The sequence below is a fragment of the Daucus carota genome, chromosome 3 (assembly GCF_001625215.2).
Source record: "Daucus carota subsp. sativus chromosome 3, DH1 v3.0, whole genome shotgun sequence".
NCBI lineage: Eukaryota > Viridiplantae > Streptophyta > Magnoliopsida > Apiales > Apiaceae > Daucus > Daucus carota.
In genome coordinates, this window is record NC_030383.2 from 35,399,623 (window position 1) to 35,471,711 (window position 72,089).

At 35.5% G+C, this 72,089-nt stretch overlaps 4 protein-coding genes across 5 annotated transcripts; 1 reads left to right on the forward strand and 3 right to left on the reverse strand.

The window, feature by feature from the left end:
• Positions 1-14,135: 14,135 nt before the first annotated feature.
• On the reverse strand, positions 14,136-15,389 carry LOC108213819 (uncharacterized). The gene is made up of 2 exons (XM_017385606.2): positions 15,212-15,389; positions 14,136-14,932 (listed from the first exon to the last, which is right to left on the reverse strand). Exons 1-2 carry the CDS (start codon positions 15,339-15,341, stop codon positions 14,532-14,534), a joined length of 531 nt encoding a protein of 176 aa, XP_017241095.2. The 5' UTR covers positions 15,342-15,389; the 3' UTR covers positions 14,136-14,531.
• A 4,970-nt stretch (positions 15,390-20,359) lies between these two features.
• LOC108215308 (protein FAF-like, chloroplastic) lies at positions 20,360-21,157 on the forward strand. Its single transcript, XM_017387756.2, has one exon. It carries the CDS (start codon positions 20,360-20,362, stop codon positions 21,155-21,157), a length of 798 nt encoding a protein of 265 aa, XP_017243245.1.
• Positions 21,158-23,113: 1,956 nt separating this feature from the next.
• LOC108215307 (N-carbamoylputrescine amidase) lies at positions 23,114-28,050 on the reverse strand. The gene is made up of 9 exons (XM_017387755.2): positions 27,825-28,050; positions 26,959-27,007; positions 25,927-26,018; positions 25,614-25,765; positions 25,488-25,534; positions 25,347-25,380; positions 24,443-24,609; positions 23,904-24,000; positions 23,114-23,557 (listed from the first exon to the last, which is right to left on the reverse strand). Exons 1-9 carry the CDS (start codon positions 27,905-27,907, stop codon positions 23,382-23,384), a joined length of 897 nt encoding a protein of 298 aa, XP_017243244.1. The 5' UTR covers positions 27,908-28,050; the 3' UTR covers positions 23,114-23,381.
• Positions 28,051-35,243: 7,193 nt separating this feature from the next.
• On the reverse strand, positions 35,244-39,086 carry LOC108210827 (uncharacterized protein At2g27730, mitochondrial). Of its 2 annotated transcripts, none has more exons than XM_017382247.2 (4): positions 38,991-39,086; positions 38,012-38,123; positions 36,122-36,160; positions 35,244-35,668 (listed from the first exon to the last, which is right to left on the reverse strand). In XM_017382247.2, the coding sequence occupies exons 2-4, from the start codon at positions 38,111-38,113 to the stop codon at positions 35,462-35,464; spliced, it is 348 nt and encodes a 115-aa protein (XP_017237736.1). In that variant the 5' UTR covers positions 38,114-38,123; positions 38,991-39,086; the 3' UTR covers positions 35,244-35,461. The 2 variants fall into 2 exon arrangements, with proteins under 2 accessions (XP_017237736.1, XP_017237737.1); XM_017382248.2 differs by having other exon boundaries at positions 38,012-38,144; positions 38,991-39,065.
• Positions 39,087-72,089: the final 33,003 nt, after the last annotated feature.

A 72,089-nucleotide genomic window follows, 5' to 3' on the forward strand; every position in this document is an offset into this window, starting at 1 on the left:
CTTAAAACAGATTTTCAACTTCTTCAATAGTTCTTACAAAAACAAAGTATAATGTATGGAATACAATTTCCATAGTATATTCATTTCGGAAAAAAAAAAGTTCCATACAGATTCATCAGCCAACCCTCCTAAACTTGCTAAGAGTATGGAATTCAATAGACAGGATCAACACTTATCTTCCGACGCGCAACACTTGCATTATTCATGATATTTTCTAACCCCGCGCGAAGCGCGGGTTATATACCTAGTTTTATTCTATAGATATGAATTTTGAATCATTAATATAATTTTTATAGGTTGCCGCAAATATATTTTATTTTACAAATTTTAATATTGAATCATTAATATAATTTTTATAGCCCGTCGCAACGCGCGGCTTCTCAACTAGTATCTTTAATTTATCAAAAAAATTCCATAAACTCCCAATTTTTCACTTCTGATTTCCAATTTCATCAACCAAGAATCATGATAATATTCTTTAAATATTTATTTTTTATTAATTTACATGATTTTAAATTCGCATGACCAACTAATTTGAAACATTTTATAATTTTTTTATTTATAATATTTTATATTTTTTTAAAAATTAAATTTTTTGATCATTTTTAAAGTTTATATGTTATGTTTCTAAATCATAAATTTTTCTCCACAATATTTTAAGTTGCATTTAATAATATGTCGTCTACTTTTATTTTATATATACACATGCAAAAAAATTATTGAAATCCTATTATTGATTTTTTTACATATTATTTACTAATAATATTTAAATTAAATTAGAATGTAAATAAGCACGTTGAAACAAATTTGAATATAAATTTATGTATATTATTAAGCTTTAAAAGTTTCTCAAATACATCTATACTATGCTATACTATTAAAACCGAAACATTAAAAGTTTGGTCGGTCGGTCGGTACTTGCGCCGAAACGGGCCTATCTATATAAACAATTATTCCTTTTGATTAAAACATGTTACCTTTTTTATATTTTATAACTAAAAAAACTCAATCTTCTAAAATAACATCGAGCAAAATAATAATTACCTTTTTAAGTAAGACACATTATCTTTTTTAGATTTTCCAACTAAAAAATCGATCTTCTACAATTAACATGGGTAACATATATATAAAAATACAATATTGTTATATATAATTATAAATAGATAACCGATGATATTTTTCAATCAAAATACATTAACATTATTTTTAAATACTCTATGATATTATCTATATTATGCTATACATTATTATACATCCGAAGCATGAAAAAAACTTAAGATTCTAAAAATAACATTGAGAATAGCACACAACTTACCCTTTTTAACTAAAACAAATTACCTTTAATAGATTTTCTAACTAAAAAAAAAAAGATATTCTAAAAGTAACATGGGTATATATATATAATAAATATAATATTATTATATATAATTATTAATAAATAATAGATGATACTTTTGACCAAAATATATTAACACTATTTTTAAATATTCTAATGATCTCACTTTAAAATTAATATTAAATTAATATTATACTATATATTATTTTACCATTAAAGCCGAAGCATGAAAAATTTGGTCGGTCAGTCGAGTTTGATCAGTCGGTTGATATTCGACCTTAAATTTAATCGCTCGGTATCTCGATTTACGCGTCTTTTTAAGTTATAACATGTTCTATAATATATTATTAATGACGAAATATTAAAAATTTGATTGATTGGTTAATATCTGGGCTTACAAGACTCCTTGAATTATATCATGTCAAAGAAAACATATTTAAATAATCTCATAAAAATATATATGTTCTACCTGATTTTAATTAGTCATTCGACAGGTTTAATTATTAAATATTTATTCAACTCTTAAATAAAATTTTTATTTTAAGCACATTATTATATCGTAGTTTTATCTTTACAATAAAAGAAGTTAAATTTAAGATATATACGATAAAATAATAAATATTATGACTGTCCATGCATTGCACGGGTTATAAGCTAGTATAATATAGTATTGGGTTAATAATATTTTATATGGTCTAGACACACAGGAACTTACTTTTTATGACAATTTACGGTCCAAACTTTTTAATCCTTCTATTTTGTAACTTAGGGGCCGTTTGAGTTAATTTAAAAGAAGTGATTTCTAACTTAAATTAGAGAAATGGAATTGAAGTGAGAAGTAAATAAGTTAATAAAGTGTTTGGAAAATAAGAAGAAACTCAGAGAGAAAAACTAGCATTCTCAGCTTTTTAAAAGTGCTTCTGCTTATTTACACAAACAGGTTAAGAACAGTAGAAGCCGGAAGCAGCTCTTGCTTCCGGGAAACAAACACCCCCTTAATTCGCTTTTTCATTAAAAATTATAGTTAATATTCAAATCCTACAGCACGTCCTTGTACAATGCCTAATGCTCTCGGCTAAGTAGTAGCAAGAGGGGCATGTATGGTTTGGTTCCATTTGTATACTTGGTGGAACCTGACATATCTTAACCAAACATTTCGCATGGGTGCCTACAAGAGCCACTCGCTCTATAGTGTTGTCACACAAGATAAGCACCATCTATGCCGATTTTGGCGGACCGTGCTCCACCCCGGTGAACTCAAGCAGTTCCAACGTGCCTAGAGGCCAAAGGCGAGTCTGTTCATGGTCCGTAGGACTACGGTCTCACGACCTCCTGGGGCAAAAACTCCAAACTAGGGGTTTAGGTAATATTTAATGTGTTCTAAAACTAGAGAAGTCAATTTTGGAGGTGAAACACTCCGCCTGGAGTACGCTCGCGAAACCGAAACTTAACATCCCACAATCATTAATCATCACATTTCTTTTTAGAAAATTAAAAGATTTTGAGGTATGCAATCAAGTTTTTCAAACACATCTGAAATTGCGTTAAAATCACCCGCAACGGGCATGATCAAAGCCGATGACCATAAGCTGTGTCCTCCATCACGAGGCCGAATAAAACTATCCATTCGCCCGTGAAAACTTTATCTTTTTGGATTGATAATTTTTGCTCAATCCAATAAGATAAAAAAAAGGCCATCTGAAGTTCACACACGTTTTACTTTGAAAAAAGACGGTTGACCTTTTCTATTTTTAAGGAAAAGGAATCGAGCAAGGCTTTCCTTAAGTTTTAATAAAGGGCGACATCTGAGATACAACGAACAATTCGATTAAGTTCTAAATAATCAGGTTGATTTACTCACTCCAGCCCCCCTGAATAATCCAATTTTTCCTCCACGACAATAAGGGGCTAAAAGATCTACTACTTTAACCCTTCTTTTGGTAAGCATCCAGTATGTCATCAAATGAACATTTCTTTAAGCTTGTCTTGTAGCTTATACGTCGTTTGAAAGCTGCTTCAAAAAAGTGAGCCACCGGTTCAGGTACAAGATACAATCATTACTGCTCGGACAATTAGACATCTAACCCGTAATCAAAACGACCCAATTGCTTATAGATTTTTGTTTTGTTTTTTGACCATTAAGACTAGTTAATTTTGTGTTCTACGCATTTAACCGTTCTATTCACCGCTTACTTATGTCTAGTTTCTAGTTTGATTTCATTCAATTATAATTTGAAAATACAATTAATGAATTTTATTACTCTCATTTGATACGTCTTAGGGCCGGGTGGTAGCCTCAACCCGAGCGGAAGTGCGAAGTGTTTGGAAACTCGATTTTTACATCGAGAATTATTTGCAGATGAAGAGATGTCAAAGGGTCGGGACCCAAGCAAGGCGAAGATAGGTGAGTGACACCAAGGTAATTCCAGCATGAAAGCAAGTGTTGTTTGTTATCACACGCCCGGTACAGTTCCGTTTTGTCGATTCTGGCGTATATAAAGGTAGAGCAGGGTTTTTGCATATCAAACGGACCTTCCCAGAAGGTAATCCTTTAGCTAGTGTTCTTGAGAAATGACCCGGCCTGGCCCATTCCTCGAAACTACCCGTAATAACGAACTTGCAAAATAGATCTGTTTATCATAAAGAGATTCGTCGTTCCTGACCCTGCTTCGTCTTAATTGTTATTTGAACAAGTCAAAGTTTTGTCTTGGTCTGAGCATTACGCAACTCATTCAGCTTTGGGTTGAACCTTCATAACTTGTTCAAAATTATACAAGAAAATAGCTTTGAAACACATCTTAATGCTTGAGAGTTGGATTTGATGAGTGGAAATTATCGAGTAATCAGAGATAAAAAAAATACAGAAAGGTGGTCCTTGCTGATTCACACGGGATTTCACGTGCCCGGATAGGTATTTACCAGGCCAGGAGACGGAAAATAAAGAAAAGGGACCACCCTCTAAGCCTAAGTATTTCTCAGCGACCGAAAGCGTTCAAGTACCGTGAGGGGTCCAGGTGCAGGTAGTCCGCATCTTCCAAGACATGTCTATGGCAGCTCATTCGTTCCTATCCCGGGATAAGTAGCAACTTACGTAGTGCACTGCTGGGTGTCCCGAACGATCATAGCATGGCCGCTCATCTAATATCACTTTAACGACACCAGGAGTTTTAAAGATAGGATTACGAGGCATGGAAGCTTTTTGCGTCTCATTAGACCGTACATCGTTCTTTGTATATACAGATAATGGGTAGGAGTATAAACCCTCATTTAGAAAAACCCAGTAAAGGCCCAAAGCCAATCCCAGGGAACAGTGAAGCTTTATAGGGTCTTCCTGTCCAGGTGTAGGTAATCCGCTATTTGGTCAAATACCTATCGACAAACTCCTATGTTCCTTTCATGGGTATTTCTGAACAAGTTCATGGATAACCTTAGTGAGGATATTGATGGATACGCAATAAGATGTTTAGAAGAAAGGCAAGTGCTTTTTTTACTACCCAAGGCTTTGATACATTTCGAAATTGAGAAATCTCTACTGGAGCAGGTGCTATTCGAGAGCAATTAGTCGATCTTGATTTACGGATTATTATAAGCTGGATCCAACCAGCTGTACTTTTTATGTTATAACTAGGAAATAGGTGGCCTAAGATCAGGCCGAAAGGCGTAGTTGATGGACAACGGGGTGGACGCCGTAAAGGAACCAACTTGCTAGCAAATACCATCTTTTTTATTTTGGATCTTCCAAATCATTTCCATCAGCAATCCCAAAGTAGGTTTTTGTAAAATCAAGGAAAAAATAATCTTGGTTTTTATTTCGAACTCTTTCAGAATACAACTAAGCCCCCGGTGTGAAAATAAAAAAGTTAGTGACGCTGAACTGGAATCTCCAATATAAAAAAATGTGGAACCAGTCGAGGCTAGTCAAGATCAATAGGCCAACTTACATTGAATTCCAATTGGAGTTCCCTTTGTAAGCCGTGCTCCCGGAAAGTTCCCAGCCGAGCTTGTTGAAGTTTTAGCCCATAGATCCCAACCCCAATGTGATTGAAAGACTTTCTCTGCTTTCAGAGCTTCTCGCTCCTACCGGCCGGCTGATGAAAATAGCTCGGATTCGGCAAGAATCTCATTTTTTGGTAGTACGGAGGGGGAATTGGCCCCGTTTCTTCCGTTTCAGCAGCTCTTACAGCCAATCTATTAAATACATATGACAAATCCTTATAACGCCTTCCCATTGCAATCTTTGGATCATCATCTGTGGAGCGATATTGAGGAAGACTTGTAGTAGCAACTTTAGCATTTGTCGTCCATCTTTTTTCGATATAACCATCAGGCACTCTTTTGATATTCTTCAAGAAAAATATTTTTAGAGAATGTGCACATAAGATCCCGACAAATTCAAAAATTTTACAACTGCAGGTTAATGAACAATCATTTGAATCAAATTTCGCCATATGTGAATAAGGTTTTTCAGAAGTAACCTTTTACTCCGTAATCGTCTGAACCTCCTAAAGAATTTCTATATTACAATTCCATTTCTTCCAAACTTCTTCATGAAATATTTTGAATACTTCGAGAGTATAAACACTAGCAGCATATATGTTTCAAAATTTCAGCAGGATATGATAAAGAAGGCATGTTAATACTAGATTTAGTATCTGCTTTATACTCATCATAGCATCGATCATCAAGTAAACTCTGAAAATGCTGGAAAAATTGTAACAAGTCATGTTTATAACTAATATATTGTTTTACCATACTATTCATACTTTCACTGTGCTGTGTAGTACTCATATCAGCTAAAAATGTTTCACACCCATAAACTAATGGCCATTTCTCCTTATTTTCATAAAACTTTATCAACCATTCATTATCTTTCAGATTATACTTTTCAAGCATATCATCCCAAGCACGAATGAATTCAGAGACCTCGTCGTGATCATAAACACAGCTGCAGAACTCTTTAGCAAAACTCTTAAATTTGTCAAAAATACCTTTAAGATGTTTGGCTGCATTTTGATACATATGCCAAACACAAAGTCGATGCTTAGTTTCAGGCCATTGTGTAGACAATGCCTTATCCATAGCTGCATCTTGATCTGTAAGAGTATTATTTGGCTTCCTTCCAAACATTGTTCGAGAAAATGTATCAAATAGCCGTTCAAAAGTTTCTATGGTTTCATCATATAACAGAGCCCCACCAATTATGATAGTTTGTTTATGATTGTTAACTCCAACAAAAAGAGCAAGTGGACGACCTTCTTTATTTTTCCGATATGTTGTTTCGAAACACACAACATCACCAAAGCGCTTATAATCTACCTTCATCCTTGCATCGGCCCAAAATATATTTGTAATTATAACTTCAACATCCACTTGTATTGCATATATGAAATTTGGATCTATAGCTTGATTTTTTTTATAGGTACTCCAACACTCCCCCAGTGTCACCAAACTTCATTTGGATGGTACGCTTTGTACGTAGATAATTTTTATAATCATGCCGAATGAAACCAACATTCTCAAGTCCGCCAGCTTTTCATGCTAATAAATCCATGCTTGCTTTAGGTGCTATACCAGATTTCTGTGCCATATCAATTTGAAACCTTTGGATATCATTTAAACTTCTGTGCGACCTCAAAAAGTGACTTCTAGATGGGCTTACAAGATCATGAGAATGCTCAGATATGAATTTATAAATTCTATATTTCCCATTTGATCGAGAAGAGACACCCAATTTTGCCTTGCAACCCTAGTTTCTGGACGATGTTGTTTTACATCATCATCTCATTTATCACTCGCACGCTTTCCCTCACAAGCACATACAAATACTCTGTCTAAAATTTCTCCAGAATTGCCTTTATGCATTTTACTCCTCCGTATACCAAATCTAGCTTTTTCAGCATATGCTTTGTAAAACATGTAAGCATCTTCTTTTGTTTCGAACTCTAGTCCTACTTTCAGTACCATATTTTCATCGATTCCATTAGTCTTTCTTGGAGTAATGGGTATTTCAATATCTTCCAAAGAAGAATCATCGAAATTTAAGTGGCGTGATGCTTGAGGAACAGTAGTCATACCTGTGGAATAGTAGGGTTCTTGATAATTCCGATTTAGCTAATTGGATCGAGCTTTTTGCAAAATTAAAACCTCTTGATATGCCAGAGTTGGACTGATACACGTTCTGTAAGTAGTTTATTTGTATTCTGCAACAATATTTTAAATATATATTAATTAAAACAAATAAATTTTTGAAAGAGAAAGATCATATGAGAGATTAAAAAAGTGACCAATAAGAAAGAGGGTACATATAAGGAGACATAAGGAGGGGACAGAGGATCCGGACTCTATTTCTAAAGAGACTTATGCACTCCACTTGTTGTCTACTAAACGAGCGTTCGAGCTAGAGGGCGAACAGATTTATTCACTCTGTCAATAACCGAGCCGCATCTGGTGTATCATAAGGGATTTTCCCCGCCCTATGACCCACAACTACAAATGAGCCTTGCGACGAGATGTCACTCCTTCGAATCCGGTACCAACGGGTATCATTCCCCCCTGAACTGTTAGGGTTATACTGAAATATTCGTTTGAAGTATATAACAATTATTTGAGAATCTTGAATGCATGTTTTCACATTGTCTGTATATTATATATTGTAGACAATCTAGTATCAAATGGGATAACAGAAGATTAGATTGTCAGACTCCTTATATAATATAATAAAGGTTCACAGTCGGGGTGGTGTTAGACAAACCACTGGACCGACTGAAGTATTATTTGGATATAGCTTATCTTGACTATTGAATAATACTTATATACTTTGTGTATATTGAACGGGATCAAAATAGTAGAATAATTGTTTCTTTAATTCTGACAATAAAGAACTAAGATTCTATGATGTTATTAATGCTTAAGTTCTTAATCCGGATATAGTGATTGACACTTGTATTTAATGCACATGCCTTGACTCATAAATTAAGTAATTTATTTTAAATTACGAATTTATGTATTCGTAATTTAAAATAAATTACGAAGAGGCAATACAAGACAAAGATGCAAGTCTTTGGTAAAAGGCAATGGATTCTGAGATGGAATCAATGTATTCTAATCAGGTCTGGGAGCTCGTGGAACCACCCAAAGGTGTAAAACCTATTGGATGTAAGTGGGTCTACAAGAAAAAGAGGGGATCAGACAAAAAGGTGAAAGCCTGGAAAGCAAGACTTGTTGCGAAAGGGTATACTCAGAAAGAACGTATCGATTATGAGGAAACCTTTCCACCGGTAGTCATGCTTAAGTCAATCCGTATTCTTTTATCTATAGCAGCTCATCTCGATTATGAGATTTGGCAAATGGATGTCAAGACAGCTTTCCTTAATGGAAATCTTGAGGAAACCATCTATATGCAGCAACCAAAGGGATTCATTAAAGAAGGCCAAGAGCATCTTGTATGTAAGCTGAAGAGGTTTATTTATGGACTTAAACAAGCTTCTAGGTATTGGAACATTCGCTTTGATCAGGCAGTCCGGTCGTATGGATTTGATCAATGTCCAAGCGAAGCATGCGTGTATAAGAGATGTGAGGGAAATGCAGTGGTTTTTCTAGTGCTTTATGTTGATGACATTTTACTCATTGGAAACAATGTTAAGATGTTGTCTTCAATAAAGGCATGGTTGTTCAAACAATTTGAAATGAAGGACTTGGGTGAAGCAGCATACATCCTTGGGATCAAACTTATAAGGGATCGCAAGAAAAGGATGTTGGCTTTATCTCAGGAGCCCTACATAGATGACGTATTAGCTCGTTTTAACATGCAGGACTCCAAGAAGGGTAATTTACCTTTCAGACAGGGAGTTACTCTATCAAAGAGGCAGTGTCCTTCGACACCTAAGGAGATAGAGAACATGAAGGCGGTTCCTTATGCTTCGGCATGTGGGAGCCTAATGTATGCAATGTTATGTACGAGGCCTGATATCTGCTTTTCCGTGGGCATGGTTAGCAGATACCAGTCAAACCCAGGACAGGAACATTGGAGTGCTGTAAAAGCAATACTCAAGTACCTGAGAAGGACTAAGGAGTATATGTTGGTTTACAAGTCCTCTAATTTATTGCCTCTGGGATATACCGATTCGGATTTCCAGACAGATAAGGATAAGAGAAAGTCCACCTCGGGATGTGTTTTTACTTTGGGAGGTGGAGCTGTAATATGGAGGAGTGTGAAGCAGAAATGCATCGCAGACTCAACCATGGAAGCCGAATATGTGGCAGCCTCTGAGGCAGCCAAAGAGGCTATATGGTTCCGAAACTTCCTGCTATATTTGGATGTGGTTCCTAATCTGCCACAGCAAATCACGATTTATTGTGATAACACTAGTGCTGTGGCGAATACCAAGGAACCACGGGCCCATAAGGCAGCGAAACACATAGAGCGTAAGTATCACCTCATACGACAGTTCGTTAAGCGAGGAGATATCATTGTGGCTGACATAGCATCGAAGGATAACCGGGCAGATCCTTTCACGAAGAGCTTACCAGCTAAGGCTTTTCAGGAGCACGTGGAAGCGATAGGAGTCAGATACTTGGTCACATAGTTATTATAGTTGGTAGTGGATTGCTTGTAATAAACACTGATATACTCAAAGAATATCCTGAGTATAAGTGGGAGATTTTGTTAGGGTTATACTGAAATATTCGTTTGAAGTATATAACAATTATTTGAGAATCTTGAATGCATGTTTTCACATTGTCTGTATATTATATATTGTAGACAATATAGTATCAAATGGGATAACAGAAGATTAGATTGTCAGACTCCTTATATAATATAATAAAGGTTCACAGTCGAGGTGGTGTTAGACAAACCACTGGACCGACTGAAGTATTATTTGGAAATAGCTTATCTTGACTATTGAATAATACTTATATACTTTGTGTATATTGAACGGGATCAAAATAGTAGAATAATTGTTTCTTTAATTCTGACAATAAAGAACTAAGATTCTGTGATGTTATTAATGCTTAAGTTCTTAATCCGGATATAGTGATTGACACTTGTATTTAATGCACATGCCTTGACTCATAAATTAAGTAATTTATTTTAAATTACGAATTTATGTATTGGGCAATGACATTATATACAGAGTGGGATATTGACTATAGAAGGAAACCGTGTCCGAAAAATACATTCGGGTGATGATGTCCTCTTGAAAGCTCATAAAGATAATTATGCTTTAGTCCTGCAGGCAGATTTGTTCTTGCATAATTATAAGGTTGAGTGGATGATCAAGGATAAAAGATATTAATTAAATTAATTGTCAGAAATTAATTTAATTAATGGACATGCGATATCTTAAACATGGGGAATTTATAAGCAATTAATATGGGAGCCGAATTAAATAATTAATTTACTGAATTAGGAAAGGTAGTGCAAATATTAATTCTTTAGTGGATTGAATTAATATTTAATGACATTGGGCCTGGCCCGGAATGTCATTGGAAGGCCTGACCTAATGGTCCATGATCCCTACTGTAGCCTATATATATTCTCGTTCTCCTAAAGCTGAAAGATATACCAAAACGAATTCATCCTAGAGTTTGAGAGAGGCAGAGGCACACCTTGGGAGATCGAAGGCCACACTTCGTCCAAGGAGAATCAGGGAATACAGTAGAAGACGTGGATTTGAATCGCTTGCGCCGTAGCGATTAAGGTTAATATTCTGTTCGAACTTTTAATTAGTATCATAAAACGCAGGGCCAAGGTCCGATTGTTCCTACATGAACAACGTTCTCTTTCAGGCCTTTTAACCAATCACTCAAAATCAATTGGCAAGAGGTCAACGATTACGTGAATTGCTTTAAACAAGGGTTATTACAATAATATTCACCTGTTGTCCATCGACTACGCCTTTCGGCATGATCTTAGGCCCTGACTCACCCTACATGGACGAACCTTGCAGAGGAACTCTTATGATTGGTTGTAAAAAACTGATTCTCTCGTTGATACTTAATTCTATTTTCATAGATTTCTCGAGATATTTTCTTACGAAGTTTTGTTATAGCATCTACAACTGCTTCCGGTTTTGGGGGACAACCTGGCAACCACTTCGGTATCTTATTGAAGAAAATCGGTGATTTTATTCCTCCATGATCAAGAATTTCGATTTTTGGGAAGTATCATGATCATCCAATAAGAAGGGTTTCAATAGCTAATTTAGCTCTTTATACAGAATCATTCAAGACAGGTTTTTTTTGTTATTGGGATAGGTGAATTCTTCTTGATCCATCCCCCGAAGGAACCAGACATGATAATTTTTCATCAACCGGCTCGAGGCTATAGAGAATTGTTTTCTTAGGGTAGCACTCTTCTAGAGCTCCTGTTTCAATAAAACCGTACTTTTCAGTAGTGTTGCGGCTGTCTTTTTTGTAGCTTTTGTTGTTGCTGGAACTATGTGAGCCGCAAGCGCGAAGCGTGGTAGGCCCGCGCTAGGGGAGCATAGGGAGGAAAGGGGGCCCGGATGGTGGATGCGCGAGGGCAAGACGGGTCATTTGGTGAAGACAGAAACCACACAAAGGTGTACTAGTACCAAAAGTGAGTAGACAAGAAGGCTGTCATTGGGGGGACCCTGCGAACTAATACGACTTTCTAGATGGATGTAGGAGACCACTTTGCTACCGGTGGAAGTCATCAGTTCGAGTCTGATTATTCCTAAATCCAATGAGAGCTTTTCTATTTTGATTTGCTCCCCCGCCGTATTTAACGAGAATCAAGAAGAGGCTCGTGGGATTGACATAAGGAGGCGGAGATGGCTATATTTCTGGGAGCGAACTCCGGGCGAATATGAAGCGTTGTTGTTGCCACCAGAGCTCTCATTGCCAGAGCTAGAGCAACTATCATTATCAGAAGTAGTCTTGGTGCCCGAATCTGTGGACTGAGTCGCTAACTGCACTCTGTCTTGTCTTGAAAGAGGAACTCAAATTTAAAATCCACCGCTCGGTGGAAATAAAACCTTTTTCCTCAGGATCCTTTCACATAGAAATAGAGAATGAAGTAATTAGAAAGGTTGTCATGAAGTATGCCCTTCCGGTAGGTTGTTCCCTTCTCTTTCTTTCACATCCAGTGCCACACTGCGTCATAAAATTTTCGTCTTCGATCTCTCTTCACACGTGTTAAAGGCAGCTAAAATGTCCTTATAGAATTAGATTTGAGCTTATCTTAGCTGATGATGTTGTCGGTCCATGGATTTTTCTTCTTTTTTCTGAATTTCGCTCAAAGCGTTGAAGGGACATAGTGCATTATTATCTATTTGTAATTTTAATGCTTTGTTTTATCTTATTTTTCACAAATAAGTTATTTATTTATAATAAATTAATAAAATTTGTATTTCTTTTCGAATCATCCAAACACAACCCCAAATAAACAATTTTCATGTTTTTAGAAATTCTTTTCTCTTGAATTAGTTTATCTGGAATGTGTTTGGCTGGATTTGAAAAGAAATACCCATTTCCATATTTTCTATAAATAAGCGATTTATTTCTAAAAAATTAAGATAAGACAAACATGTCATATAAATACAAATAGATAACTCTGACGTCAATTTTTAACTAGAAAACTGGTTTGAGATTACAAAATGTAAGGATTATAAAGTTTAGGTTGCCAATTGTCGGGAAAAAAGGTATACGTACTCATGTGTGTTTATACTATAATCAAGGATTACAAACTGTAATTAGCTATGTAATATTGCACAATTTTATTTGGGAATTTATCAACCATACTAACTTTTACATATTTATTTGCAAATATACTACTTTTTCTAAAATCTTGCAAATATACTATCTTTTATAACATATAATCAATTAGATTGCCAAAATACTACCCTCGTCTTTTCATTTCTTCATTTCTTTATTGTTTATCTCCTCTCACTCTGTTTTCCCTCCTCACACTTTCTCTCTCCACACACCCCCTTCTTAAAACAACTTCAACACAACAACAAAAAACCCGCTCTGCTTCCCTTCTCTTTCTTCTTCGCGGTGCTCAGTAATACAGAGTCTTCGTCAACTCAGGAAAGCTTATGACTCGGACATTGACTTGTAGTGATATAGTCTGTTATTTGGAGATTGAGTTAGTTGATATCTGATATGTATTATCACATAATATAGTTGAGCACGTTAGCAATATTATAAGAGTTTCTGTTGTACTCAACTGGTATAAAATACCAACATCAGTAATACAATTGACAAGATCTTCTGATAATCTTTTATAGTGTTATTCTTTGTTATGGTATCAGAGCGACCACTGTGCTTAGCTTGCAACAGTAGTCGATGGCCGCCACTCTCCGACCACAGCCTCCAACAACCAATCAGTAGCCCACGAACATCCATTATCAACTCTTTTTGACGAAGCTCCACACTGCTACAACACCACCCGCCATTGATAACCAATGTTTTAAACATTGGTTATTTTATGTGTATTTAATCGATTGTTTTTAGTTGATTTAACCAATGTTTTTATACAATTAACGGTAATTTTCAAAAGATTTTTTCAAAATTGCATTTGTGGTTGCATATATGATATCTAACAATTGCAGGTTGGATATGCAACCTCTGTATTTTTGCAAATATTTTTTGAAACATTGTATTTTTGCAATGTATTTTAAAAAGTAACAATATTTTTGCAAATTTTTTTTAGACTTGGGTATATAGGAAAAAAGCCCTTTTTATTTTTAGCTTGCTACTTTGAACCGTTTTATATCATTAATTTAAGTATATCCAATCGAAATTCACTTGTCGACTGCTTTGGTCCAGGTGGAATGGAGAAGTAGGCAGATTTTGGATCGTGGCAAGTGGAGGGCTGAAATCCTTTATTTGCCGCAGATTCGTAAGAAGGGTTTAATATCGCAGTCGCCATCTGATTTGGAGAACACCAAGTCACCAAATATGCAGTACAAGCGTTTTACAGTTAAGTTCTAACATGTACAAATGACCACAGAGTTGAACTGGTGCAAACTAACATGCCACATAAGTTTAATACAATTCGTAAATAAAGCCTGGGAGCCAATTTAACAAACACTCACTCCCCTAAGCGCACAACACATAATTAGTAAAGCTTAGCTTATCAAGTCTGTCCCAAGTAAATACATAGATCACACAGCATATCTAGGTGTACTATATAAGTAGTGCCATCATATAATACAATGCCAGAAACTTAAGGTATACCGATAATGGGTAGGAACGGAACATAATAGCTTGATGGAGCTAAGCCCCATTCCCTTGGCAGAGGCAGATCCACAGTCTTGGAAGAGCCAATAGCGGAACTTGCAGCCCCACATTTTCCGTGTGACAAAGGGCATGATGTGTAGAAGCTCAGAGGGTGAAAGATGGTGTAAGAGGAGGAATAAGATTCATGGATCTTGACAATGTTGGTCACCATATTTTTCCTTGAAGTGTAGAGCTGTTCTGGACCGCCCAAGATGCTAGCCAAGCAGTTGGCTGAAGGAGTTGATGCTAAAATATTTAGTGGAAGAGCTGTTTTAAAAGATCCGTCTTTCTGTGTCATGGTTATACTCAGCTTCTTTGCTTGTTTGCACTTCAGCGCAACCTTTATGCCTGAAATTAGAGATGCAAGAAATGAGGATTGGTGATCGCAACTATAAGCACCTAATATTTGTGTAACCAGGGCCTAGGTACGACCCTGGTTAGCAAATGACCTGTATTAGTCATTCTTTTAAGATATGAAGTCCGGTTTGTTAGCAAACAGGAAACCTACAAGCCAAGATAACGACTAGTAACTAAGCTATTCCTCGTGCTTATTATTTCAAAAAATGATTAAATCATGACAATAGGCAGATAAAAAGTAAATTCCAACACAAGGGAGAGACACTGAACCTGAGAAATCATAATCTTTTTTGCAGTCTAAGCAGGACACCGACCCCTTGAAAACCTGGGCTGTCGAATGATCTGCCCTGGCAAAGGCTAAAAGGAATAACATCGTTGCCATTATCTGATGAATAGCCATTGGAGAAGTTACTTGAAGACGTAGATTTTCTTAGAATGGATATAGAGTAGAGTGTATAAAGCAGGTTATAAATAGAGGGAACGGTAGCCTTATGTTAGTTACTCAAGGGACCCCAGAACTGACTCGGTAGTTGAAGTTCTTGATGACAAAAGCTGACTCATATATATACCAAAGATGTATGAAAGGGTATATCAATGTAGAATTCAGTTCGTATACTTACTCATACATGGATTTTTAAATTTAGTATAAGTTTGAGGCTTGATGCAAGTTTGTGAAAGTCATGCAGGGTGAATCAAGTGTATAAATTTTGTCAATTTTAAGTAGACAATTCTAACAACTTGTGTATAGTTCAGAATCATAAGTAATGGTATCTGAACTTCTTATCTCTACATTCAGCTAATCAGCAAGAAGATCAAGATCTGAGTATTTCCTAAGCAGCATGTTACGTTATTTTTGTGCTAAGAACAACTGCTAATATATATTTCAGAGATGACGTTAGCATATTTGGCTCTGTATGTTGATCTGATGACAGAGTCGACCCTCCATAAGTCCCCCCGCAGCTGCTTTTAAAGTTCCCAGTCTTGATTTCTACTTGAGCTACTTTCTATGTTACTTTTGATGTTTCATTGTTCTCCAAAATTGAGTCTTAGTTTGAGATTTATTTTCCTTCTGTAATGCTCTATGCAACTTCTAACATGTTAATCAGAAGCTGAGCCATAAATTTGAAAGGCCCTCGTCTAAAATATATGATTATAAGATTTTTAGTAAAAAATATTTACCGATCTCTCTAGATCAGGTGGACTGTGTCGACACTACAAATCTGATCTCATGGTACCAATTCTGAAAAACTAGCCTGGACTTCAGTTTATTTTAAGTGTTAGCCCATCATCGACACTGTCATACTTGTACCACATTGTAATATATATACGACTTGTGCACCTAAATTATTGATAGAGCAATTATTACATTATCATGAAGCTCAAGATGACCATTTTTCAACTCTATTAAATAAGAGATGTCTCCCATCAACTCACATTAAAGTTGGTAGGAAAGCAGCTGGGAGATTCAAAATCTCCATTGATGCTAACGCCTGTTAAAACACATAAATTATCATTAGTAGATTTATAAAAACATACTAATGACTAAGAAGATGTAGCCTGTTAATCAGAGTCTAAAATTGACAAAGAAAGGGGACACGAGACATAATTGACGCAGATAATGAAAAGACTTACGCAGCTGGTCCAAGCGACGAAGCATCATGTGCTGACAACAAATCACATAGTCCGTCAGAAGAGTGAAGTTGCCTCCAAGTTAGGGGAAGGCAATCCATAAGTGCGGCACAACATATCTTCTTTTCTGCTGTAAAACTAAGATAACAAATCCATAACATTAGAATTAGACAAGGTCTTTCGTTGGAAACGCATACTCCTGTCATCCAATTTACTGTCAGAGATAACTGTTAACGAACTCCAGAGTTCCTCAACCAACTATGCTACCATTTATGTAGTCACATATGAAGTAAATACCATCCAATTTTTGCGTATACAAAGGCATTGTTAATCTTTTTTCCCTGCATTCAAGTGTGCTATATTCTAACATATATCTGCAAAGTGCTAAAATTACATTCAGAAAAAAAAAAGTGCTAAATTTACGCAGAATAGGAAACTGCAACTACTTGTGTGACAAGAAGTAAATGGTTTGAATGCATTGAAGAAGTCTGAAACCCGATGAACACGCAACTTAAAAGAGGAAACAAGATTTCCCTTTGTACAAGACTTGCTACAGAATCAAGCTCTGAAACTCTCTTCTTCTTTTCCAATGCTGTTCGTTCCAGGAATTTGTTGACAGTTAAATACTCCCTCCATCCCAAATTAGATGGCCCCGTTGACGTTGGGCACACAATTTAAGGTTCATTGACCGCATAGATACGTGACTTATTTTTAAAATTTTATTTTTGCAAATAAAAATTAAAATATGAAATTTTCATTTATAAAAGAAAAATAAAAAATAAATTTCGGAAGTAGAAGATTAATGCACCTAAAGTTAGGGTTAATTATCAAGTTGGTCACTGAAGTGGGTTTAATGTATCAAGTTGGTCACTGAACTCAAAACGGTATCAAAATGGTCACTAAAGTCATCACAAATATCAAACAAGTACCTTGAAATATGAGTTCAAGCAATAAAAATATTATTTATAAAGTTTTACGCGTTATTTTTAAATGTTACCACGACCAACCATAAAGTTATGATTTCTGGTATTTAAAATAATATATTTATAATTTATCAAGTTTATTTATTATTTATATTTTATTATATAGTTATTTTCTTTGTTTTAATTAAAAATAAATAATAAATAAACTTGATAAAATCTAAATATATTATCATAAATATTAGAATTCATAACCTTTTACTTGGTTTTGGTAACATATAAAAATAATGTGTAAAATTTTATAAATAATATTTTTATTGCTTGAACTCATATTTCAAGGTACTTGTTTGATATTTATAACCACTTCAGTGACCATCTTGATACCGTTTTGAGTTCAGTGACCAACTTGATACATTAAGCCCACTTCAGTGACCAACTTGATAATTAACCCCCCTAAAGTTACGTGCCCAAAGTGAACGGGGACATCTAATTTGGGATGGAGGTAGTAATTATAAAGCACACTTACATAAATTGTTTTTCCCAAGAGTAGCACAGGCCCGGGCCAATACATGGTACACGAACACAGTCTGTGTTTTATCATTACTATCAACTTAAGCGGTTGAATAAGTGGCTTTTAACTCCCTCAAATCAAATCTAAGATGATGCATAATAAAATTAATTGCATACTGTCGAGCCAAACTTTAAAGGTGCGTCGCCTAGGCAAGTTCAATACTCCCTCCGTCCCCTTTTACTTGTCCCTTTTGAAAAAATAACGCATCTTAAGAAAATGTTAGTTGGATATCTTGTTTTCATACATATCTCTAATAAATGTAATGAATTAGATAGAGTTGTATATATATATATGCTAGTCAAACATTGGAAGTTGTTACTTTTTGAAAAAACATACAAAATGTTGCTTTGAAAAGAGAAGTGGACAAGTAATTTGGGACAAATTTTTTTTTCAAAGTGGACATGTAAAAAGGGACGGAGGGAGTAGTAGCTTAAAATGATTGGTGCATTTAAAAGAAATGATTGTTCCAACGATTTTCTAGTGGTGTGTTGAAATATTAAGACATCTAACAAGATTTTAAGGCAGGATTATGCATGTCCTAAATCATTATTATCTAAAAAATTAGATTCTCTCAATTATAATAATAAGACATAATTAGAACGCGTGTTCTTAGTTGGGTGTTGGCCCAAATGTCACTATTTAGTAAAAGATCTCTTATCATTTCCTGAAAAAATAGTCTCAATTATCATTTCAAAACGCAACTTTGTGTTGGTTAACAAAAACATAACTTTAAATCGTGTTTTCTGATGAAAATGCAACATCTAATCATGTTTTCAGCTGAAAACGTGACTTCAAGTCGTATTTTAAGCTGAAAACGCAATTTTAAATCGTACTTCCTCAGAAAAATCGAAACGCAACTTCAAGTCGTCTTTTGAAGTGATAGTTGGGGAATTTTTTAAGAAAACGATATTGAGACCCATTTGTCATAAAATAATAATTTTTTGGACCTTTTCTTTTTTTTAGCCCTGCTCTTGAGTTTTATTAGAAAAGAAAGCATGTAAATGTAAGCAAAAGCAAATGAACTTTCGCTTCATTCCATTTTTGAAGTGAAAACTATGTTATAATTGCATCCATTTTCACTTGATTTCATCCCCGTAAAAAATTCGAGAACACAAATAGGAGTGGAAGTATATAACTTACTCCCTCTCAACTTGCTTCCTCCCTATTTATAACTCAGAGCAGGGCGTTAGTATTCCTGCATCATTTTTTATGTTCTAAATTACTAAGATGTTATTTTTTTATTATATTCATAAGGACATTTATTATAATATTTTGGACTTGTTTTTTTATTAGTTCAAATACATATCTAATATCTAATGCGCAGAAATTGTTTTGAATTCAATCGTAATATTGAACTTTACTTCAATTCTTGAGATCGAACCTAATGATGTAGTTATGAGTTAAATCGATAATATTGAACCGGGTTCACACCTGTTAACAATACAATCGAATTCACGGATGTAACTATGAATTTATTCGGTATGTTAAACTCAACTTCATTCCTATCGACAATATAAACCGAATCTACGGCCCTGCAAGTGTAGTTAGAAATAAAATTGATAATATAAAACTGGGCATCATCACTCTTGGCAAAAGAAGAATCAAGTGGGAATATCCCCCGCAAAGGATTAGAAGACATAAAGGTTCACATGTGGATAGCCATATCTGGAGGGAAATGACATCCGTGGAGCTTTTACCAACCCAGCATCATAATAAGAAAATGTCTTTCAGCAGCTGCAACATACATCATTCATGTGCATGTCGTTGTGTTCTTATCGTGCCCTCTTATGCATTGTAGTAATCACAATCATATGCTCTGTAAAGAGCCCGGCTGAGTGATTGTAAACAACAAGAAAGCTGTGGATATATATCGCCAAGATAGATTATTACGAAAATGGTCGAGTATCTACTTGGTATATGATAATCGGTAAGTGAGAGTCGAACTCGGGACCTGAAACAACAGACGGTAAATAAAGTGAGTTCTGACAGAGAATCTTATGTGGAACAAAATTGTGACCACGTATGGGTGTTAGGGCTCGTATTAACCACCCATCCTAATTCTACTCCAAAGCAAGATGATCAAGAGGTGAGGAAAAAATTAGACCCAATAAATAGCAACTTCCCCCTTGACTTTCCCAGCTATCCTCTCGTAGTCCCATGCCAATCCCGTGTCTTTCTCCTCCATAACCTCTTTTTTACCCTCCCTCTGGAATAATTATTATCTATCTATATCTTCACTTACTCTTATTTTTGCTTGACCACTTTATCATCCAAAAAAAGGATACACAGAGCCAAGCCATGGCAGCATGTGAAAGCCTTCAGCACATCTTCGAGACGCCATCACCCGACAGCCCGAAGGATCTCCTACAATCTTTTTCAACCTGGAAACATCTCCCTCCTCTTGAAGTTTCTTCTTTAACAGAAGTCTTTGGAGAACTGCATTTCGAGGAAAATAAAGAGCCTGTCTCACCTTCCCTTCCCCACTCAGCTCTCTCGTCGCCCTTTTCAATAGATTCTAATCCGCGCTCAGAAGAAAAGAATGAGGGAAACTATACACCACCAACAAGAAAACACTATAAAAACAGTGATAGCTTCTCTTCTATGAATTCAGAGAGTTTGTCTATATGCACAGAAGGTCTTGGTTTCGAAAGCTGTGATAATACCGAAGATTTTGTTGACAACAGTGGCTGTAAGCATAGGAAGGCTAGAAGCAGTATTACAAGACACTTTTCGAACGAGTACCTATCAGGTAAGAGATCAAGGATAACTGGAGGAGAATTCCCTCCACCAATTTCTTGCATAGGGAGAACTGGAAAGCCCTGGGTGTGCTTCAAGTCTTACAGGCAAAATGGAAGATTCGTTCTCAAGGAGGTGAAAACTCCTATTCAGGAGTTTTTGCATGCATGCAGACAAGACGGGCGCTTAAAGTTACGACTTATCCAGTCAGATGATGAAATCACAGAGGAAGAGGAAGAGGATGTAAGTGAAGGAGAGTGTCAAGATGAAGATGAAAATTCTCGAATCCATAATTTTGGTGAGGGTGAAGTTAGTAAGGGCGAAAAAATCGTCGAAGATGAAGGTAGTGTTGAGGTCTGACAACTGGGGACTTGATGATATCAGTGCCTTTGCATGGGTTCACATGCTTCATATCTGCAGATAAGAAAGAAAGAAGGTGAACAGGATCACCCAAGTCATCAAGTGTAATAATCAGGGATGCAAGTCTCTAGCCTACCAGATGCCAAGCAACTCAACTGTAAATCAGTTTTCTGGTGTAAAAGTAAGAAATCCTAATTTAAAATAAGTTGGCATATTGGAAGCCGATTTAGTTTTCAGATTGAAGTTCAAGCATGGTGCCACATATTTTTCAATTGCAGAGCTGCCTCATATATAATCCAAGTTATAGTGCTTCAAAAGGCAAAAATTATTTTATTTAAGTTTAGTTTTTCAATATAATTATCAAAGCTTCATCTTGTATTTGAGAATACATCCAGGACTTATAGGGAGTATCATGTAAGCATTATACTGAAGTAGCAATTTTCCTAGACAAAGAGGTGCAGAAAGAAGAACAAGGAGGCTGATGTGGTCAGTCGAGAGTAGATAAATATTACTGGGAACCAGAAAGCTTTGAAAAGACTATAAATCATCAAGGAGATAACTAATCCCAACACAAATTCATGGAGAATGTTGTCAGCACATGCGCACGACCTCTAAACCATGCAATAGTTGTACTGAAGTAGTGATTGTCCTAGACATAAGAGGGCAAGAAGAACTAAAGGCTCCTTCGATCCCACTCCCAACTTCTGTCCTACCAAAGGTTGCTCAAAGCAATGAACTAGAATTTTGAAGATGATTAAAATTCCTTAATGGACAAAATGGTAGAAGAAATTTGATCAGCACTAAATATTTGACCAGCAAGCTTGTTCAATTGTGAATATCACACTTTTGAAATGAAAGAAAATAGATCAAGCAAAGATGCCCAATTAACATCAAACCAACCAAAAGAACAAATGTATGCTGCATACAGTGTTAGTAACTCCTGTGCATACTTAAATCCAGATAACACGGCATGATGTTTCTGTAGACATAGACACGCAACTTGAAGAGCAGACTATCTACCACAAATAATTATTAAGAATACAAGGAAAAATTTAAACTAAATAATCCAATAGGATAAGACCTGGGGTACATGTATGTACGATCCAAACCATCTGTCCGTTAAATGGGACCAAGTTATGGTTACATGTACACAAGCAATTCACTATTAGGTACGGAATGAGAAATTCAAGTTCAACTCACAAATTATGATATCAAATTCCCCAAAATCAAAATAAAGTTTCTACACAGGCATTTGAGAAACCAAAGCTTCATATCTAAAATTAATTTAATAGAAAAGCCTGGAAATATTATTTAAAAAAAGTGTGATTTGCCATACCCTGTGAGTTTGATTTCTAGAACTGTAACTAAATGTTTTCGTATGGAAAAAAATCACGTAAAATTTAAAATTAAATACTTCTGTAAAAATGATTGCCCAGATCAGAAAAATTAAACGAGTAAAGATCTCACTCACAGATACAAGGTAAAATGTGTTCCATCTTCTATTGAGATGAACCCTTACACCTCGACCAATATAGTAATGCTTAGAAATCTTGTATCCTGCAATTTACTGAGAATCTAAAGCCCCCGTGATTCTAAGAAACATACCGATTACCCAAAACCCTGAATATCTGATAAAGACCTCAGAATCTGGGGCCCAGATACCTGCCAAACGGAAGCTAAGCTCTAAAATTCTTGTTGGGATTGATGCAAGTATGAAAATGCTACACACATCTCTTTTTTACTCCCCAATATAGTTGATGAATATTTATCAACCGCGTCCAGTGATCCTAAACTTAGGAAAAATATGTTTAGCTATAATGAAGAAATGAGCAGAATTTTCCCCTTCCACCCTTTATTAGTTTTTAAAGGATGCCTAGCTTCTGAATATATTACAACTATATTAGCAGGGGGAAAAATTGAATGTTGCAACAGATGATGCTGAAACTGGGGCATGAATTCAAGAATGTAACACAATATATTGGAAGGGGACTCGTAACGACTTGTATTACAAAATGCAACTGGCATGTGACATTTTCATAGGTCAGTGAAGTTCTCTCTTAAGCTGAAAGCTTAAATGTGATAAAATTTGGAAAGTTATGCACTCATGACATGATTACACTTACCTTCAGAAATCAAATCTTACACAGAAAGAGCTGATGACCAAGATGGCTATTGAACAACAGTTTCTATAGTGTGCTTGACCTGATGACAGCCGCAGGATACATCACACCGCAGGATTGCTTCCATCTAACGTCAAAAGCACCTTGTATAAATCTGGACGCCGATCTCGAAATACACCCCAGCTTTTTCGCTTAAATTTAATGACATCCAGATCAAACTCTGCTATTAGTACAGCTTCTTCTTTGTCGTCAGCTTCTGCAACAATTTCTCCAGTAGGTCCTGGTTCGTTAAAACAAAGTAGTACAGAATCAATAAAGAAAGCAGAAATATTTCACAGGGTCTGTAATAGAATCAATGAACATATTAAGGTGTACATAATTTATCTGTAGCTGACACATTTTAATGTATGTATAATAAATCAGTCAATATTTTACTTGTGTAAAGCTTTCATACATAGACCCCAAACCCATGTCCAATATCGGATCCATATCCAGAAATCCTGATTTATTTATTTTTAACTTAGAATCTGATCTTAGATCGGCACCCGCAGCCGAAACTGTACCTGAGTTCGGGTTAACATAGTATAGTATATCTCATATGAACAAAAAATCAACATTAGAAATACCTGTAATGAAGGAGTTCCCGTAGAATGTAATCTCACTCTTGCCATGCTCTGTCAGAATTGTCTCTTTTCCTATGCGGTTAGAAGCAACTAAAGGTACCTGATGATGTTCATGTACATATTCATGCTACAATGGGTGAAATTTACATCAAATATAACATAACATGAACTACTATACAATTATAATTGATGACAGACTTTGTAGATGAGACTCTCTTGATGCGATGACCATGTATATAAAAAAGCCAACTATATAACTATCAGAAAGACATCTTACTATTTCTATAATCTGGTATATACATTCTGTGGGAAAATAATATAGAATATTTGCAAGAAAATGGAATAGTTGATCGAATAGTTGGTGAGGATGCAAAACATTTTAAAGTTGACTGAATCTCTCTCATAGGACAATTTAGGTGTACAGTAGAGTACTATGATATTAAACAACCAACATTGAAAGCACATTAAATTCAGAACAGATGACTGAGATCCTAATAAATAATTATAAACTAATTGAAATAAGTTTGAAGACTGGATATTACCACATTGGCCCCAGCATGCCCTTGCATCACCCTCTTCCAATGATCCCGAGAATCAAGGCCTTGATCTTGAGGTTCAGAACCTATAGCAGTGGGGTAAAATAAAATCTCTGCACCTTGAAGGGCCATAGCTCGAGCTGCCTCCGGAAACCACTGATCCCAGCATATTGCTAACAGAGAGAATGAAGTGCTGTAATTGGTTTAAGCTTCCTCTTATATTTATGGCAGATGATATATCAAAATACTTACAAATAAATAGAACAAGAGTTCTAATTCATATACTATTAAGTCTGGAAATAAACAGAAGCGCCAGGATATAAATTAGAAAATTTTATGTGGACGCTGCTAGTTGGCTCAGAAATATCACCCAATCTGGCAGATTTTCTGTCTACCTATTAAGACCATTTCACATTAGACTTAATTCTGTGATGCAGTGGAATCCTTTTTTAGATAAAGTAAGATTATGTTACCCCGTCTAAACAAAGACCAATGAAAGGAGATAAGGAGATTAAACCCTAATCTCCCATGTATTCTGTAAATCAGTTTCTCAGAGAATGTGAGACCTAATTCCTTAAGATTGCGTTTGGAAACATGTATTTTCTTTATAAATTTTGGATTTCGAATGACATGATTTGAGCTGTCATTTTAAATTCTCAGCTTTATACTAGTATTTGAATGTCCTGGTTTTCAAATGAAATTCAAAACCAACTTTTTTTGTGTATCGAAACATGTCATCTGATCAAATCCAGGATTTCAAACGAAATCCACGTTCCCAAACAGGCGATAATTGAAATTGGATGAGAAAAACTAAGAGCTGGGCAACAACAAAGCACACATGTAAAACTCATAAACCCTTCTCCCACTTTCCTTAAACACCAAATTGATAGAAGTATTATTAAAATCATACCTACTCCAATTTTTGCAAATTTGGTTTCAAATACCTGTTGACAGACACCATTAAGTCAAATGTGAGTTTCAAAGATCAGTAAAACTCAAAAAGTAAAAGTTGTATCCCTTGCAGTGCGCCTTAACAAGTACTAACACTAACCTTAAAGCCAGTATCACCAGGATTGAAGTAAAACTTTTCCTGGTAACCTGAAAAAAAAAACTATTAGTAGTGATGGATCAATATGTTAGCACACATCAGAGCTAAGGCAAACCACCCCGAATATACCAGGTCCATCTGGGATATGAGATTTTCTATATAGTCCCAGATTGGTCCCATCAGCATCAATAATGACTATCGAGTTGTAATGTGCGTTGTTCGCCTCCTCAAAGAAGCTGACAGGAATCACAACTCCCAACTCTTCTGCGAGTCTCTGCATCCTGCCCATATAACAGTTATAGATATAAGTTGACATAAGTAAAATGCAAAATGACTTCTCTTACAAATTAAAGGAATAATTAAAACATCAGTCATATTTTATGTGCACACTTCTATCTAAATATAAGAAATATGTGAAGCAATTACAATTTATGATATAAACCTTATGATTGTTGGGTGGTCCTTGCAAGGCTGTGCTCTCTGGAAAAAATCTTCTCTTTGTGCTTGACAGAAGTAATAACCCTCAAACAATTCCTAGAAACACCCAAAAAGAGCAACAGATATAACCTCAAAGAATACAGCTACAAGAAGAAGCTCTCGTGAAAGGACATGCAACAAAAGCTGCTTCCTATTGTTTATAACTCGCATTAAATTACTATTTAGATCTAGTCAATGATAACAGGTTAACAAGCCCTTGAGTGGTTCTTATACTTTTGTTAATTAAAGACAGAGGGGATTCAGTAATCTTTTTCTTGTAGGGCGCAAATTAGAATGAATGAATTACTGAAGAGTGAAAACTAGGAAGTTTAACATATATTTGATTATTCATTGTGGATCCACCAATTGTGCTTCCATTACATTTCTTAATTAAGTCTCTATGCTTTAAGTTTATAAATAATCATCTTTGATGTTTTATATTTGTTTCTACAACACTTTATAGCCCTGCACTTCACATAATTGGTGTTATCACTGAAACTCGTGCTTCAGGAACTTACAGCTTGTGCACTTTATAGTGTAAGGTTCATCAATTTCCATGTCTGAGGCTAGGTAGTCAGTGTAGACTTCATTCTATGATTGGGCAGATGTACCAATAACATGATGCATTATAGAGGTGGCGTTGGAGGAAAATCTTTAGTCTCGTTTAATGATAAACAATTTTATGATGTCTTGGTAGTTAGGATATATATTTGTTTCACTGTGTTGGACCAATGTGTCAATCGGCAAAGGAAACTTTTCCAGAAGTGTTGGCATTAAGGACTGAAACTAGGGTGTAGCAGCGCCTAAATTTCAGCAGCTGCTGTTATAGGACCTAGAAACTATAATTAAAGTCTGTCACGCTCACTGTTATAATAACCAACCCTCCACGTATACATGCATCTGTTTATGGAGAAGTCCAAACAATCAATAGAAGTGAAAAGTACATCATGCTAAACACTTAAATGGAACATAGTGCCGAAATATCTGAAGTACAGACCTGAATGAGGATTATGTTTGCACCCTTTTTTGAAGCAGCTCTAACTAGCCTGCAAACAAATAACCCTGAATTAAAAGATCTGAAGGTAACCCGCTAAATTTCATTATATTAGCTTTTGCTGATAAAAGAGAAAATATATTATACTTGGCCATTGTTCTAAACGTTAACCGAGAGAACATATCCACTATTATGTTTTTTGCCTTCTTTTCGTAAAACAAGATTTTATACCATTTCAGGATTACCGGCCAGATGAGTCTGAAATATTCAATGGAGTCATCTCAAAAAACTTTCGGGCCATTTTTACACAGTGAAAGGTTCAAAGCTCGATCGAGATTGCCTTGTCTTTTTAGACAGGTAAACCAAGCGACAAAAAATCTTTTTAACCAATAACTAGACATCACCGATTACTGACTCTTGATTAGCGAGATAGAGACCACAAATCCACAATTAAAACACCTATCCAGTCAAATCCCAACTAATTTACACTTGCAATTGAAAACAAAAAACTTAAATACTCCATGACCAGACGTGCTCGATATAAATCAGCATAACAAACTGAGAATACAGATAATAAGAATAGAATTCAAGCATAACAAAGTAATATTATACTACAAATTCAAAAATGAAGTCCGTATTTTAATAGCTAACACCTAAACTTCCATATCAATTATACTGATAAGAGCTTGTATACAGTAATTGTTTACTCTCCCTCTCTCTCTCTCTCTCGCCCTCGCCATCTCTCTCTCTCTCTCTCGATCTCTCTCAATAGGAGATTGTACAGAGTAATTATTTAGTCTCCCCCCCCCCCCCACCCCCTCTGCGTGTGTAATTATATATTGAAAAGAGGTAGGTAAAAGAGGGAGGACCTTTCGGCGGTGGAGACATTGGTAGAGACGTCGTCGGTGCAAGCGAATTGCAGAGCTGAAACTACTACTTTTCTGCCTTCCATGCTTTTCTCTCCGCTTTGCAAGAGGAACAGAGGATGGAGAATGACAAACTCCTTTTTGCTTCTATCAAGTCACTTCTATTCAGCTCCGCCGGAATTATACATGAGAAATGCTACGTACACAAAATTACGGTGTGTATTCTATTAGCATTTTAATAGATTGTTTTTTGCCGATAAATATTAATTGATTGCATGTGATTTTGATTTTGATTTTGTGCGGATTCTTCATAAAATGTCGAGTTAATAAGATTTAAGCCCAATGTTTCAAAATCTCATTGATTTTTGATGAGATTTCAAAAAACTTAAAATACACTAAAAAATGTCACAGAATCCATCATTTTATGAAGTCCAAAAAAATTCATCAGCATTTGAATAACATCAAATTTTAATGAATTTTAAACAATCTCAATTGAATACCATCAGATTTTAAAATATAATTTAAAATCTCAATTGAATACCATCAGATTTTGTAGCATAATTTAAAATTCCAATTGAATACCTCAAGATTTTAATGGATTTCAAACAATCTCAATCGAGTACCTTCGGATTTGATGAATGAAAAAAAATACTATAAAATCCCAATTCAATACACCCCTCTTAGATACAGAATTCTGTACGGAATGAGCTGGCGCGTTGCAAGTCATGCTATGTGTAAAGCTTGTCTGCCACTAACCTAATCTACGCTGCTGCTGCTGCTACCACTAACAATAACGGTGTGTTATTGTTTTTTTATGTGTTTTGGTGTTGAATATGGAAAATCAAACAGTACAGTAGTTGATAAAGTAGGAGTACCTAAGGTTGGCATGATTTTTGAGTCATATGAACAACTTCTTTGCTATTATGAGATTTATGCTAAACAAGAAGGGTTTGCTGTGTTTCAAAGAACATCAACTGAGGGTGAGGGAGACAAAATCTATAAAACTTTGTCCTGTTGTAGAGAAGGTCAGAGAGCTTCAAAATCAAAAAATGAGTTTCGCTTGAAACCTTCTGCTGGAATAAATTGCAAGGCAAGAATAAATATTATAATTGGAGCAGATGGAAGTTGCATTATAAATTCTCTTGAACTTAGTCATAATCACACCTTGAGCCGGGAAAAATCTCGATTCTATCACTGCAATAGAGCATTAAATCCATATATTAAGAAAAACTTGAGTTGAATGATATTGCAGGCATAAGACCAAATAAGGGTTATCGGTCTATAATTGTTGAAGCTGGTGAAAAATTTCTTGACAAAGTGAGGCGCTTGCGATTGGGAGAAGGGGATGCTAATGCAATCAATGAGTATTTTCTCAGGATGCAAGCTGGTAATTCAAATTTTTTCTATAAAATGGATTTGGATGAAACAGGTCAGTTGAAAGAAGTAGAGCTTCATATGAAGAATTTGGTGATGTTGTTACTTTTGACACGACATACTTAACAAATAAGTATGACATGCCTTTTGCGCCGTTTGTTGGGGTAAATCACCATGGACAATCAATTTTGCTTGGTTGTGGATTAATTTCAAGGACACAAATACTTTTATTTGGTTGTTCAAATCATGGCTTATTATATTCTTTATTATAAGTATATGAAATATTTAGGAATGTAAGTATATGAAATATTTTTGGTATTAGCCATTCTTTATTATATTCCTAACTAATAATAAATATAATTATGTATGTAGGAAAATGCAAATATTTGTGGGGAGAATACTTTTCAAAATGATTTGTCAATGGCCAGTGATTATTCCTCCCTTACTCATGTTCATGGACATTTCCTACCATTTCATACTCCATTTGATTTACTGGTTAGATAAAATAATAAATTAATTAAACCCTTTTATTAAGTTATGTATATATTAATGGGTTAATTATCTAATTGGTCACTGAAGTGGGCTTAATGTATCAAGTTGGTCTCTGAACTCAAAACGGTATCAAGATGGTCACTGAAGTGGCCACAAATATCAAACAAGTACCTTTAAATATAAGTTCAAATAGAAAAAATATTATTTATAAAGTTTTAAACATTATTTTTGAATGTTACCAAAACCAAGTAAAAGGTTATGAATTCTAATATTTATGATAATAAATTTAGATTTTATCAAGTTTATTTATTATTTATTTTTAATTAAAACAAAAAAATAACTATATAATAAAATATAAGTTTTAGGAAAGAATTGATGACAAATAAAATGCGAGAGTAGATATTGAATGGATATTAAAAAATAATATGAGTAAGATTAAATATTTAACAATAAAAAAGTAATAAAACATAAGAGGAAAAATTCATTAAATGAATTTTGTAATGTAGAAAAAGTAAAGTTAAATGAGAAACAAAGAACAAAAGAAACAAAAGTGAAATAGCAACGTAGATTAGGTTAGTGGCACACAAGCTTTACACATCAGATGCACGTCAGGCACGCCAGCTCATTTTGTACAGAATTCTGTATCTAATTCTGTGGACGTAGCATTTCTATATATATATTGCTAGCTGCTACCCTCTGTCCCGTTTTTTGCATTCGTTTGTAAATTACGGAATAAAAATATATTTTTATTATTGTTTCTCAAATTCTTATTAATATATAATTTTATATATTATAAATTTAATCTATAAATAAAATTCAAAACTAATGAATGAAAGAATTTTATAACCACCTTCAATTACACAGTCCACCAATGTAATTTTTAGTTTATTGTATTAAAATTTATCACAAGTAAAAAAGATCAAGGGAATTTAGCAAATATACTGTATTTTGTAAAAGAATTTACAATTTTACTATTTTCTTAACATAATTGCGAATATTCTAAATGTACTTTTTATTTTTTTAAAAAAATATATATATTATCTTTCTGTTAAGAAACTCTGCTCCTACAAGTAGTCGCTCCAATTTGATACTGAACTACATATCCTCGCCCAAAACTCAAAGGTCACTTGAGATAATAGTATCATATCATGATAGATTCTAGAGTAAATAACATTTTGGTGGTTTATACTATTTTGTTTTTGCATGTTGGTGACCATAGAATTAAACTCAGCATTTGTATGACCGAACAAATCAATTTTTAACAATTGAAGAGCTCCGCTTGCTGAGGCTGATCCACATTTGTATCAAACAGTAAGTCATCATCAGAATTATCTTGGTCAGAACTATCACAACGAAAGATATCATCACTACTATCTTGTGATTTCAATACAAAATCCTCATCACTATCAGGATCTGAAAAAGATTTATCTAGACCCTCAAACTCCCTCACTTGTTCCTCTGTTTCTATCTCACATTGGGTGCTGAATAGGAATTTAGTATTGTCAAAGTCATACTCATCCTCAGCATTAGGATTTATTGGCATAGTATTGTCAAAGTCATACTCATCCTCATCAATAAGATTTATTGGCATAGTCCTTTGAGGTGTTGGCTTTTTAGTAGGAGTTGGTTCAAAATACTGCACATTAAGATCATTTGTTTGTCTCAGGTTGTTCCATAGTTATAGCAGGCATATTGGACACATATATCTCTATGTACTTATCCATGGGTAAAAACTCACACATGGTCATCAACTCTGTATCACTATCTAGTGGAAACAATCCCATGTCTATTGTAGAACTAGGAAGCTAATATCACAATACATGAAATCCACCTTCTACATCTATCTCTTTGAACATACTATATATCTCAATGAGACTAATCTGATCAGTATTACAAAAGTCAATGTAATCTATATCACCACCCACATCAAGCTTAGGCTCATCCGTCATTTTGCCACCATGAAATATTTTCAGTTTAATGTCATCGGAATCTGCAAATATACAACATTTCACAATAATTTATTGTGCGACAACCAACTAAGGACATTGAATAAACAAAAACTAAATAGCACTTCGGTGCCACAGGGTCTGGTGTCCACCGAAGGAGGGATGGGTGAAAATAAACATTGATGCCGCAGTGTTCCTTGATGGTAGTATTGGTGTTGGTGCAGTCATTAGAGATAGTCAGGCTAAGTTTGTCGGAGCCGAAAAATTGCAGGGGCTTGGAGACCAAGAGAGGCTGAAGCTATGGCTTTGAAGGAAGCCTTGTCATGGGTTATGGCGAAAGGATATAATCACTGTGTGTTTGAGACAGATTCGTATGAGCTAGCTACTGCTTGTAATGGTCGATTGGGAGAGGCTTATTTTGGGACTATTGTTATGGATTGTATCCATATGTTAAAGCACATCTGTCCTGTGCTAGTTGATTTTGATTATCGTTCTGCGAATAGTGTAGCCCATGTTCTGGCACGAGCTGTCTATTCTATGTCAAATATAGGGGAGTGGGTTGTCACTCCACCTAAATTTCTTACTCATGTACTGGATTTGGATTTGAATTAATGCAAGTACGATTTACTTCAAAAAAAAATAGCACTTCGGTGGATCAATAAACAAGCATATCCATTTAATAATACGCACATCTTGAAATGTGTAAATGCCCTAAATATAAAATCCCTAATGTCAAGTTCCAAACTGTAAAGCCACAGCAGCATCCTCCTTGAGTCTTCGAAACCAACTCATCTTTATTTCTTCAGTAATTTCCTTTAACAGGAAACTTCAAGATTTTATGGTTTATTTCTTTCCTTACTCACTCGCTCTTTCTGCAAAAAGAGGGGTAATAGATCTTGGATTTGAAGGGAAAGTCGAGCGGTTTATGTTATGTCTACGTCAATACATTATATCAATGACGGCGTTTGCTTCGTTTTAATGGGGAATGGGCGGAGCCCTTCAATTGTTAAAAATTGATTTGTTCGGCCACATAAATGCTGAGTTTAATTCTACGACCACCAACATGCAAAAACAAAATAGTGTAAGTCACCAGAAAGTCTTTTGAATCATCAAAAATCATCGAAATCCGAAATTAATTGAATTTCTTACGAACTTTTACAAGATCTCTGATTTTTGCAATTTATTAAACAATTACAAAAAAGATTTCAATAATTTTGAATTTTATTGTTTTAAAAGAATCTTTTCATTATTTACAACTTTCGTTCTTTAAGACTTTTCAAAAAATATCGTTTAAAGGGTCAAAACAATTAAATAAAATCTGGTTAAAATCAACTCTTTTAAATTTCCCAAACTACCCCTGAGACTTTTAACCTTAACAGTCAAAATTAACGGAAGAGGTGCAAAGTGACGCGCCAAACGAACCAACAGGGTGCAAAGTGCAATTATGTAAAGTATTGACCATAAATGCTTTTTCGGAAATCCGAGTGTTGCGTTTTTCAATAAACTCATATTAATATAATAATTATTGAAACTTTCATCTCAGCGTATCTATACTATACTATTAAAGCTGAAACATTAAAAGTTTGGTCGGTCAGTCAGTTGGTCGGTCGGTACTTGGGCCAAATTATAAGGCCTACTATATAATCAATTATCTTTTTAACTGAATCTATTGTCTTTTTTATATTTTCTAACTAAAAAAACTCAATTTTCTAAAAATAATATTGGACAACATAGCAACTACCTTTTTTTAACCAGAACACATTATATTTTTCAGAATCCTAACGAAAAAATCGATTTTTCAAAAATAACACATGCCACGTTCATATAAAAAAGATATAATATATTTATACTATACTATTAAATCCGAAAAATTAAAAGTTCGGTCGGTCGGTACTTAGGCCAAAATACGAGCCTATCTATATAACCAATTATTCTTTTTAACTAAAATATGTTATTTTTTTTATTTTCTAACTAAAAAAGCTCCATAATTTAAAATAACATCGAGCAACATGATAATTACCTTTTTAACTAAAACACATTATCTTTTTTAGATTTTCTAATTAAAAAAACGGATCTTCCACAATTAACATGGACTACATTTATATAAAATATAATATTATTATATATAATTTTTAATAAATAACCCGTGATATTTTTCAACCAAAATACATTAATATTAATTTAAAATACTCTAATGACCTCACTTTAAAAGTAATATTATAAATCCATAATATACTATTATACTGTTAAAGTTTAAACATGTAAAGTTCAGATTCCACGTGCTTCATGCTACTCGGTTCAGAGCGTAAGCTAGTGATACATTCGGCTACTGGACTCTCACCATCTAGGGTGCAGTACTCCACCGCTTCGCCCAACAGCACGACACTTGTATTGCTCTCCCACAACTCCGTTTTCACGGTTTAGGCTGCTCCCATTTCGCTCGCCGCTACTACTGGAATCGCTTTTGCTTTCTTTTCCTTTGGCTACTAAGATGTTTCAGTTCGCCAGGTTGTCTCTTGCCTGCCCATGGATTCAGCAGCAGTTTGAAAGGTTGACCTATTCGGAAATCTCCGTGTCTATGCTTATTTTCAACTTATTATTTGTATTGTGCCTACTATCACCAACCACGGAGAAAATATAGAATGGGCGTGGGATACCGCGGCTGCTGGCACAGAGTTAGCCGAAACGTTCTGTGTAGCCATAAATCCTATTGTATTCATTGAGAGCTGTTGACTTTGTATACCATTCTGTTGTAAATAAACGATCTTATCACAGATCCGTTGTAGTCTTGAAATTGTATAATAATGGAAACAGCAACCCTAGTCGCCATCTTTATATCTAGTTTACTTGTAAGTTTTATCCGGTCGGTTAATCGAGTTCAGTGAGCCCAGTTGGTAAACCCACGAACCTTCTTGATTTGTAACATGTATATTTTCTATTATCTGTTAAAGCAAAAAATTAAAAAGTAAGTTAGTATGATAGGTCGTTATTTAGTTTTACGTGTCTCTTTTAACTTATAATATGTTCCATACTATATTATTAATTATCAATAACAAAATATTAAAAGATTGATTGGTTGATTTATATATGATTTTAAAAATCTTCTTAAATTATAACATGAAAAAAAAAACATATTTTAACATTCTCTGTAAAATATATATCTTCGACCTAATTTTTAATTAGTCATTTGACGGACTTAACTATTAAGAATTTATCAACTATTAAGTAAAAAATTAATTTAATCATATTATTCTATCATAATTTTATTTTCACAATAATATTAGTTTAAGTTAAATATATACGATAAAATAACAAATATTATAACCGCCCGTTGCACAGGTTATGAGCTAATTAAATTTAAACATTAAATAATTTATGTTTCAAATGTCGTCAAATTGCCGTACAGACATGGTGTAAGGTTGTTTTCAAATGTGAAGGGTAGGATAGGTTTTCTAGCCAGACAGTAAAAAGCCTATATATTTATTCAGCCAAATCTACCAAATGTCTTTATGACATCTGGCAATGTCTTCGAACCATCTAGTAACACTGTAAAAGTAATGTTGGGTGGAAACAACACATCAAAAATGGGTTGAGGAAAAAGTGGACACACTAGAAACCAACACTAGGCATGCTTTAAAATGGTTGAAACTTCTCTACATCCGGGAAAAAAGAAGATAGTCTACAAATTTTTGCTTTCACTTGCAGAATGGAAATAATGTTGGTAGTTCAGATAACGGATTTTATCTTATTTTTCATCATCAACCAGAGTTTGAAACTCACAGGTACCTACTCATATGGCAACTGTCTTAACGAGCATGAGCAGCTCACCTAGTCTTGGACCTCTTCTTGTTTCTTGTTTGATTTGAGATACCACCCCAAGGCACCCAAAAGTGTAACAGTTCCAGCTAGAACCCCATAGTTTCGGTGTATATCAGTTGAGACACCAGAGTTTGAGGACTGGCTAGCAGCTTTAGCATCAGTTACTGATCCAGAGTCCGCTGTAGCTGTTGGGGGTTTTTCTTCTGGATTAGGACCCTGAAAACAAACCACCGCCAATGATGATGAATTCCTTTTCTAGCTCAAGACAAAAGTGACCATCTAATTGACATAGATTCAAATATGTAAGAACGTACAGGAATCACATAACTAGGTTTTAAGGTTTTCTTTAAACTGACATGGGACATTTACTCTAATAGTCTAATTGCCTAATTGGTTAACGGTAAGCTGATATGTTGTATACACAAGCCAACTGCAAAACAGATTAATGTATGCCAAAATACAAATGCCAATGTACAAGGGCGCAACTTATATCTTCAAATTCCTTTTTAATATTGAAGTTTATATTTATTCAAAAAAAAAAATATTGAAGTTTATAGTTGTTTGGTGATTGTTGCGCCTATTAACAACTGTGCCACACTTGCAGAATACAAATGCCAATGCATAAGCAAAAATTTGAAACAGAAAAGAAAAGCTAAGGCTTGAACATACCTTACGTGCAAGCTTCTCCAACTTCTCCTTCTCAATTTTCTGCAGATAAGAACATATGAATGAAGCCATGGATCACAACATCAAATTCAAAGAATATATTAATATCAGTGCAAAGCAGAACAGAGTATAAAACATCGACCTGCTGACAAACTACACACAGTACCTACAGGAAAATACTCTCATTTTTCCTTTTCAGGACTTCAAACCAAAAACCTACAATGCAGCTGCAATATGGATCTCATTTGCCAACAAAGGGTTAGCAAAAGGCTAAGTATACATATATGTAAAAAAAGGCCTGTGATATCAGGGAAATATCATAGGCATTAGTTCTCACAATTCTGCAAATACACTTGGCATATAAATAACAACTTAAAGCAACTTTATAGGTCTTGAAGGCATACTCTAGTTTCAAATAAATGGAACTGTCATATCTTCTTTCCACTTCCACTTCAACAATATATAAGAATTTCCAACCATGTCCATAAACTGTTAACAGATATTTCGAAGAGCACGAGTCTAAATAGCATGCCCAAGTCTATTACTGGGCCAATTCACCACCTTCTTGCCAAAAAAGAAAGAACTGCATACACTTAAGCACCACTTACCACTGCCTCTAAATTCTAAACGCAAAAAAACAAGAAGCAAATATATGGCGTCAACATGAACAAATATCATATACATTAGAGAAGAAACAGTATAAAAAAAAGCAATGTAAATGGAAGCTGACTGATTAAGGGACATCTTCTCAGGACTACTTAGTGGAGATAGGGAGAGAGGAAAATGAATTGTACTCAAATATTTGACCACCTAAGACCAAGTCCAACAGTGTCTTAGCAAGTGCCCTATATATATAATAAAAAATAATGTCCTAGTGATTTAGGACATCATTTTAAGATAACAACTCCAACAACATGCCCTATTATTATGCCTTATTATTTAAATAATAGTATATTTGAATTATTGTTGAAGGGAAGTGAAAAAGAGATAGAAGAGAGGTGTGTTGGAATGTGAGTAAGCTAATATTTTATTGATAGAATTGGTTTAGGGCATGCATGATTGTGCCTCAAAAATAAGGCATTTGTTAGATGTCCTAGTATTTTGAGGCACCATTAGGACATTGTTGGAGCACCATATTACTTCAAATGCCTTAAATTTTGAGTTAGGACATGATTTTAGGGCACTCTTGGACTTGCTCTAAGGCTAAAGAATACTCAACAGAAGTATACACCTCTGGAGGAAAAAGTGTTGGGTGATAAATGATTTTGCCACTTCTAGGATTATACGCAGATTGATGAAGTATGGGCTAGGATTAATATTTTTCTTTCCTTTTTTCCTACTTCGGTGCGACCTCAGCTTAACAGGTGACAATCAACTCACCTCATTTCTATACTTGTAGATTTATTCTATCCGGTCTCGCAAGCTATTTATATAAAAATTGTAAAAGCACTCCTGCATTTAAAGCAAAGATTCTCCCATTTTTGAATCTTAGAAAAATACATTTAAATTACCAACACAAGTTTTGTAACGAAACAAAGTTAAAGTGTTTGGGTAACAAGGTATAAGTCATCAACACAAACTAAAATATGATTCAGAAAATTGATGCATGGGAACTTAACACAGACAAGGCTAAGCAAAATAGATTTCTTGTGATATTCCAAAATTTTCATTTAAATCCACATTTAAGATCACCAAAAAGATTGCAAAGCAATGAATATCAGCAGCGTCTCCAATGCAGGTAATAATATATACAAAGCTATAATCAGATCCATGTTCTACATTATAAAGAAACAGTCACCAACATGAAAGCAGAAAACAACACAAACCATATCAAGGTGGGGGGGTGGGGGGGGGGGGGAGTTGCACAAAGCCACAAACACCAGCTGAAAGTACCTTAATGTAAATATTTTCAGCAGCTTTTTCTTCCTCGCTCAAGACTTTGCCACTACTTGAAAACCTACGTGACACGAACCTAGCAAGTACCCTCGATGACATGGTTGTTAGCCTGCAGAATGAAAAAAACTCACTGCTAAATCCATCAAAATCCATCTCCTAAATTCTTATGCAAGGGAGTTTAGCTATTAAATTGTAAATAAAAACAAACCACCCAGGTAGCACAAAATTTTGAAGCACATACTTATCATAAATTTTCTTAAACACATATAACAGCATATAATAGTCACAGAGCCATTTACTTGTAACAAACAAATAAAAAAATTGCATTACAGGTGTCCAATAAAAACATACAAAATAGTATACTACAAAAAAAATCAAGTAAAGAGAACAGGATGCAGAGTGTATACCAGATAAAAGAGCTTCGTCGAATGCAATCTATACAGCCAGAATAGTGTTCAGAAGTACACAAAAATCAAAACAAAAGACAGTTTGATTTGGGGCATAACCAAAATATAAACAGCATTCAGAATTACGATTTACGAGAAGTCAAAAACAGTAAATCCGATTCAAGCAACATATTCAACAATCCAGCGGCATCAATCTCTATATATCGAGCCAACTCAAACAAAACTAACGAAACAAATAGTATACACACACATACACAACATTACACGTATTTTGGAGATTTTACTTGTACGCACATCCATCAATATACATCTAGTATGCGTACAGATTCAATAGAAATGTGAAACAAAAACTCGACTACAATATCAACAACGCAGATACAGAATCAAAGAAACAAACCACAACAAACGATGATAGACAGGTAATTTATCACAGCACGAGCTTCAATTTGTAACATAACAAACCCTAACTTCATAAACACATAATAAGCGTGATAAAAATTGAATATAGGAGAAGAAAAAAATTGATTAGATGATGTATTTGCATAATACAAATGTGTGTGGATGATTACCTGGAAAATTTGCGGCGGTGATTTAGAGTGAGAATGTGTCTGTGAGAGACTAGAGAGAAAGTGAGCTGAATGCTTTGTTTGTTGAGGAAGAGGAAAGGTTTTAGGGGCGATTTATTTATTAATAATAAATATAAATAATAAATAAATAAAGTATTAAGGGTCCTGTGAATCGATTATAACAAAAATATAGAATTTTAAATTTATTATTTTATTTTAAATTAATTTAAAACTTAAAATAAGAAAAACGTTTAAAAAACATACATTGTCTAAGTAGCATTTTATATTTTTGTTAAATAAATTAAATTTAAATATATTTTATATACACAAATAATAAATAATAATTATAATATATAATATGTGACAAGAATAAAAATTATATATTAATTATTTATAAAAAAATTAGTCAATCAATAAAAAAATTTAAAAAAAATAACAATTAAATTTATAATAAAATACTAACATAAGAATGTGTATATAATAATAATAATAATTTTAATAATAATCGACTAACTATTAAAAATATATAAACAAAAAATTCTAAACATACAATATAAAATAAAGTAAATTGTTATTTATTCAAAACAAAATTAGTTTAATTAGGAGAATCATCTAGATCTATAAATTTAAAAAAGAGAGTATAATTTCATTTTTACGGAGAATGAGAGACCTAGGGTTTTGGTACAGACGGAGGCATTTGTCTAGGGCACTCTAGGGTTTACTTGTGTGGCACCTGAGCTATATAATGCAACGGAGTGGCGCTATTCTTTCTTCTACATGTATGCTAGTGTATGTTGATGTTGTATGAAGACTAAGGCAGGAGTATAGATACACGGCAGTATGGAGCGACACTTGCATGCTTCCAGATTTTGTCTAAGGTTGGCGCAACTTCCTTGATCACCCTGGTTAATGTTAGTGAGGCCACTATCAACCAGGAGTGATAACAGTGTACATACTGTGGTGATTGAGCGCCAGTTGACGTGAGCTCAGCAGAAACTAAGGCAAAAATAAATATTATGTACAGGCTTACTCATGGAGGCGCAAGGTTGCTATTTACTCAATTAACCATGCTCCATCCTGTGTAGAACACTGGTATAACATGGGGGGCAGTATTGTACATTTATAGTTTGCGCTGATTGCTTATAGTGGACACAGTGAGTCTAGGCAAATCCAACAGCAATACTCATAGCTACTACTGTGCAAGGAGTGGCGCCAAGTTCTAACTTGGATTACCTGGCGCAAGTTCAGGTAACACAAGCTGGTTAATTTATTAACCATGAGTGATATCAGTTGTACAGTGGAGAACATCGCAACTTCATGTCTTTAGTAACCACGGTAGGCGCAAGTTTTTGTTCCTTGGATTTATTCCAAGTCAAAACAACTTGTGCATATAGTGGATGAAGGTGGCGCAAACTCAAGAGGCGCCAACTCAATTTTGTTAACTAGGGTTAGTTTATGAAAAGTTATAAATACCCCATGTGTGTTCTCACAATTGTAACACACACTCTTGACACATATTGTACAAACTCTCTCCACACAACACCTTAGCTTACCACACCAAAAGAAATATATTTTTAGATGCTAGGGGTTGTAGTGTTTGTATCAATAGTCATTGTAGCCAACTTTCGGGTTTGGATTTATAGCACCCTTCGAGGTATTTATCAATATACAGATATACCTTGGAAAATATTGTGTGTTGATTTAATATTTTCATATCCTCAGAAACCGATCTGATATATATCTGGAACACGAAACCCATTACAGGACTACAATTTATTTATCCGCAAGATTCGAAAGAATTTTAATTTGTAGTGAGTATCGTATTCAACCCCCCCTCCCTTCTACGATACTTTGGACCTAACAATTGGCATCAGAGCGAGGCTGATTGATATACAAATCAGGATCCTTATCGTACGGAAAATCAAGAACCTAGCTTTTGATATTTGATTATGGGAAATGTTCTTCCGGTTTGTGTTGCTGAAATTGTCCGTATGCCTAAGCAAGGATTATCTGTTGGATACAGAACTTTGGACCAGGACTTATAAATTTTTATTTTAAATTTTAATAAGTTTATTTTATAAATTTGATATAATTTATTTTAAACTTATTAATTGAGTTTATTATGAATTAATTAAATTTATTTTATGAACTTAATTAAATTTATTTTATAAACCTTATCAAATTTATTTAATAAATTTGTTCAAATTTATTTTAGACTTGTAAAGTTTTCTCTTAGACTTTATTAAGTTTATCATAAATTTTGTAAATTTATTATTTAAATTTTATAGTTTATGATTTAAATTTAAGTTAAAATCTAAAATATAAATTTAAGAGTATTTAACTGATTATCGATATAAGTTCAAGTTCAAGGGTTCAATTTAGTTTGTTCTGGAAGCTATGATTTAATTGGAGACGAGACACTTGAATATTTTCAAAAATTAAATTTATCTAATAACTTTTAATATATTTACTAAATGAATTCGAAGTAAATTTGTTCTAAACTTATTCAGTTTATTATAAATTTATTTGAGTTTATTTTTTAAATATAATTAAATTTACTTTATAGATTTAACTAAGTTTATTTTATACTTTATTTTCTTTAATCTTTTAAAACTTATTTTTAAATTTATTTTCTTTATAATTTAAACTTAGTTTAAATAATCAAGTGTCCCGTAACCTTTTTAATTACTCTACTCCAAGACAAATTAGATTGACATTTAATTGAGACATATAAGACTGACAGATTACAAGACAAACACCGGCCTTTCAAATACCAGAGTCTCAGAACCGGTAATGGAAGTACATTGATAACCCAATTCAATTGATTACTCAAAGGATTGTTAGAAGCAGTTTTTCTATATTCAATAAAGCTGATTGTGATTCGAAGAAGATTATATTGAAGACTGATTGGACACTACTGACAGTGAATTTTGAAGAAGGTACTTTAGGCCTTGATCTGAGAAATTACTCCGACTTGATTATCAGATCACCAGATCAGGATGGGAATTTGCTACATCTGCAATGAAGCATCTTTCCAGGGCTCGGAATGTCAACTTTGAATGGCACCACTAGTAGTAGGAAAAGAGAAGTTTTTGCAGAAGAATCTTCAAGGGATTTCAATCTAACTCAGTGATTCAAGGATATACAATTACGCAGTGAATTGTATCAATGCTAAATCCATATAGAATCAACTGAACCAAAGACAGAGAACTGTGGAGGTTTAAGGATATAATTATCGAGTTACTACCGCACCAAATCAGTTTTGTGCATTTATGTCAGAACCTTAGGATTGAACAGAAGAGTTAGTAACTGCTGAATTTGAGGAAGCGTCGACGAAAGTTAACACTTTTGAAGAATGTGAGGACAGAACTTCAAGGATTAGTATAACACTGTCTGAGAGGTTTAGTCATGTCAGATTCAGATGGAATCTATTGGTTTCAAGAGGAGACTCTTCAGGGTTCAATTCAAGGAGGTTGTTTCAAAACTGAGTTGGTCAGTACACACAATATTGGTTGGTATCTTTAGCAAAGAAGGGTTGCTATATATATTGAAGCCTCGACAAACAAGGATGATAGGGCTTGTCGGAAATTCAAGTGGATGTTTTGAAAGAAGCATCACAACAAGTTCATATGCTATTTTGGGAAAGGTGTGAGATGGATCACTTGCTGATGAGAAGGATGATTATGGTTATTTGGCTATCCAAGCATTCTCTGAAGATGATTCACTTTGCACTTCTCATGTATGAATTCTTTCTAACTATGCAATACTTATTTCTTTATATTCAAAGCATGTTATAAATCTCTGAGTAGAATTGTTTAACACACAAGCACAAGCATGATAGCATCACAGTAGATAATGTTGAACTAGTATGCTAGATCACTGTTCTGGTAACTAGGATTGATGATAATCTTGTGCATGTGTCTTTAGTAGATTCTTAACATGTGTATGAATATTTAGGATATGATTATTTGCAATGGTGAGATTAGAGGCTTTCCTTTGGAAAACAACTCTTAGTTTTAGGGGTTATGATCCTAGCATGTAAAACTTTGTTAAAACATTTACTTTCAGATTCCCTAGTACAATTATATTTGCTTATCTAATCTGAATTTTTTGTTAAGGATTTTATTTTGTTCTATGATGGAATGTCTACCTTATGTCAGTAGAACGTTTAGAACTTCATGTTAGATCTAAAACTGACTTTGGTAATAGAGATAATATAATGCCATATAACAACAGATTGGGATTAGTATGAATTGATAATGTGATTATTAATATCTTGTGTTTAATCCATATGCTTTTCGAAGATTATTGAATTGAAAGGCATATGTTCAGCCTATTTGTATTTAAAGAGGTACAACTCAACTCAGATAAGAAAGCTCAGTAAATAGCAAGTCAACGGAATCCGTACGAAGAACGTCAAATGATTTATGGGAATTGTATGTCAGATAAATTCCAGGATGCTGCTGCACACCACTGAAAGAAGTTCATTAATATGTTCAAGCCTCAGTGCACAAATAATCTTTTGTGGCACGTTCAGGAGTTCAGAAGATATAAAGTTTCTATACTTTATTTTATCAGAAGATTCCATTTAATGAAGAAGTACTTACAAGACGAAGACTCGACGAACAAATCAATTTCTTAAATGTTTATTTGACAAAGAATATTTGATTTAACTAGATACAGATGAACCAGACAGTACATCTGTGCATCAGTTATTCAAATTGAATATTTGAAGTCAAGCAGAGTTGGTGGTTCGTTCGTTCGACTAATCAAGACGGAGTTTTTAATGTTTAAAGAAGACGGGAAGCAATTCTACTGATGAATGGGTGATTAAATATTTAATAGATTATTATTTCACTTCTCAAATAATTAAATTAATTATGTAATTTATTTGTTAAATTAATTCACTCTCGAATTAATTTAATTTATGAATTTATATGATTAAATTAATTAAGTGGATAATTTTCTATTTAAATATAATCTACAAATTACATTCAATCATCCACTCAAGCTCAGCAAGACAATCTGAGATTGTCTTACCGAATTTCCAACTGCCAAGACAATACAGATTGTCTGACCGAAGCTAAGCCTGCAAGACAATCCTGATTGTCTGACTGAAGCTTACAAGACAATTCTTAATTGTCTGACCGAATGGTACTCAGCAAGACAATCCTGGATTGTCTGCCCGAGTATGCTCTGCCAAGACAATTAGATTGTCTGACCGACTGGATGCTTGCAAGACAATCTTAAATTGTCTGGCCGAATGCATTCTGCCAAGACAATCAAAGATTGTCTGACCGAAGGAAGATCAGCAAGACAATCCTTGATTGTCTGACCGAATGGAGATTGTCTGACCGAGCTCTGAATTGTCTTGCTAGCCTTAAAATTGTCTTTCTGCTGTGTCTTGTGCTTGCAAGGCAATCTGAAATTGTCTTGCCCTTGCTACTTTGTCTTTGCTACTCATAATTGTCTTGTCTTTCAATTGTCTTACAAGTACAAATGCTTTGCCTATAAATATGGCATTGCATCCTTCATTTTTAGTGTTCATTCACTTTGTATTCAAAGCATTTGTAAAGCTTTCAAGTTGTTTGTAACTTGCTTGATCGTTATATCCACAGTTTTCTGTGCTTTGATAACCCGGTTGTTTTAATCACTAAATCTAGAATATACCCTGTCGAATTTATTCTACGAACTTTAGTGGACATTAAAACTGAACCATTTTAATTATATAACGACTTCAAACATTGTTATATTAATTAATTATAATCTGATTAACAAATCATATTCAATCAGATTCACTTCCGCGACGATTTGGTACTGATTGTATTCAACCCCCCCTTCTACAATCATATCTGGACCTAACAATTGGCATCAGAGCGGTTGATACCATTTTCCGTATCAGATCCTATACACACTCTGTAACGTCCAAATATTTTTTATTCGAATTAATTTTATTCCAAAAATTAATTTTGATTTAAAATATTTTTCTTTCAAAAATCCAAATCTCATCCAAACACTATTCACTTCAAATCCTTAAACATGAGTACACAAAAGATCAGTAGCATTAAAATCCCACCGTTCAGCAAGGAACACTTTGGTCTATGGAAGAGGCACATGTTCCTATTCCTCCGCACTGCGAACAGAAAATACATCGGGATTTTGGACAAAGGTGTTACTACTCCGATGAATGTCATATTAGCACACGAAGAGGATGGTGTGTTAATACCTCATCAGATCATTCCGAAAGAACTTTCTGAGTACACAGATGAAGAGAGTGAACAGATGAATTTAGATGATGCTCTTCAACTAATTTTGGTTGAATCTCTAGATCCAGTGATGTACAATGCTGTTGTAAATTGTAAGAACGCCAAGCAAATCTGGGATACGTTAGAGATTATTAATGAAGGCTCAGAGGAAGTTAGGGAAAACAAGAAAGAGATACTGATGGCTCAGTATGAACAGTTTGGTTCCCATCCCGGTGAAGGGATTTCAGAAGTATTTATCAGACTTAATAATTTGATAAATAATTTAAATCTGAATGGGAAATTCTACGACAAGAAAGAGGTCAATATGAAGTTTCTCTTAACCCTTCCTGAACATCTGGAACACAGAATCACTGCCATCAGGGAAAGCAGAGATCTGAATGAGATTTCTCTGGAAAGACTCTACGGAGTTTTGAAAACTTATGAACTGGAGCAAGTTCAGAGTAAACAGAGATATGGCTGGGGTAAAACACAGAACCATTCGAGAGCTCTAGTTGTTGAGTCACCTGTACTGGAAGAAAAGAAGAAGGATGTTGTTGTTCCTTCTAAAACCACTCAGGAATTTGTTGTACCTGAGATGGGTCAGACTGCTTCTTCCAGTGGTGACGAAGAGTTCTATACAATGGAAGAGCTTGAACTGTTAGAAGATCAATCTCTATCCCTGTTTGCCAAGAAGTTTGGAAACATGAGATTCCGGAAGAACCCTTCCTATAAATACAAACCTACTGTTAGTAAGTTTCAGAAGGGAGGCTATTCATCTTCAACAAGCAAAGGAGGATACAAGACTGGGATGGTGGACAGAAGCAAGTTCAAATGCTTCAATTGTGGTGAACCTGGACACTTTGCAACTGAATGCAAACAGCCCAAGGTTCAAGGAAAAAGAAAAGATTCGTATGATGAGCTGAAGCAGAAGTATGATGCACTGGTTAGAAAGCATCATGGTACTTCTGGAAGTCAAAGTTTCAAAAGCAAATCTTATCTGGCAGAAGGCAAAAGCTGGGATGATACAGATAGTGATGAAGAGGAGCAGCTAGGGAATGTTGCTTTCATGGCTAATACTGGATCATCTTCACCTCCTCCTGCTGGAAGCTTTCAGGTAGATCCTACATGCCCTAAACTGTTTATGAAATTAGGACTTGAAAGAGATGATGCTATTAAAAAGATGAAAGCTGCCAATCTTAAAATTGATACTTTAGTCTTAGAAATTCATGCTTATAAGATGAATGAGATGAAAGTATTAAAACCTAAAATAGAACAATTGACTATGGATTTAGGATTACAATGTGCTAAAGTCAAAGTTCTAGAGAAAGGTGAGATTGCTTTAAGACTTCAGCTAGACGAAGAGAAAGTGAAATGTAAAGCCTTTAAGGATGCCTCCACTATAGTCAAAGAACTTAATGATAAACGAGAGATCAAGAGAACTGTTGGAATAGGTTTTGACTATAACAAATCCGTAGGTAAGGCTAGTAACATTACTCCTTTTAAGAAGAGTGCTGAGGAAAGAGGGATTCCTTTTGTTTTGAAAGATTCCCTTAAACCTTTGTTTAAAACCTCAGAAGCTGAACCTCTTTTAGAGACTCCTGTTGTCATTAGATATGAACTCAAACAGGAAGACCTTAACTTGAAAGAGAGTAATGAGAAGAGAGATGAGATCTTGACATCACTGAAACCAATCAAAGTGAAAGGCAACGTTAGGTTGCCTAAAGCTGGTTTAGGTGTCAACTCTGAAAGAACTAAGTTCAACAAGCCTAATAACTTTGTGAATAGTAAGAACAGAAACAATAGATGCCATTCTACTGAGAACTTTAAATCTGATAACAAGGTTAGAGTAGAATCTATTGATGTTCCTACTACTATGACTGATATTTCTGTTGTTCCTGCTTTTGATGCATGTCATAAATCTTGTAGTGTTGATAATTGTATGACTTGTGCTTTCAATTTGATGTCTGCTTATTTTAAAAATTTGCATGCTAAAAATGAAAACACATCACCTAGACAACACACAAACAACAAGCATGCTAGATCAAAGACTGCTAGTCCTACTCGTGTTAGGAAGGAGACTTATGTTCCAAAGCCTAAAACTAAGGTTTATAAGGCTGTCGTTAAGGAAGTAAGTTCAGTCAAGTCTGAACCAAGTATCAGTCCAAGAGGCTCTGTTGTTACACCTGATAGAAATCAGTTCTTTAAGTTTGCTGGACCCAATCAAGTGTGGGTCCCAAAGAATGTTTAATCAAATTGTCTTTTGCAGGGTGCCAGTGGAATTGTTCGTGTTACCTGGGTGCTTGACAGTGGAGCGTCAATGCTCATGACTGGCAATAGATCCCTGCTGGAAGACATAAGAGAAGGAGCTGGCCCCACAGTCAGTTTTGCTGATAATAGCAAAGGTCGTACTGTGGGATATGGCAAGTATAAAATTGGAAGGATTATCATAGAAGATATTGCAATAGTTGAAGGACTTCAACATAATCTCCTGAGTGTCAGTCAATTCTGTGACAAAGGTTATTATGTTCATTTTGAAAAGGAGATATGTATCATTAAACATATCAAGGACAAGCGTCCTTCACTATGTGGCATAAGGAAAGGCAATATATTCGTAGCTGATTTGTCTTCAGGACCAGGAAACGAAGTTCACTGTTTCTACGCCAAAGCGTCTGCTGAAGATAGTTGGTTATGGCATAAGAAGCTCTCACACCTCAACTTCAAAACTATGAACTCTCTAGTCAAGAGAGATCTAGTGAGAGGGTTGCCTTCCCTGGAATTCTCAACTGATGATCTTTGTGAAGCTTGTCAGAAAGGAAAAGCGAAGAGAGCATCTCACAAAGGCAAAACCATCAATACCATTACAGATCCACTTCATTTGTTGCATATGGATTTGTTTGGCCCTGTGAATGTTACATCCATTGATGGAGGAAGATATGCCTTGGTTATTGTGGATGACTTCTCAAAATTTACATGGGTTTACTTCCTGGCTTCTAAGGATGAAACTCCCCTGACAGTAATTGATCATATCAAGTTGGTTGAGTTGGAAAAAGGTGTTCCTGTAAAAGCTGTAAGATCAGACAATGGAACTGAGTTCAAAAATCAAACTCTAATCAACTTTTACTCTGAAAAGGGAATTAGAAGGCAATATTCAGCACCAAGGACTCCACAGCAGAATGGAGTCGTCGAAAGAAAGAATCGTACACTGATCGAAGCAGCAAGGACTATGATTGCTGAAGCAAAGCTTCCTCTGTACTTTTGGGCTGAAGCTGTGTCTACTGCCTGCTATACCCAGAATAGAACTTTGATCAACAAGGATCATATGAAAACTCCATTTCATCTGTATAACAACAAGAAACCTTATGTCAAACATCTTCATGTCTTTAGAGCCAAGTCTTATGTTCTCAAGGATGGTGAAGAGAACTTGAACAAGTTTGAGCCAAAGGCATCTGAAGCAATTTTTGTTGGTTATACAAACAATGCTTATAGAGTTTTTGTAATTGATACTCTGTCAGTGAAAGTTAGTGTCAATGTTACATTTGATGACACTAAACTTCCAAGTCTACAATCTGCTGATCCATCTGAGTCTCTGAAGTTTGACAACTATCCAGACTCTGATTCAGATGATGATATTCCACCTGAGGTTGCAACAGGAGATGACAACAATGATAATGATCCAGGCAATGGTGGAGGAAATGGAAATAATGCTGGAGATTCCACTGATGCCAGTGGTGGATCATCAAGTCAACCTGGCAACAACTCAGGGGGAGCTGATGGATCAACTAGTCACACATTTCAGCTTAATGATAATACTGCTGAATCATCAAGGACACATCTTCCAAGGGAAATGATTTGGAGCAGAGATCATCCCTTTGATTTAATTATTGGTGATCCTGATGTTGGTGTAAGAACTAGAAGTGCTACGACAAATGAATGCCTATTCTCTGGGTTTCTATCTCAACTAGAACCAAAGAAAATAGAAGAAGCACTTGCTGATCCTGATTGGGTTCTTACCATGCAAGAAGAACTCAATCAATTTGAGAGACAAGAAGTCTGGGCCCTAGTTCCAAGACCAAAAGGAAAATCTACAATTGGAGCTAGATGGGTCTTCCTTAACAAGTTAGATGGTGATGGCATTGTTGTAAGAAACAAAGCCAGACTGGTGGCAAAAGGTTATTCACAAGAAGAAGGAATTGATTATGATGAAACCTATGCTCCAGTTGCTCGTCTTGAAGCCATCAGAATATTTCTTGCATTTGCTGCACACTCCAACTTCAAGGTGTATCAAATGGATGTGAAAAGTGCATTTCTGAATGGAAATCTAGAAGAAGAAGTATATCTGGAACAGCCCCCTGGCTTTGAAAATCCAGAGTTTGCTGATTTTGTATACTTCCTATTCAAAGCTGTCTATGGACTCAAGCAGTCACCAAGGACATGGTATGACACTCTCTCTGAGTTTTTAATTGAAAACAATTTCACTAGAGGTGTCATAGACAAAACTCTCTTTTACAAATTGCATGATAAGGATATGATATTTGTACAAATATATGTTGATGACATTATATTTGGTTCTACTAACGATAACTTGTGTAAGAGATTTGCTAAGTTGATGCAGAGTAACTATGAGATGAGTATGATGGGTGAGCTGTCCTACTTCCTTGGTCTTCAAGTAAGCCAAAAGGATGATGGAATATTTATTTGCCAATCCAAGTATGTCAGAGATCTTCTTCGAAAGTTCAATCTAGAAGACTCTTCACCGGCAAAGACACCCATGGCCACTGCCACAAAGCTTGACCAGGATAAATCTGGTAAGAAAGTTGATATCACAAGCTATCGAGGTATGATTGGCTCTCTACTTTATCTTACTGCAAGTAGACCAGATATCATGTTTGCAACATGTTTGTGTGCTAGGTTCCAAGCTGATCCTAAGGAATCACATCTTATAGCCGTCAAAAGAATCTTTAGATATCTTAAGGGTACACCTGGTTTAGGTATTTGGTACCCTAAGAATACTGGTTTTGACTTAACCGGCTATACAGATTCTGATTATGCAGGATGCAGGATTGATAGGAAGAGTACGTCTGGAAGCTGTCAATTTCTAGGACGTCGGTTGGTTTCCTGGTATAGCAAGAAGCAGCACTCCGTGTCTACTTCTACTGCTGAAGCTGAGTATATAGCTGCTGGAAGCTGCTGTGCTCAGATCTTGTGGATCAAGAATCAACTGAATGATTATGGTGTTGTAGTAAACAAAATTCCCATATTTTGTGATAATACAAGTGCCATAGCCATTGCCAACAATCCGGTTCAACATTCAAGAACCAAGCACATTGATATCAGGTATCATTTCATACGAGAACATGTCATGAATGGTACAGTGGTGTTACATTTTGTACCTACGACTGAGCAAATTGCTGACATCTTCACTAAACCACTGGATGAATCCACTTTCTCTAAGCTGGTTTGTGAATTAGGGATGTTAAATATGACATAGTTCTCTTGTATATATTTTTCATATGCATTATATGTTTTTGTATATTTTTGTGAATTTTCTGTATAATTATATCTATTTTATTAGATTTTATATGATTTTCTGTATGTTATCTGATAATATTCTGAGTAATTATGCATGTTTGTATATTAGTCTGTAATTTTCTAAGTGCTCATACACTCCCCTGTACTATTCCCTAAGCATTTAGATAATTATTTGTAATTATTTTGTATTTTTCAAAATTAATTAAGCATAAATATTTGATTCTAAGTTAATTCATCTTTTTGAATTAAAGTTAAAATCATAAGTATTTATATTTAATTAAAGTTGAAATTTACAAAATATTTGTGTGATTTATAGTATTATTTTTATAGATTTTTGATTTTAATTGCAAAAAGTTTTATCTTTCAAATTAATCAAAAATCAAATTAGTATTTTTATTTTTATTTTTAATTTTTATTTTTCTGCTAGACAATTACATTGTCTACTGCATGGCTCGGCAAGACAATCTCAAATTGTCTTGCTGAACCGGTTTCTCAGTTTATTTCTATTAAATCAAACAAAAACTCGGCAAGACAATTATTTTGTCTTACCGAGCCTATCCCTTTATGCGCCTTTTTGTATCTGTAAGACAATTATAATTGTCTTACAGACACGTGACTTGTCTGCTTCTTTAAATCTCGGCAAGACAATTTTAAATTGTCTAACCAAGACTAAACTTGTGTTTGTCTTGCTGGTTTGTACTTTAACACCTGTTAGGCATTCGAACAAGACAATCGTTTGTCTTGCCCAAACTTCATCTTCCCCAACTGGCTTATACACACAATCGCACATATACACACACGGTTGATTATCGTTTTTCATCAAAAACTTGCTGGGTTTCCGTTCCTCAAGCTTCACGCTTGCTCTGTTACTCGATTCCGTTCGATTTATAACGAAACTCTGCCGGATTTTTGTGAGATTTCGCCTCGAACTCGTCTGTGTTTGCTCGCTTTTTCGACTGGTTCCGAAGCTTCATCTCTGTTAGTTGATCCTTGTGCGTTGTGATTGAATCTTTGTGCTTGATCGATTTGTATTTGAGGCTAGGGTTGTTAAAATCGTTTTTGGTGTTTGTAAAGCTTAAGGGTCTGTTTGGCTTGGCTTGTTTTGATCATTTGGGGATTTTCTAAGTTAAGGCTGCGTTTGGCTTGAGTTCTTTAAGATTGGGGTTTTTGATCTTAAGGACTTGTTTGGACATCTAGCTTTGTGGAGATAAAATTGATTAGTGCCATTCAAATTAATTAACTTTTAATTCGATATTAGTTTATTATTTCGAATTATTAATTAATTAATTAAGCTTTAATTAATAGTTGAAATTTGCGAGACATTTGAGAATTCACATTTAATTTGAAAAATTCTCGCTTAATTCAATTTTTAATTATTAAAAATGGCCGGAGAATTCGTGATTGCTGAGACTAATTACTGTGCCAGCCTCAACCCTGATGATTGCTCTGATAGATTCCGGACATGGGTCAGATTTCTTTCGAGGCAGAGTTTAGTCAGTACGGCACTGACTGCAGATATTCAAGTCAAGCTGCAACCTCTGTTTGACTTCTACTCAAATGCTGTCAACTCTACAACCCTGGAGAATTACAAGATAATAGGGGATTTACCTAACCGGAAGAGGATTGTAATCACTGTCGATGATGTGAACCGGATCTTAGGACTTCCAAGTGACAATTTTGAACCAGATCCCTCAGAGGATGAACTGAGACAATTCTTTCAGGATATCCACTATCAAGGTCAGATCTTTCTCCCGAAGATGTCAAAGGGAAATCTGAAGGCTGAATGGGATGTGTTCTTTGACACCCTTGCCAAGGTGTTTGCTCCCACTAATCGAAAGAATTTTGGCAATATATCTTCAATGCTGCAGATCTTTGGATTCAGCATAGCTTATAACCGTCGAATCAACTTTGGGAATGTTAGGTCCTATAAACTCACTATATAATATGATATAGTGATCACAATCTGTAACACAGAATGACAATATAAGAGATTGAAAGCAATAAACTCTTATATTCACAAAGCTTTAATAGTTACAAAAACTCTCTCAGTGATTTATATTGTATCACTAAGAGCTGCTAGGGTTCTTAATAATATACTCGATAACTCAACTCCTATAGAGTAACCCTAATCTGTGTTTATATAGACACAGTTACAAAATCAATCTTTTATTTGATATCCTATAAATCAGCTAATAAATCTATCAATCAAAGATTGCTACTGTTTTCTGTTTGGTTTCCATAGTCAGCAAATCACTCCTTCGCTTCTATCCTTCCTTGAAGTATATCCGCTTCTGAGCTCTTTCCACGTGTAAACTCTGACGAGTCTTGACTATGTAAACTCTGATCAGACTTTATTAAACTCTGTCAGACTTTGCTAAACTCTGATCAGCTTCCAGTTTAAACTCTGATGATTCCTGTTCTAAAACAAACTTTAAGAACATTAGTAATCATCAATTATATCTAACAATCTCCCCCAACTTGTGCATAAATAAGTTATGTGCAAGTTAACAGATAATTGATGATGTCAAAACATTTAAGTCAAATGCAACAGAGTTTAACTATATAACAGAAAACTTTCAAAACTTACAGATACTTTACTCCCTAGCTGCATAGACACCATTTGCTGTCTTTAGATACTCTCTGAGGAGTTCTTTCTCAGCTTCTTCAAGCACTGTAATAATTTGTCTCTTGATCTCTCTCAGTTCTGGATCTGAAACTCCAGTTTGATAAATTGCAGCTCTGAGATCATAGATCTTGTTCTTCTTCAAGTCCCTATCCAGCCTGATATTGTAAGCTTTATCAGACTCTTCATTAAATGCAAGAGTTCTGATTCCACCTATTGTTTCAATCTTTGCTGAATTTTTCTTCATCTCCACCAGCTGTCCTTTATGATTGAGGTATTTGGGAATGAAAGGTCCAGCATTTATGTTCCCTGTAATACCCATCTTTCTTCTGATTTGATCTTTAAGCAGGTTGGAGATGTGTTGTCCTGACTTGTTTTTCACTTGAAATATGTATGATACATATCTCAATTCCTCCCAGTGTTTAGCATAGAGATCTGCTTCAAGTACTCTAAACACTGTTCCATCAGACATGAAGTAGATAAGAATATTATCTCCTCTGTCATTCTTCACCAACTGAACTGAATCTAATTTGTCCATTTTGTCTTGCAATACTCCAGTCTTGGGAGCACAGAGAGATGAGGGGTCATCTGGTCTTGATCCTATACTCTGATCAAATTTTTCATATTTGGATCCCAGCCCTCCTTTATCTCTTCCTGCCTTACGATGAGAGATTGGTTGAATTGAGCCCTTTTCAAAGCTTATCTCAGTCATCAGAGTAGGCTTTGCAAATCCAGCCAGTGGAGTTGTTGTTGGTTTGAACACAGCTTGAGCTTTGTCAGAGGTTGTGTCTGTCTTTGCATTCTTATTAACTTGAGCTATGTCAGAGGTTAATCCTTCTTTTTGGGGTTCTGCAACATGAGCTTTGTCAGAGATTGCAGCTTCTGTCTTCTTTTCCTGTACAACTTGATCCTTGTCAGAGGTTGTAGACTTCTTCTTATCCCAGCCTTTCTCCAGATGTTCATCTACTTTGCTTTTACCCTTGGAGGTGTATTCATCTTCAGAGTATACCTTTTTGACTGGTAAACTCTGATCAGCAATAGTAGCTTCCTTGATCAGTATTCCTTTTTCTTTTGGCTTTGTAGTTGACTTTGCAGGCTTTTGGAGACATTGCTGTTTCAGTTTCAGCTGTAGCTTGCTCCTTACAAATAATTTCTTCATCTACTTCAGATGAAGTAGAAGATGCTGAAGCACCATCAGGGATTGGAACAGCCTGAAGAGGAAGTACCATCAGAGCTTGAGAAGATTCTGGTAGAGTGGTGGATGGTACTTGCTCTTCCTCAAGAGTGAAATCTGTGATTTCAGTGATTGGAATTTTTGCTCTTGCAGGCTTGTGAGCCCTTCTTTTGAATCTGGCTGGCTTCTGTGGACTGGCTTGAACAGGTTCAGAGGCTGTTGTAGGAGTGGGTTCAGAGTTTACAGCATGTGCTGGTTCAAGATCATCATAGTCATAAGCTGCAACCAGTCTTCTTCTTTTCTGCTTTTGAGGAGAAGCAGCTTCAGAGTTTACTGGGATCTCAGAGTTTGGAGCTTCAGAGTTTAAGTGAGCCTCAGAGTTTACTGGCTCATCAGCGTTTGTTTGCTCATCAGAGTTTGATTTCAGAACATGTGTAGTAACAGAGGTTCTTGTTCTTTTGGCAGTAGAGGGGGCTGCATCAGACTTTGCAGCCCTCTTGGACTTGGATGCAGGTGTCCTGGCTGCTTGAGAGGAGACTGGAGATTGTTGATTTGCTGGAGGCATGTCCAGTCTATCTCTAATTTGAGCTGGAACTTGTAACGGCCTGAGAACTGGCCTCTTTTCATCTTTAGAGATGAGATCTTTGAAAGCCCTTTTATGCAACTTAAAAGGTCTGATCTCATCCTCAAATGCTACCTCGCCAACAGATGTATTGAACAATAATTGACAAAATCGAGAAAAATAAACAACTTTCCGATTTTCATTCATTCTTTCACCAATATTTCTAATAACTAATCTACCATAGTCGAAATTAGTAGAATAGATTAGAGAATACCCAATTTGTAGCATGTCCATGGGTATTGCATCCCAGTTGGTAGACTTCTTCTGGAAAGCCCTGGTTATGCAATCAAAGAAGAAACTCCACTCCTTCCTGAGTCCTGGACGCTTCAGTTGGCCCAATTTGTCCAGAGAATCGTAATAGCCCAAGTCAGCCATCATGACTCTTAGATTTGCATCGCCATTTGTGATGTAATTTGAATGTTCAGGTAGGTTAAGAGCTTGACGGACCGTGGCTGGAGTGACAGCATACTCCTCTCCTTCATAAGAAAATACAATGGATGGAGATCCATTTGTACCACCATTATCATAATGACCCGTCCTCCAAAAAGTTATAATCTGACTTCCAGAGAGTCTGGCAGGAGCTGTAAGGGCTGTGGCCAGAGCACTCTGTGCCAAGAAGCGTTGGAAGGGATGATAATCTCTTGGGGCTTCAGTGGTGTCAAGGATGGCTGCGTAGTTGTTGGGGACAAAGTCCACACCTGCATGGGTGAATGTAGTAGTTGCCATTATATCAGAGATTATAGAAAAGTGTTTGAGAAAATGTGTGTGAGAAGATTTGAGTTTCAGAGAGAAGAGAGTAAGAGTTTGTTGAGAGTGTGTAAAGATTAAGTGTGAAAGTGAAGAAGAAGCAATAAAATCTGATGATAAACTCTTCAGATTTTGTTTAGCTGTACACGCTTGGGCTTTTTGTTCACTTGGACACCTGTCAGATTTTAACTGGTAGTTGAATGTTAGTGGGATGGAGAAAAGAGAGTAATAATCATGAGCGCAGTAAAACATGTGCAGTTATAAATGCTGATTACACGTTCTCCTATTAAAATGTTTTTGATGTAAACCCACTAACAATACACCCGTTTGGAATACTCCCTTCATATTCTCTGTATATTTGAACTCCTGTAATGTACAAGATTTTAAAAATCAAGATTGAATCTCTCGAATTTTAAACTCTGAGATCAAAGAGAATAAATACCTCAGAATAAAGACATAATTTTCTGAATATTCATCAATAAATCAGAGTTTGTCATAAAATCCATAGCTCAATAATGTGCTTGTGACATAATGTGTATGATTTAACATATTAAATCAGAGACTAGAGAATTTCACAATTTCGTAATTATAAGGTAGACAAGAATAATTTATTTAAACTCTCAAGACATAGACAGAAGACATACTCTGATGAAGAAATATGTAAAATTAAACTAACCCTTTTTTTTTTTTTTTTTTTTATCATCAAGGACGCTTTTCAGTGTAAATGAATCACGACCTTTAAATTTCATTATGCAATAGTATTTCTCCAGTAATCAGAGATTGTGACTGGTCACCATAGATTATAAAATCTTGGCAATTACTTAATACCAGTAAGTGTTTGGGTCTTCCCAGTCACTGTCATATAGACATCTAAGATCTCAAAGGAGCACTATGCTTATTTGCAGGGGTATGTATATAGTATCAGAGTTTATAATCACTGTCTAATTTACTGAGAGAAAATGCAAATTAGTCAGTCTCACTTATAATTAAGATATGTGAAGTAATAAAGTCTCAATGATATCAACATGCATATTGTGTGAAGTAGTAGCACAAAATTGAGATCAGGATTAAAGAACTGAACTGAAATTCATGATTACTAATTCATATCATGCTTCATAGTATCTTCACAGGTTTGTTTTCTCAGAGAAAAAAAATGAGATTATTAATCAAGATTCAGAGTTTACAAATATCAGAGAATATCGTCAGAGAATGACGATCAGAGAATATCATCAGAGTATAGCACACAGAGTATATCATCAGAGAATGTCATCAGATTTTAACAATCAGAGTATGTCAAGACAAATTTGTGAGCAATACATATGGTAATTTGACAATTGAAATTTGAAAGATCTGACCAGTATGTTTACTCAGTTCCTGATATCATTCCTAGCTCATTCACCAGCCTAGTAAAGGTTGCTTCACTGAGTGGTTTGGTGAATATGTCTGCTAGCTGCTGTTCAGTAGGAACAAAGTGAAGTTCAATGGTTCCTTCCTCCACATGCTCCCTTATAAAATGGTATCTTATGCTGATGTGCTTTGTCAGAGAATGTTGAACTGGGTTTCCTGTCATAGCAATAGCACTTTGGTTATCACAATAAATAGGAATTTTAGAAAAGGATAACCCATAGTCCAACAGTTGATTCTTCATCCAAAGAATTTGAGCACAGCAGCTGCCTGCAGCTATATATTCTGATTCTGCTGTTGATGTTGAGATTGACTTTTGTTTCTTGCTATACCAAGAGACAAGTCTTCCACCCAGAAATTGACAACTCTCACTTGTGCTTTTCCTGTCAATTTTGCAACCTGCAAAATCTGCATCAGAGTATCCAATTAGACTAAAATCTGATTCTCTAGGATACCATAATCCCAATGATGTGGTTCCCTTGAGATATCTGAATATCCTCTTTACTGCAATCAGATGAGGTTCTCTTGGATCTGCCTGAAATCTTGCACATAGACATGTGGCATACATGATGTCTGGTCTACTTGCAGTCAGATAAAGCAAAGATCCAATAATTCCTCTATAGTTTGTGATATCCACTGATGCACCAGTATCTTTGTCTAGTTTGGTTGCTGTTGCCATAGGAGTAGTTGCAGCTGAACTGTCTTGCATACCAAATTTCTTCAACAGATTTCTGGTATACTTGGCTTGATTTATAAAAATCCCATCTTCAGTCTGTTTAACTTGTAAACCCAGAAAATAGCTGAGTTCCCCCATCATGCTCATTTGGTACCTAGACTGCATGAGCTTGGCAAATCTTTGACAGAGTTTAGCATTAGTGGAGCCAAAAATAATGTCATCAACATAGATTTGAACTAAAAGCAGATCATTACCATGATTCAAATAAAACAGGGTTTTATCTATGGTACCTCTAGTAAATCCACTTTCAAGAAGAAATTGAGCCAGAGTTTCATACCATGCCCTTGGAGCCTGCTTTAGTCCATAAAGTGCTTTGTCCAACCTATAGACATAGTCTGGATGTTTTGGATCCACAAATCCTGGAGGTTGTTCAACATATACCTCTTCATCCAATTTTCCATTTAGAAAAGCACTCTTGACATCCATCTGAAATACTTTGAATTTCTTGTGAGCAGCATAGGCCAGAAAGATTCTGATTGCCTCCAATCTTGCAACTGGAGCAAATGTCTCATCATAATCAATACCTTCCTGTTGTGAATACCCTTTTGCTACAAGCCTTGCTTTATTCCTTGTAATGACACCCTCACTATCAGTTTTATTTCTGAACACCCATTTTGTACCAACTATTGATCTGTCTTTAGGTCTTGGTACTAGGGTCCATACTTTGTTTCTCTCAAACTCATTTAGCTCCTCTTGCATTGCTTGAATCCAGTCAGCATCTTGAAGAGCTTCCTCCACTTTCTTAGGTTCAGTTTGTGACAGAAAGCAATGATGTAAACACTCATTTGCTGTAGCTGTCCTTGTTTGCACACCTGCTTCTGGATTGCCAATTATTAAATCAGGTGTGTGAGATTTTGTCCACTTCCTAGCATGTGGAAGTTGACCATTCTCATCATTGGATCCTCCCCCTTGATCCATGCTTTCCTGATTCTGTTGATCATTCTCTGTAGCTCCCCCTAAATTTGTGCTATCAGAGTTTGAATCAGTATTCTCTGATGAGTTTGAGTCAGCATTCTCTGATGAGTTTTGGGTAGAATCTGAAACATTCTGATGCTCCCCCTCAACAAGTGCTTCATCATCATGAACTTGTGAATTTTCACCAGAGTTTGCTGTATTTTGTTCACAGTCAGAGTTTGACTGTTCATCAGAGTTTGTTGAATCAGAGAATGTTTCTTCATTTTCAAAATGCAGTTCTTCATGATCATCCATATCTGCTAAGCCCATAATTCTTTTGTCATCAAATGACACATGGATGGATTCCATGATGACCTTGGTTCTCAGATTATAGACTCTGAAGGCCTTTGTTATCAGAGGATAACCTACAAAAATACCTTCATCAGCTTTTAAATCAAACTTGGTAAGCTGTTCTGGATGAGTCTTTAATACAAAGCATTTGCACCCAAATATATGAAAATACTTCAGATTTGGCTTCTTTTTCTTCACCATCTCATATGGGGTCTTGCCATGCTTATTGATCAAGGTTGCATTTTGAGTGAAACAAGCTGTTTGAACAGCTTCTGCCCAGAAATAAGTAGGCAATTTAGCCTCATCAAGCATAGTTCTGGCAGCTTCTATAAGAGTCCTGTTTTTCCTTTCAACTACACCATTTTGCTGTGGTGTACCAGGTGCAGAGAATTGTTGCACTACACCTCTTTCTTTGCAGAACTCTTCCATTGTTGAATTTCTGAACTCAGTTCCATTATCACTTCTAATGATCTTCACTTTGTCTTCAGATCCATGATCCAGTTGTTTCACATGATCCATCAGATGCAAGGCTGTTTCATCTTTAGAGTGAAGAAAATATACCCAAGTGTATCTGGTATACTCATCAACAATGACAAGAGCATATTTCTTCCTTGCAATGGATGGTACATTGACTGGGCCAAATAGATCAACATGTAGAAGATGATATGGTTTGTTTATTGAGAATTCAGTCTTACTCTTGAAAGATGTCTTTCTCTGCTTGGCTTTTTGACATGAATCACATAATCCATCAGATGTAAGTAGTGATTCAGGGAGTCCTCTCACAAGCTTTTTCTTTATAAGCTCATTTATGGAGTTGAAATTCAGGTGTGAGAGCTTCTTGTGCCATTTCCAGCTTTCTTCTGCAGAGATCCTTGTAGACAAGCAAATTGCTTTTCCTTCAGAGTTTGTAGGCAAGTGGATTTCATAAATATTCCCATGTCTGTGAGCAGTTACTGCCACTTTGCCTGTTGACTTGCTTACTATCTCACTGTGTTCTTCATAGAAATCAACATGATATCCTCTGTCACAGATCTGACTGACAGAGAGTAAATTGTGTTTCAGCCCTTGAACAAGAGCTACATTTGATATGATGACATTTCCAAGATTGATGTTGCCATATCCCAGAGTCCTTCCTATGTTGCCATCTCCATAAGAAACACTTGGGCCAGCCTTCTCCACAAACTCTGATAGCAGGGCTTTATTTCCAGTCATGTGTCCTGAACATCCACTGTCCAAGACTAGAATGTTCTTCCTGTTGCCCTGCAATCACAAAGACCACTAATTGTTAGATTTAAGGACCCAGACTTGCTTGGATCCCTTGGCCTTATTAAGTTTGTTAGCTTTTGCAGCGGTATTATTATCAGAGTTTGAGCTAACAGACTTTGCAACAGAGTTTGTACTAGAAACAGAGTTTGTACTTGCAGAGTTTTTATTAACCTTTAAAGAAGGCTTCAATTGATAATAATCATAATACAAACTATGATATTCTTTGCAAGTATAAATAGAATGCCATAAACTACCACAATGAAAACATGGATCTTGTGGTTTATATCTAATACTACTTTTTCTAACTCCAGACTTTGTAGGTAAAGAGTTAATGTCCCTGTTCTTCTTGCAAAAATTAGCAAGATGATTAGTATTACCACAGTTATGGCATGTCTTCCTAGGTGCATTTGGAACAGGCATGTAGTTATTACTCTTGTCTATACCAATCTTGCCATTTCTATTTTTCCTAGGCTCCTTGTTTTTGTCATCAGACTTTACCTCTTTAAGCTTATGTTTAAGCTGTTTCTGAGTCATCAGTCCTATGTTAACCTGTTTGGGCTTATCAGATTTTAAATTTTTGTTAATCTCTGATTTTGGTCTACTCTGTTTAGACTTAGAGGATTCAACAACAAATTTGACAGGTTTAACCTTAGGTTTTTGAGTTTTAACAAACTCTGTTTTTGATGACTCAGCTTCAGAGTTATCAGTGTAACCTAGTCCCTTCTTCCAGTTTCCACTACCTAAGATATCCTGAGTGGTTTTGCCTGAATTAGTCCATGTCTTAATGATCTCCCTTTCCTTAGCAAGTTCTGATTGAAGAGATGCATACCTCTTTGATAATTCATCTTTGACAATGACAGCATCATCTCTTTCTTTTTGAACTTCCAACATCTGAACTAATTCTTTTTCTAGAAAATCATTCCTTTTCTTTACACTCAGAGTTTCAGATTTTAATCTTTCATTTTCTAAAGTCTGATCTCTAAAGCTGATATGTAAAGTCTTAAGAAACAATCTTAACTCAGTTATATCTTCAGTATCAAAGGCAAGAGTAGAATGAGGTACCTTAGCAGGAGATTCAGAGTTGTTGTCAGTGTTTGCCATCAGAGCATAATTGACTTCTTCTTCTGAATCAGATGTATCTGTCCAGTTTCCTTTCTTGGTGATAAAGGCCTTTTCTTTTTCCTTCTTTGCTTTCTTGCATTCAGATGCAAAGTGTCCCTTTTCACCACAGTTGAAACAGGTATACTTGTCAGCTTTTCCAGCTTTCCCTTCTTTGCCCTCATTCTTCTTAAAGTTCTTCTTGTCATAAACTCTGTCAGAGTTTCTGTCTTTTCTTGAAAAACTTTTGCCTTTGTTTAAATTTTACTAGGCCAACTTCTTGAAGCTTTTCACCATCAATGCTGCTAACTGCATCATCTCATCATCACTTTCTTCAGAGTCTGAGGGAACATCAGAGTTTGAGTCATCAGAGTTTGATGATTCAATGTCAGACTTTGTGACATGAGCTTTTCCTTTGCTCTTAGCAGTTTCCTCTTGAACTTTCAGAGCAACAGACTTTGATTTTCCTCCATGTCGTTTGCTCCTTTGCTCCATTTCAAGTTCATGAGTCTTCAGCCTTCCATAAACATCATCAAGAGACATTTCTCCAAGATCAAGATTGTCTCTTATTGTAGTGACTTTCAAATCCCATTTTTCAGGAAGAGCTAGAAGGAATTTGAGGTTTGAGTCTTCAAGATCATATTCCTTGTCCACCAGAGATAAGTCATTCAAGAGTTTGACAAATCTGTCATACAGATCTGTCAGGGACTCACCAGATTTTGAGTCAAAGTGCTCATACTCCTGAGTAAGGATTGTTTTTCTGTTTTTCTTAATGGCCTGAGTTCCTTGACATCTGGTTTCCAGAGCATCCCAGATTTGTTTAGCAGTTTTGCACCCAATCACCCTATTAGACATTGCATTATCAAGGGCACTATGCAACAGATGCTTCACTTTTGCATCTTTACTGATAGATGAGATGTCCTCTGGAGTATAATCTTTCTTTTCTTTTGGAACCATCTTTTGAGGTTCATCTGCAATCCCAACAGAGAGCTTGGTGGGCATATGTGGTCCATCAAAAATTCTGTCAAGGTATTCTGGATCAACAGAGTCTAAGAATATGATCATTCTTTCTTTCCAGACTGGATATTCAGATGCCTTAAGGATTGGAACTCTAAAGGACGAAGCTTGTGATTTTTCTGACATGATTGTGTTTAAGATCTCACTGTAGTAATCTTAACAGAGCTCGCTCTGATACCACTTGTTAGGTCCTATAAACTCACTATATAATATGATATAGTGATCACAATCTGTAACACAGAATGACAATATAAGAGATTGAAAGCAATAAACTCTTATATTCACAAAGCTTTAATAGTTACAAAAACTCTCTCAGTGATTTATATTGTATCACTAAGAGCTGCTAGGGTTCTTAATAATATACTCGATAACTCAACTCCTATAGAGTAACCCTAATCTGTGTTTATATAGACACAGTTACAAAATCAATCTTTTATTTGATATCCTATAAATCAGCTAATAAATCTATCAATCAAAGATTGCTACTGTTTTCTGTTTGGTTTCCATAGTCAGCAAATCACTCCTTCGCTTCTATCCTTCCTTGAAGTATATCCGCTTCTGAGCTCTTTCCACGTGTAAACTCTGACGAGTCTTGACTATGTAAACTCTGATCAGACTTTATTAAACTCTGTCAGACTTTGCTAAACTCTGATCAGCTTCCAGTTTAAACTCTGATGATTCCTGTTCTAAAACAAACTTTAAGAACATTAGTAATCATCAATTATATCTAACAGGGAAGATATTGCTGAGGGAGATTATCAGAAAGATGGGGTCTGTTACACAGAGATCAATTCAGAGGAATGACAAAGTTGAATGCTTCTACCCCAGATTCCTGATGTTGTTTATGAATGATAAGATGAATGATGATGATAGGCACATGTACGTCGATTCTCCTGTTGTTCCTATTCAGAGGACTTGTGCCAAGATCCAAACTAGGCTGGTCAACAAGAAAAAGCATGACAATGTACCACTGGTGGTGACTCCATTCATGCTCGAGCAATTCAGTGTTCCTTTTCAGCCTGTACAAGTTCCAGAACCACTACAACAGCAACAATATCAACCACAACAACAACAACAAGCTCAACAACAAGCTCAACCACAAGAACAACCGCAACAACAATCACCTCCTCAAAACTATCAACCACTTCAACTACTTCAAGACTATCAGTCATCCAGCCAATCCTCACATTACTCTCCCTACAACCCTCCTTACAATTCACCACAACAATCACCTCACCAATCATCATACAATTCTCCTCACCAATCTCAACACCAATCCCATCCACAATACAACTTCTTCCCAGACCAACAAGCCTCAATTCTTCCCTCTCAATCTGAACCAACACCTTCACCTACACATACACATACCATTCCTCCACCACAATCCACCTCTCAGCCTCTGCCTGCTGATTCTGCTATCAATCCAGAGCTACAGGACTTCAGGACAGATTTACAGGTAGCTCAGGTACTTTCTAATCTCACTGATACCTTTAATATTGATATTGCAGATTTTGATTGTGATATTTGATTTGATTTCCAGACTCCCAGCATTGAACCTGTAAACACCCAGGTTCATAACCAAGCTGACGTTTTCGTTTCAACAACTGATTCTTCGTCAAACACATCAACCGACACTACTCATACACCAGTTGTTCGAAAGGTAGCCCGGAAACGGAGTGGGAGTGCAATTCTGAGAGAACCCGCAGCTCTGTCTCATAAGAAGCAAAGGGTGGCAGAACCGGAGACAACTGCAGCCACATCCATTTCCTCCCAAAAGGATTTGGACACTGACATGGTAAATATACAGTCTCTAGATTCATTCTCTCCACAGAATGCATTTATTGAAATTGGCCGTCCGACCGCGGTATCCTGTAAAGAGTCAAGCACACAACTAGCACTCACGCTAGTTGAACCTTTGTCTTTTAATTCTTCACTTAGAGAGAGCACAGATATTCAAAAATTGTCATATGAAAAACTTTCTGATCACTCTTTCTTTTTGGATCAGGCTATACTTGGCAACCTGCAAGTACATCAGCCTTCACAGGCATCTGAAGGACAATTTGTTCCTTCACAACCTACAGTTCCATCTCAGGGAACTATGGTTGTCTATACAGGTACTGGTGACGGTGTGAAAACTACGAGTGAAATCAGGCAAACACCGAGCGAAACACATGCACGAGAGGATAGTGAAAAATCTTTGAGTGTTCGTGAGGTGAGTGCACACACCAACACAGATCTGTTACAGGAACAAATGGCTGCACTGAGGGCTGAGATAGAAAGGTTGAATGCTGAGAATGCAAGATTCAGAAGTGGAGAGTTGGTGACTCTACAAGAAAAGGTTGTTGATCCTTCATTCTCTTCCCTCAAACAGGAATTAGATGCTCGTGTCAAGGGTATTCACTCTAGGATGGACAAATTTGATACAACTCAGGAGCTCTGTCTGACGAAGCTTGACAACTTGGAGCAAACTTTGGCTCAAGTTGTTCAACACTTAAAGATCAATCCGTCAACATCTCAGTCTACTCCAGAGGATCCCTCAACTAAGGGGGAGAAGGATAAGGATGACAAAGATAAGGATGACAGCAATGCTGGTACTGGTGACAGGGGTGATAAGGGTGGTGACAAGGGTGGTGATACTGATAGGAGTGATAAGGGTGGAGAAGGAGCAAGTGAAAAGGATTCTTCTGCAGCTAGCAAATCCAAAGGCAAAATGCCTGAAACTGAGAACATCTTCACTAATCAGGATTATGACAATATTCCTGAAGATGTTGATGATGATGATGCATTTGACTCTGCTTATTTTGAAGCTGAGGAAGAAGGTCGTTTCGAGGAAGGCTTTCTTTTCAATGAAGATCAGTCTGTAGATCCTGAGCACATGGAAAAGGTCAAGATGTTTAAAGCTCAACATGAAGCTAGCAAAGCAAAGCTTCAGGAACTGCAGAAACTGGTGGATGAGAAGAGGACAACTGATGAGTTGGTCAAGCTGGAGAAACAGAAACTGTGGGATGCTAAGTGCAAGGAAAAGAGAGAGGATATCTCCAGGAAAGTTGGTGAAATCTGGGATATTGCAAGACAAATCCTCTCTGGACCTCAAAGGGAACCTTTCAATGATGGTAAGTTCAAATCCTTCATTTATGACCTGAGAGAGGCTAACCCTAATGAAGATATGTTTATGCGTGCTCTTGCTCTCGAGTTAGAATATATAACTATTGGTGTCAAGAATCTTCTCAATGAATGGGAGATCATTATTTCTACTCAGAGAAACGGAACATTCAGGGTTTCAATTGATTTATTCAAGTTTCTATCTCTAACTGAAATCTGGGTGATTCGTAACAAGATCAGACGCAGCTCGAATCTGAATGAACTCCTACGTGACAGACTTATGGATTGTGCTATTCACAACAGTCCACAAGTTGTCAGAAAGCCTTACTGTGTCAAGTTCATTCACGAGAGAAAATTTGGAACCTTCTACCTGGACCACCAACATCTTCTTAAGTATGATGTTAGTCAGTTGGTTCTTGTATCTACAATTCTACGTACCAAGGGCTTCGCTACTAAGGCCAAAGCTGATGCTGATACTGAGATTGTAAACTACTGCACAAGGAGAAACATTCAACAATACTTCAGGAAGATGAAGTATATCAACCAATCTCAGCCAGCAGATTTCATCGAAGACCCTGTGGATATAGAGGTTCAATATTATCTTTCATTGGCTCGTGAAAGAAAGAAGCGTGGAGAATCCACTGCAGCTGAAGAGCCTACTCAGAATGAGCCTTCTACTCCAATTATTCACTGTTCAGATGCTGAAGAAGGAGAAGTCACTCGTTCTGAGTGAATAGATTGATTAGGATATTTTGTTAGATATGTTCAAGGAACATCCCTTTGTAATCTATTATGAATATGGTTTAATGTTTAATGCAAGCCATAAACTTTTGCTATTTACATTCCTTTGTTTAAATCTTTGTCTTATCTGTTAGTTGAGTTATCCTCTAGGAAATTTGCATGTTATGTTAACAAACAAATAGGGGGAGATTGAAAGGCATATGTTCAGCCTATTTGTATTTAAAGAGGTACAACTCAACTCAGATAAGAAAGCTCAGTAAATAGCAAGTCAACGGAATCCGTACGAAGAACGTCAAATGATTTATGGGAATTGTATGTCAGATAAATTCCAGGATGCTGCTGCACACCACTGAAAGAAGTTCATTAATATGTTCAAGCCTCAGTGCACAAATAATCTTTTGTGGCACGTTCAGGAGTTCAGAAGATATAAAGTTTCTATACTTTATTTTATCAGAAGATTCCATTTAATGAAGAAGTACTTACAAGACGAAGACTCGACGAACAAATCAATTTCTTAAATGTTTATTTGACAAAGAATATTTGATTTAACTAGATACAGATGAACCAGACAGTACATCTGTGTATCAGTTATTCAAATTGAATATTTGAAGTCAAGCAGAGTTGGTGGTTCGTTCGTTCGACTGATCAAGACGGAGTTTTTAATGTTTAAAGAAGACGGGAAGCAATTCTACTGATGAATGGGTGATTAAATATTTAATAGATTATTATTTCACTTCTCAAATAATTAAATTAATTATGTAATTTATTTGTTAAATTAATTCACTCTCGAATTAATTTAATTTATGAATTTATATGATTAAATTAATTAAGTGGATAATTTTCTATTTAAATATAATCTACAAATTACATTCAATCATCCACTCAAGCTCAGCAAGACAATCTGAGATTGTCTTACCGAATTTCCAACTGCCAAGACAATACAGATTGTCTGACCGAAGCTAAGCCTGCAAGACAATCCTGATTGTCTGACTGAAGCTTACAAGACAATTCTTAATTGTCTGACCGAATGGTACTCAGCAAGACAATCCTGGATTGTCTGCCCGAGTATGCTCTGCCAAGACAATTAGATTGTCTGACCGACTGGATGCTTGCAAGACAATCTTAAATTGTCTGGCCGAATGCATTCTGCCAAGACAATCAAAGATTGTCTGACCGAAGGAAGATCAGCAAGACAATCCTTGATTGTCTGACCGAATGGAGATTGTCTGACCGAGCTCTGAATTGTCTTGCTAGCCTTAAAATTGTCTTTCTGCTGTGTCTTGTGCTTGCAAGGCAATCTGAAATTGTCTTGCCCTTGCTACTTTGTCTTTGCTACTCACAATTGTCTTGTCTTTCAATTGTCTTACAAGTACAAATGCTTTGCCTATAAATATGGCATTGCATCCTTCATTTTTAGTGTTCATTCACTTTGTATTCAAAGCATTTGTAAAGCTTTCAAGTTGTTTGTAACTTGCTTGATCGTTATATCCACAGTTTTCTGTGCTTTGATAACCCGGTTGTTTTAATCACTAAATCTAGAATATACCCTGTCGAATTTATTCTACGAACTTTAGTGGACATTAAAACTGAACCATTTTAATTATATAACGACTTCAAACATTGTTATATTAATTAATTATAATCTGATTAACAAATCATATTCAATCAGATTCACTTCCGCGACGATTTGGTACTGATTGTATTCAACCCCCCCTTCTACAATCATATCTGGACCTAACATGAATATATGTAATTCTACTTGCTACCTGTTGCACTTGTGTTAATTGGTTTAAATAGAGAGTACTGAATCTTCTGAATTGCATAACTGCCTGTCTTGCTCTTGTCTTATCTTTGATTGTTTGCCATGTGTATTCAACATCATGTCTGCTTATTTTCATGTCATGAATGCATGTATTTGTACTTGCATTGATTTTAGAAAAAGCATGTTTGAGAATTACACCAAGACTAAGCTAAGATAAGGATTAGCATGTTAAGGTTGTTTCTGTTGTTACCACTGGTAAAAGCAAAATATCTCTAATCCATCCGGACCCAGTTATGATTGGGGACCATAGAACTCTTTCCATTTGTGATTGCAGGTTACATATGTTCCATATGATTTTTGGTGCACTCTGTTTACTGAGTAGCTAAAATCATATGATTCACAAAAAGTACCCTGTTAGCAAATGTAATCGTGTGAGCAGTTCCGTCAATAATCTTTGAAAGATGACAACAAAGATTCTCTTGCGTGGACATGCCTGTTTTCCTGAAATGTCATCATGGAAGCATATCTTTCTTGCAAGAAGTCAAAACACACATTCCTAGTATCAGACGGTTCTCTGACAAAGGACATTATGTCATTTCATGGAATATTGTTTTATCTTAAATCAGGAAGGATGTGAATTTTGCTCGTAGCTAATATGGAACTTCAACTAAAGATGAAGTGAGCTGTTTCGATAGAGAAGCTTCATCGGATAAGTATTAGCTATGGCACTTGAAGCTCTCAAACTTGTATGTCAAAACAAGGAGCTCTTTCTATTTGCAAGAAGAGCATTGATGAGAGGACTACCTCATCTGGAATTCAAATTGGATGAAGGATATGAGTTATGTCAAAATAGGGAAGTCGAAGGAGCATCGCACAGAAGCAAAGATATGATTAACATTACTAAGCCGCTTCAGATGATACGTATGGATTTCTACAGATCAGCTAATGTCATGTCTACAAACAAAGCTAGATATCTTTTTGCGATGATCGTTGACTACTCTAGATTCTTTCATGTTGTTCGTATGTGTTCGAAGGACGAGACGTCACAAATGAAGGTTGATCAAGATGAACCCTAATCATTGATAAATCCAGAAAGACACCATTCTTGCCAGTGGCCAATTAGAAGCAAACACTAACTCTTGGTATGTGTTTGGAGGAAAATGCCTCTTTACAAGTCTTGCATTTGAAGATCAAAGAATATTTTCCTCGGCTACTCTATGGAGTCTACAGTCTACAGGGTGATTGTGATTAATCAACAGAAGGTGATTGTAAGTCTGGACAGGACATTGAACGACACTTTACTCCAAGCTGTTGAAGGTGATATTATTGGTATAATGATGATTCAGATCCAAACAGAATCACTTTGCAAGGATAAGGATTATTAAAGAAATCTCAGCAACAGCTTAGGGGGAGCATTTGGTGGATCCACTAGTCAAACTCAACACCACATTGAAGATGAACAGGACATATGAAGAACGTATCTGCTTAGACAAAGGGTTAGAAGTCAATATCATTCTCGGGTTCTAGTTCTTAAATGTTCCTAATGGTGAAGTGAAGACTGGGAGAGCTATTGTGAAAAGATATCGCTTCTTTGGGTTTCAATCTAAATTGAAACTTAAGGAAGATTCAGAAGCTCTTAAAGGGATCCAGATTGAGTGATTGCACAACACGATGATCTCAATCAGTTGTAAAGCAGATTGTGCGGATTCTGATACCCTGACCTAAAGACAATTCAATACTTAGTACTAGTCGGGTATTCAGATTCCAACTAGATAATTTTGGCTCTGTTACGAGGGACAAGCCAATTTGGTTGCTAAGAGTTACTACAAAGGAGAAGGTTATGAAGATGATGGAAACAGAATCTTCAAGTTCAGGACTCTACATCTTAGGGGACTCAACGACCTTCATGATTGAACTAAAGCACCATTGACGAGACTCGGGTTCAGGATATTACAATGAGCTAGAAGATGAAGATTCATACAAAATTTCAAGGACTTTGCAGTTGCAGATCTAATAGAATTTGTATGCTCTTTCTTCACCAGCTCTCTATGAGTTGCTATCCAAGACCTGATGATCGTCACGGACATGGTATGACTTCTGATTAGCATATTATTTTAATATCTGTTTGCTAGAGTCATATTTGGTATCTAAATTATTACCTCTCGTGATACAAGGCACACACAATACGACTATATGTGCTATGATACCATGATTATATTATATGTGGACTAACGTCACTTGCGCAAGATAATTGTTAAGTGAATGCAGATTAGTGATATGATGAGTTTGTTGGAAAGTTGCAATTCCTTATGGTCTACTAGTTAGCCTAAAGAATGATGGCAATAAAAGGAAATCAAGGATCTTTTTAATATGCGCATTTTGGAAGATTCTAGACCTGCCAAGACTTACGCCAACAACCACTAGACTTGATCAGTACAAGAAAGGTACATCAACTCAAATGTCAACAAGAAAGGTACATCAACTCAAATGTCAAGTCTCAGAGGTATTCAACTTATCACTTTACTCAACTACAAGTGGATCACATACTATATTTTCTATAAGGTACTACTTCTTTCATGAGCATGTCTATCATATTTCTTGAATGATATCATGAGTATCAAATTGTCTATACGTAGGACTTGTGAATTTATTTAAAATCCAGTACCTCGTGCTTTTTGCTATTATATGTGATTGCCATGTTTAATGCTTTGCATGCTTAGATGGTGATTATGTATTTTAGCATGAGTATTTGTTATTTCAAATTATTTAATTGTGTTGCATGACAATTAAATGACTTATTTGTACATGATTTAAATGATTAGAGATGACATGAAGCATGACTTAATTACGTTATTTTTCTTGATCTATACCTCTTCAACAATTGGTATCTAGTAGAGAACTTTGTCATAATCTAGTCGTGATATATCTGTATTTGTGAACATACTTAGGCTTATTTTCTAGGTTGAATTCATTTTTATATGTATAAAATCTGAAGCATGACTTATCTGTTTCTAGACTTGTGACTTGTATCAGTAATTGGTATGTGGTTAGAATCTAGTTAGAATTTAGTCATGATATACTAGTATTTGTGGAGTTACTTAGATTCTCTCTAGGATGAATCCATTTATATTAGTGTATATACTTGAAGCATAACTATTTGTGTTGGATATTTGATGATTTATTAATTGATACTTTATGTCATGTCTAACTGCATATAGTTGTGATACTTTTAGTGTTAGTGATATTTTGCATGCTTATATATAGATCACTAATATTAATTGTTAATATTTTTCTGCGAGGAGTTGTGTGAGTTCACTTGTGTTTAATGATAATCTATATAAGACTCGTGAACTTTTCTTCAACTTTCCCTCGGGCTTGCGAATATCTTTGTATGATTGTCATGATTTTAGTTGTTATGTGCTGATCTGATAATTATATGATATTGCGTAGGTAATTATTATTTTATCTTAGTTAAATTGTGATCCATGACAATTATATGCTTATTTGTTTCATGATTGACTTTGATAGAATAATAGATGCATGATTAATTCATCTTTGAAATATTTAATTGGTATCTCTTTTTGATGCTTTATTGATGTTTTATTTGCGAATTGATTGTGATGTATTGGCACTGGTGAAATATTGTTGCATATTTCTTAAAACCACTAATGCTAATATATTTTAGGTGTTTAATATTCTGAGTACAAGGGAGACAACCAAAATCTTTATTTTGTCTCGTATTTATGTTCTGGAGTGGTGACTTTCTTCAAAGAAATTTTCCTATCAATTGA

Excerpts from the sequence above, each read along its gene's own strand:
- LOC108213819 (XM_017385606.2), bottom strand. The coding sequence starts at position 15,341 with ATGGCTATTCATCAGATAATGGCAACGATGTTATTCCTTTTAGCCTTT. Across the intron at positions 14,933-15,211 it reads AAAAGATTATGATTTCTCAG|GCATAAAGGTTGCGCTGAAG; the intron begins GTTCAGTGTCTC and ends CTCTAATTTCAG.
- LOC108210827 (XM_017382247.2), bottom strand. The coding sequence starts at position 38,113 with ATGTCATCGAGGGTACTTGCTAGGTTCGTGTCACGTAGGTTTTCAAGT. Across the intron at positions 36,161-38,011 it reads CTGAAAATATTTACATTAAG|AAAATTGAGAAGGAGAAGTT; the intron begins GTACTTTCAGCT and ends TCTTATCTGCAG. Across the intron at positions 35,669-36,121 it reads TGGAGAAGCTTGCACGTAAG|GGTCCTAATCCAGAAGAAAA; the intron begins GTATGTTCAAGC and ends GTTTGTTTTCAG.
- LOC108215308 (XM_017387756.2), top strand. The coding sequence starts at position 20,360 with ATGGCAGCATGTGAAAGCCTTCAGCACATCTTCGAGACGCCATCACCC.
- LOC108215307 (XM_017387755.2), bottom strand. The coding sequence starts at position 27,907 with ATGGAAGGCAGAAAAGTAGTAGTTTCAGCTCTGCAATTCGCTTGCACC. Across the intron at positions 26,019-26,958 it reads CAAACATAATCCTCATTCAG|GAATTGTTTGAGGGTTATTA; the intron begins GTCTGTACTTCA and ends GGGTGTTTCTAG. Across the intron at positions 23,558-23,903 it reads CGGGAACTCCTTCATTACAG|GACCTACTGGAGAAATTGTT; the intron begins GTATTTCTAATG and ends TTAACGAACCAG.